This window comes from Impatiens glandulifera, chromosome 5, assembly GCF_907164915.1.
Source record: "Impatiens glandulifera chromosome 5, dImpGla2.1, whole genome shotgun sequence".
NCBI classification, from domain to species: Eukaryota; Viridiplantae; Streptophyta; class Magnoliopsida; order Ericales; family Balsaminaceae; genus Impatiens; species Impatiens glandulifera.
Window position 1 is genome coordinate 5,137,549 of NC_061866.1, and position 71,089 is coordinate 5,208,637.

At 32.8% G+C, this 71,089-nt stretch overlaps 7 protein-coding genes across 8 annotated transcripts; 2 read left to right on the plus strand and 5 right to left on the minus strand.

Moving 5' to 3' along the window:
• Window positions 1–6,806: 6,806 nt before the first annotated feature.
• On the minus strand, window positions 6,807–7,415 carry LOC124938906 (agamous-like MADS-box protein AGL80). The gene has a single exon (XM_047479427.1). It carries the CDS (start codon window positions 7,413–7,415, stop codon window positions 6,807–6,809), a length of 609 nt encoding a protein of 202 aa, XP_047335383.1.
• A 603-nt stretch (window positions 7,416–8,018) lies between these two features.
• On the minus strand, window positions 8,019–8,847 carry LOC124940447 (hydrophobic protein RCI2A). Its single transcript, XM_047480968.1, has 3 exons — window positions 8,731–8,847; window positions 8,490–8,610; window positions 8,019–8,242 (listed from the first exon to the last, which is right to left on the minus strand). Exons 1-2 carry the CDS (start codon window positions 8,809–8,811, stop codon window positions 8,527–8,529), a joined length of 165 nt encoding a protein of 54 aa, XP_047336924.1. The 5' UTR covers window positions 8,812–8,847; the 3' UTR covers window positions 8,019–8,242; window positions 8,490–8,526.
• A 4,615-nt stretch (window positions 8,848–13,462) lies between these two features.
• Window positions 13,463–13,985, minus strand: LOC124938907 (MADS-box transcription factor PHERES 2-like). Its single transcript, XM_047479428.1, has 2 exons — window positions 13,818–13,985; window positions 13,463–13,636 (listed from the first exon to the last, which is right to left on the minus strand). Exons 1-2 carry the CDS (start codon window positions 13,983–13,985, stop codon window positions 13,463–13,465), a joined length of 342 nt encoding a protein of 113 aa, XP_047335384.1.
• A 5,762-nt stretch (window positions 13,986–19,747) lies between these two features.
• On the minus strand, window positions 19,748–22,280 carry LOC124940767 (pentatricopeptide repeat-containing protein At3g53360, mitochondrial). The gene has a single exon (XM_047481304.1). It carries the CDS (start codon window positions 22,137–22,139, stop codon window positions 19,839–19,841), a length of 2,301 nt encoding a protein of 766 aa, XP_047337260.1. The 5' UTR covers window positions 22,140–22,280; the 3' UTR covers window positions 19,748–19,838.
• A 1,698-nt stretch (window positions 22,281–23,978) lies between these two features.
• LOC124939821 (SOSS complex subunit B homolog) lies at window positions 23,979–26,418 on the plus strand. The gene is made up of 3 exons (XM_047480271.1): window positions 23,979–24,411; window positions 25,427–25,886; window positions 26,220–26,418. The coding sequence occupies exon 2, from the start codon at window positions 25,477–25,479 to the stop codon at window positions 25,879–25,881; it is 405 nt and encodes a 134-aa protein (XP_047336227.1). The 5' UTR covers window positions 23,979–24,411; window positions 25,427–25,476; the 3' UTR covers window positions 25,882–25,886; window positions 26,220–26,418.
• A 2,100-nt stretch (window positions 26,419–28,518) lies between these two features.
• Window positions 28,519–30,934, plus strand: LOC124938567 (protein IQ-DOMAIN 3-like). The gene is made up of 6 exons (XM_047479035.1): window positions 28,519–28,667; window positions 28,761–28,835; window positions 28,903–29,217; window positions 29,786–30,004; window positions 30,075–30,194; window positions 30,264–30,934. Exons 2-6 carry the CDS (start codon window positions 28,770–28,772, stop codon window positions 30,825–30,827), a joined length of 1,284 nt encoding a protein of 427 aa, XP_047334991.1. The 5' UTR covers window positions 28,519–28,667; window positions 28,761–28,769; the 3' UTR covers window positions 30,828–30,934.
• Window positions 30,935–32,592: 1,658 nt separating this feature from the next.
• On the minus strand, window positions 32,593–36,240 carry LOC124939777. Of its 2 annotated transcripts, XM_047480221.1 has the most exons (7): window positions 36,052–36,240; window positions 35,325–35,930; window positions 34,497–34,688; window positions 34,148–34,387; window positions 33,510–33,727; window positions 33,166–33,426; window positions 32,593–33,079 (listed from the first exon to the last, which is right to left on the minus strand). In XM_047480221.1, exons 2-7 carry the CDS (start codon window positions 35,752–35,754, stop codon window positions 32,840–32,842), a joined length of 1,581 nt encoding a protein of 526 aa, XP_047336177.1. In that variant the 5' UTR covers window positions 35,755–35,930; window positions 36,052–36,240; the 3' UTR covers window positions 32,593–32,839. The 2 variants fall into 2 exon arrangements, with proteins under 2 accessions (XP_047336177.1, XP_047336176.1); XM_047480220.1 differs by having other exon boundaries at window positions 35,325–36,240.
• Window positions 36,241–71,089: the final 34,849 nt, after the last annotated feature.

Genomic DNA, 71,089 nt, shown 5'->3' on the forward strand with positions numbered 1-71,089 from the left:
TAATCTCCATGTACTCTGCCTCTATAGTAGACAAAGCAACTATAGCCTGCAACATAGCCTTCCAACTAATAGCGCAACCACCAACACAAAAATGTAACCAGACAATGATCTTCTCTTATCAAGATCTCCAGCGTAATCTGAATCAACGTAACCAACAAATCCATCTCTACTTTTCCCAAATTGTAAACAAACATCAGTAGAACCACATAAGTATATGAGAATCCACTGAACTTCTTTCCAATGTTCCTTACCAGGGTTTGCCATATATCTACTAACAACACTAACTACATATGCTAAGTCAGGTCGTGAACAAACCATAAAATACATAAGGGAGCCAACGACACTAGAGTATGGCACTCGCGATATATAATCATCATCACTATTTGACTGTGGTGACAAAGAAGACGAAAGTCTAAAATGAGCAGCTAGTGGAGTACTTACCGGCTTGGCACTTTACATGTTAAACCTACTAAGGACTTTCTCGATGTACCTCTTTTGACTTATGTACAATTTACCAGTCGATCGATCTCTAAGAATCTCCATTCCAATCATCTTCTTTGCTGCACCTAAATCTTTAATCTCAAACTCGCTACTCAACTATGCTTTCACCTTTCTGACCTCTCTTTGATCTTTAACGGCAATTAGCATATCGTCAACATACAACAATAGGTAAACGAACGACCTATCATCACATACTTTAAAGTAGACACAACTATCGTAATTGCTCCTCCTGAAATCATGAGTGGTCAAAAATGTATCGAATCTCTTATACCACTGTCTTGGCGACTATTTCAAACCATAAAGAGACTTTTTCAGCTTACATACGTAGTCATCCTTTCCTAAGGCTACGAATCCCTCTAGTTGCTGCATGTATATGTCTTCCTCAAGTTCTCCGTGTAAGAATGAAGTTTTTACATCTAATTGCTCAAGCTCAAGATCGTGGAATGCCACAATACATAGTAAAGCCCAAATAGAACTGTGCTTCACAACTGGAGAAAATACATTAGTAAAATCAACACCTGGAGTTTGAAGTATGGCTTTATACTTGGCTTCTTCAACTCCCATCGTACCTTCCTTTCTCTTATACACTCATTTGCAGCGAACAACCTTCTTGCTCTTTGGTAGCTTCACTAGATCCCATGTAGCATTCTTGTGAAGCGATTCCATCTCTTCATGCATAGCGATCATCCACATACCAGAGTTTTCACATGTAACCGCTTCTGAATACGTCGCAGGTTCTTCTTCTGAATCAATCTCTTCAGCCACATTTAATGCATACGCAACTAAATCAGCCTCTGCATATCTCTGAGGGCGTCTAATTTCTCTACGAGGCCTATTTTTAGCAATTGAATGTTGTGGAGGTGCTTCTGAGGAGCTAACACCATCCATAGAAACTGGAATAGGCCTTGGAGTTTGTTTTGGTGTAGGTTTCAACCCAATCTTAAGCTCCACCTCAATACTTGACTTCTGTTGATTTCCCTCGGAGGGAGTTGAAGACGGAGACCCCTGAAGCATGCTAGTCTCATCAAAAACAACATCTCTACTGATGACGACTTTACTAGTATCAGGACACCACAACTTGTATCCCTTCACACCTTGCTTGAACCCTATGAACACACACTTCACAGAACGAGGCTCTAACTTCCCATTATCCACATGAGCATACGCAGAACATCCGAAAATTTTTAAATCAGAATAACTAGCAGGAGAACCAGTCCATACCTCTTGTGGAGTTTTCCTATCAATAGCAGTCGAAGGAGAGCGATTAACGAGATGACATGCATACGCAGCGGTCTCAGCCCAAAACGACATCGGTAGCCCAACATTAAGACGCATACAACGCACCTTCTCCATCAAAGTCCTATTCATCCTCTCTACAACTATATTCTGTTGAGGATTATGTCGAACTGTATGATGCCTCACAATACCTTCAGTTCTACATAAAATATTAAACTCATTAAAACAAAACTCCAAACCGTTATCAGTTCGGAGATGCTTCACTTGTCTCCATGTCTGCTTCTCAATCATTAACTTCCACTTTTTAAAGGTAGAAAACACGTCACTCTTTTGCTTCAAAAAGAATGCCCAAACCTTCCTGGAGAAATCATCTATAATAGTCAACATATAAAACGCATCACCTTTAGATGGTACTCTAGAAGGCCCCCACAAATCAGAATGAATGTAGTCTAGTGTCCCCTTCGTATTATGAATACCAGCCGAGAACCTAACTCTTTTCTGCTTACCAAAAATGTAGTGTTCACAAAACTCCAGCTTCGTAATACCCTGCACATCAAGAAGCCCTCTCTTGTTCAATTCGACCATGCCATTCTCTCTAATGTGACCTAGACGCATGTGCCATAATCTTGTAGCATCGGAATCAGATAGAGACGAACTAGCAACAACAACATCACCTGTAATCATAGAGCCTTACAGAACATATAAATTGGTAGTTTTTCTGAGTCCCTTCATCACAACAAGAGACCCCTTACTGACCTTCACAACTCCACCTTCATCAGTGTATTTGTACCCTTTAGAATCAAGAATACTCAATGAGATCAGATTTCTCTTCATGTCAGGAACGTGCCTTACATCACCAAGTGTTTGAATAGTGCCATCAAATATCTTAACTCTAATCGTACCAATACCAGCAATTCTGCAAGATGCATTATTACCCATCACAACGGTACCTCTAAAGACCACTTCATATGTAGAGAACCAGTCCTGATTAGGACACATATGAAACGTGCATCCAGAATCAAGAATCCATTCGTCGCTCTGTTTCGAATCAATATCAGACGTAACGAGGAGTTCTCCATCATTGTACTTTTCAGCAATATCAGCTTCGCCATATTTCTCTGGTTGATTGCTCTTATGATCCTCACCAACTCTCTTATTCTTATTCTGTAACTTATAACACTCAACAACAATATGACCTTTCTTCTTGCAGTACCTACACGTCTTATCCCTGTTCTTGGATTTTGACCTTCCACGGTTATTGCTGCTAGAATACCTCTCTTGTTGTCTTCCTCATGCAACAAGGCCTTCAGCCATGTTATCTGAACCAACGAGTTTATGCATCTTCTCTTTCGAGAAGAGTGCATCATAAACCTCATTCAGAGTCAAAGTCTCATGACTATAGAGAATGGTATCTCTAAAATTAGCATACGAAGGAGGCAGTGAACACAATAATATCAGCCCTAAATCTTCTTCATCGTACTTAACTTCCATAGATTCCAAATTATAGACTATTTCTTTAAAAACAGTTAAGTGGTTTTCTAAAGATGTACCGTCAGACATACGTTGGGAATACAAGCGTTGCTTCAAGTGTAGCTTGTTAATCAGCGTTTTCGTCATACATAATTGCTCCAATCTTAGCCAGAGCGCAACAACTGTTTTTTCCTTAAAACAGTCTTGAAGAATCTGATTCGATAGATGCAGATAAATCTGCGATAGAGCCTTACGATCCGCTCGTTGCTTTTCTTCATCAGTCCACGAAGACGGCATCTTGTCAGCGCCATATAGCGCATCTTCCAGATCCATCTATGCCAAAATAGCTCGCATATTCACTTGCCATTACAAAAATATGGTGTTACGATCCAGCAGCGGAATATCGTATTTCATAGTGGTCATGACCTAAAAATAAAACAAACAAATTTGGCTCTAATACCAATTTGTTAGAATTAAAACCACAATAAACGAGGATAAAAAATGAAAAGAAGAACAAACACCAAGATTACGTGGAAAACCCTTTACGGGTGAAAAACCACGGGTAGAAGAGAAGGTTTCACTATATCGAAGATTGTACAAATTTTGGTGGACAACGTAAAAACTGAATAAGAGAAAAGACGGATGTATTCTCTATATATTGTCTAACCCTAAAATATGATGTAAATTAAAAGGCGTCAGACCCATTAAGACTACAGGTCCATTCAGTGTGGGCAAAGCCCGCTGACCCAACAAGAATTTGAGCCACAAACTCTAACACACATAATGGCGACGAGGAGAAAATCAAATTAAACCCTCCTCCTGAATTCGACTACGATGATTGTAATTATCTCATTGACCATCACTACTTCACGACTGAATTTCATGTATAATAATAATTTTTAATTGAATATATGTTTAATCGACAACTATAAGTATTTTATAATTGCAGAAAAAAGTACTACCAATACGGACAACTGAGCGAAAGTAGTATACACCCACCACACCAGCATCAAACTATTTTCGCAAGTGGAGCGACAAATGGTAAGTTTTAGTAAGAGTATTAATTTTTTATTAATATCTAACAGATGGTATGTATGTTTTTGTACATGAGAGTGATATTGTGCACGCCCCTAATTATGCAGAATTTTTCATGCATACTCATATTAGCAGAGCGATCGGCGAGGATCCGACTCTCGTGCCTTCTCCATATGTTTAGCAGGTCATCGTAAATTTTAATCTTTTTATCGTTTTAGTTTGCATGTCTAAATTTAAAATTACTAACAGTGTTGTAAATGATTGTAGACTGTGATGCGTGAACGACTAGAAACAAACCCTAATATGTCATCATTTGATGTGTCTGAGACTGCTTTGGGACCACAGGGACACAGGAGGGTGAGCGGAATGGGATTGGGAGTATGTCCAACGCACTTCAGAACAGATTAACGGGGAAGTTCTTCCTCGAGCGTCAACAACACAGGGGTGTCACAACGTCAAGAGACGCAAGCGCTACGTGAGGAGAAAAAGACCATGTGAGACGAGATGGCATAGATGCGCGCACAGAAGGACGCTCTAGAGCACAAATGCGCGCACAGCAGGACGCTCTACAAGCGCAAATGCGCGCACAACAAGAGATTATACAGGCGCTTATGTTTAGGATGTCCCCTCCTCCCCCCGATCAGTATTGATTGACATACAATTTAAGATTTTGTTATTAATACGATTTGAGATTTTATAATTTATAATTGATTTTTATTTATGAATGATATTTTTTGCTAATAGTAGTAAAACAAAATATGAAACAAGTTTAATAAGAATAAAAAAAATGCAAAATATCTAAGAGCAAGGATTATCAGCGACAACGTTAGGGGAACGTCGACGTTGATAATTAACAATATCAGCGACGACATTAGAGGAATGCTGGCGTTGATAAGAGAATCAGAAATGTGCCAAAATCCTAAGAGCAAGGATTATCAGTTACGGCGTTAGGGGAATGTTGACGTTGATAATTAACAATATCAGCGACGGTGTTAGGGGAATACTGATATTGATAAGAGAATCTGAAATGTGTCAAAAACCCAAGATCGAGGACTATTAGCGATGACGTTAAGGGAATGTCGACGTTGATAATTAACAATATCAACAACGACGTTAGGGGAATGTCGTTGCTATTAATTAAAATATAAACGATGGTGTAAGCACAATGTCGTCGCTATTATTATTAATTATTAGTGACGGATGATCAATAGCTGTGATTAGAGGCCGCATCAATAGCTTTGAGTTTAAACGGGGTCATGGTTTTAGGGTTGTCATGCTAGCTCTATTTTACTAAAAAAAAGTAAAATAAAATGAGATGATATGTAAGCCAACAATTATCATACATGTAAACAAAGCAAAAGTTTTCATGATGATGATATAGTAAAGGATGTGAGAACAAAAAAGATGAACTAGATATTTTTGAAATGATAATTATTTCAAATATAAGAAGATCCCGTGCGATGCATACGGATAAAATTATTGTTACAATGTCCCACGTTCATCAAATTTGGTGTTGAATTTAAATATAAAATGTTATTAGCCTAGTTGGTTAAAGAGTTGTACTTGTTTTGTTAAGTTGTGAGTTTGAAACATGCCTATACCAAGAAAATAAGAACCAAGTGTTAAAGCGTCGATCAAAGAATTTTTTGTCGTCATGTCCTATGTAGTTAAGAGAAACCGAATTGAGACACAATTTCAAAGAGCACTAGTAAAATCTATTAGTCAATCTACGTGGGGTGGGCTACCCATCATATGACGAGCAATCCGGCTGCATTTTTCTCATCCTTTTGGATGATAATGCATGCCTATCTATGTGTTATCTAGCCTTTTCTCTACTATCAACCACCGGAATCCTTATTTTTCCTGCCCCGTCGTCCTCTCCCGCGGAAAGAGCTCGTTCGTCAAGTCCGAACTCCCACTTTATCATCTATGACGGCTCTCTTCGATGCTAGCAACTGCCTTTTACCCTTTTCTGCTTCTTTCCCCTATATTTTAATTATAGGGAGAGACTTGACCTTTACTTAGAGAGGGGCAGCGGTACCACACGAGACATGAGCGAACGAAATCCCTATATCCAATGAAAGAGGATCGATCGGGCGCCGAAAGAGAGGACAGAGGGTTCGTGGTACCTACACCTTTCCTCCTCTACTTTGAGAACCGCGTGAACGGAGAGTGGGCAGAAGGGAAGAAGGTCCTGATTCCAAAAAAACCTAAATGAGACCTGAAAACAAATAATTCAGTGAACCGGAACAAACCGGCTAAAAATCCAAACAATAATAACGATAAATATATACAAAATAATAAACCAATATCAAATTAAAGGAATGAAAATATTTACTTGCCTACCTGCAAATCAAATAAGGTGATTATATCATGACAATTTAAAACATCTTGAATACAAGATAGCCAACCAACAAAGCATTATTAAGTAAACTTATTAAAATGAAAAAACAATTCAAAGTATCCTTAACACAAAACCAAAAACCAACAAAGTTTTTAAATAAAATCTTTCAAACTAAAATATTGACAAACATGACAAACAAGAAGGTAAACAAACTTTTGGATTAATCATCCTTCTCTTCAATCCCAATCAGAAGTTCACCATCCTTCAATCCCATACGACTCGTCGAGCATTCAGCTACATCTCCGTTAACCCTTGAAGGATTAATTGAATCTTGAACCGAACTCAAAGCTGATTTCCCAGAGAACGCTCTCATCCTCTCACCAATTTCTTCTAACTTTTGATCAATCACCCTATTAAGATTGTGGTACTCATCCACTTTCAATTTTCTTTCATTACTCACTTCTCCATTAAGATGACGATACAACAACAAAGTAGTTTCTTTCTCTATATTAGATTTTCTTTGTTTATTCAGTTTACCCTCTAAATTAGAAATTATTTTTTTAAAATGTACCTCCTGATTTTCCATCCATTTGTGCCGATTCACATATGGCATCATGTTAAATCGAGCCACCACACTCTCAGCCTTTGCCTCATTGGGCCAAACCTCGGGAATCGCCTCATCCGGAGAGTATATAATTGCACATCCGTCAACGCCACAAAGGGTATTGACTTCATCCATCTTCTTCATCAAGCATTTCCTCCTTTTCTTTAGAGCCGCCTTTCTTGTACTTTTATGTGTGATGAATGCGAGATGCATTTTCCTCCTCATGGTTGAATGAATTGTTCTGGTGCATTCCGAATATATTTATGGACTTGAAAAATAACAAACATTTATACATCTACCATCGGCGGATTGATCCTATTTAGTAACTAAATAACGTTTTCAATGACGATAATGGTAACATATCTCCTCCGGATTTTAATCCAAATTTTAATATGTTATTATAAATTGACCACCTCAAAGATTAATTACCACATGTTTATATTATTCAGGTTTTTTATTAAAAATATATTGAAGACATTATAAGTGACAAAGATTCAATATAATGAAGATTAAAGTAATTTAAAATTATTAATTTCTCATATAATAAAGTTTTTCACTACTTTTATATTTAAAATGAACTAGTCCAATGGGTCCTTTTAACTTTAGCCCATTTGGTTAAAAAAATCTTAATTTATTTTTCTTTTTTAATAAAAAGTGACATCATTTTGAAAATTAAATAAAACAAAATATCTTTACTCATAAGCAACATTAAAATAAAAATAAAATTACTCAATTATCAAACAAGCTTATAATTAATTGAATATAAGAAAATTATTAACATAAGATGCTTATACTTCACAAAATCCTTAAATTTCAAATTAAACAACAAAATGAAACCACCCAACAAACATTAATATTTAATTAAAAACAAATTAACACAAACAAATATCCACCATTAATAATTAAAACAGACAGTTGTAAAACTCCTTCAAATCATATCCACTTTACAAGGAAAACAAAATAGATGATCTTCCAAAAATGGTTGTCCCCATCCTATCTCCCCCACCTGTCAATAATATTATATATTATTATGTCCCATTTTATACCAAACCCTAAAAAAATGAAGGAAAAAATCTTCCTTTTCAATAATATAAAGAACATATAGTCCCACAAAATTTATAAAAGTTATAAATTAGAGTTTTCAAAAATTACATTAAATTATGTCATATGTTATATTAAACCCTAAAATCTTCAACATATAGACTTATAATACTTCCGTCGTTATGTTTATAAAGTTATGAATTCGAGTTTTCAAATTTCGATCATTTTCAAAATAAAACTACTGAAAAAATGGCATACCTAAATGGTCTGACTTGAAGAGTTATATGATCGAAGATCACTTGGTAAGAACAAAAATTGCATATATAATTCCAGGAATGTATCCAAGGAAAGTGAGCACAAGACATATCCAAAACTCCACCTGATGAATTCAAAAACCAAATTAAGAAAATCCCATGATCATAATTAATCAAAACAAACATTAAATCCCATGATCATAATTAATCAAAACAAACATTAATAATAATTACAAATTAAATACCTGGCAACCGAATTTCAAGAACACACCAAGAGGTGGCAAGATAATGGCCAAAAGTATGTCTACAAAAGTTGCTGTCGACATGTTTGTTTTCTTTTCTTCAGATTACAGAAACTGGTTTGGTTTGTTTTTTTTTCACAATTTTTTACATCATTACTTGTACAAAAGCAAGGGCTACATGCTCGTTTGAGATCGTTAGAGATAATAATTTTGAAAAATTAAGATAATGATCTTGAAGATGAATAATGAGGAGAATGAAATATAATTTTGTGTTAATAAATGTGAAGATTAATAGTAAAGAGTAATAAATATAGTAATTATAATGACTAAGAATTTGAAAAGTGCATATTTAACAAAATAAATATATATATATATATATATATATATATTTATTAATATAGTCAGATATCGGATTTAAGTTTGACCCACTCTCGACCCCACAACTCAATCAGGCAACCTTCTATCCTTCTCATTTCTGACCTCTTGGGTATCGAGTATACGGGTACCCATTGTCATCTTATCAGAGATGTCTTAATAAAATTATTATAAAATAATTTAGTAATGAGATTAAATTAGTAAGTATGAATACACATCATAAGAATGTTATTTAATTCTAGGCTTAATTAACAAGATTAAGAACAAGTTAATGTTTATGTGGTTTCTATCTAGGTACAAAATAGAAAGTGCATGGGAAAGGACAATAAAGAAGATATGACTAATTAGATCTCAATAACATATATGGGTGGTATTAGCTAGAGGGAATCCCTAAAGAGAGACAACTTGCATGCATTGAAAATTAAGTAGTTCATGATATAGTTAAATACATAATTAGATGGATGGTACTGTTGATTATTTAATTAGAAAATTATAAACTTTCTAAGTTAATTAAAAGAAATTTTGAACTTATCATTTCATAGATGTTTAAAGAAAACAAGAAAATAATAGAATAAAAACAATAAATGTAAAGGCAAAACATAGAGAAGTTAATTGACTCACTAAGATCATTTTCAATGATTATTTTTTCTTATAGAGACTTAGGTGTATTTTTTCTTATAGAGACTTATGTATTTTGTTAGGCAATTTAATTTGATTATTGAGGTTGTTTTTTTCTTTTAGAATGCTAGGTTTTGAAATATCAAGATTATGCTATTTCACTTCTTTGAAGGAAGTTTCCATTCAATTATCTAGTCTTTTTTTTTTCCTTTTACCTTGAAATTTTTTCTTTCTTTAGCATTTGGTATACATTTTTATTTGAATAAAATTGAGAAATTAATTAATTTATTGACTTAACCACTTTAAATAATCAAAGGAGACACTAGAAACTTTGTGCTCGTAATTTAAGAAAATAGTCAAATGAAATAAAGTAGGGGAAAAAATAAGTAAGGGCCTATAATGAATTTAGTAAATAGAGGAAATATGCTTCTTTTAAAGAATCATCAATACTTATTATTTAATTTGTAAACATGCATGTATTTTAACAATGTGCGCCTAAAAAAAGGAAATCAAACTTTGTACCCTATTGATTCTCCTCCACCAAAACATCCAAACAATCCCTAATCTCACTATATATGCAATTATTCTCCTTAATTTTCTTTCATCACATTAACTTCAAACAATTCTCTCATCTCATCTTTCATCATCCAAAAACAAAACTCATAACCAACAATAATACTATATTATTAGTTATGGGAGGCAAAAATAATAACAACTGACAAAAGAATTTGTCATCGGCTCTCTCATTCTTTAATATCTTCAAGTTCAAGAAATCGCGAAAAGCAGAGTCGAGCAGTGATGACAGATATAATGTCAATGCGTACAAGGTGTGGCCAAGCGATAAAGATAGAGGATACTATGTAGCTCATTCATTGATCAACAAAAAGGCGGATGCTTACATTAGGAAATTTCTAGATTCACACCAACGAAATGACGATTAAATCATGAGGAACAATACATGTGTTTCCCCTTTGGGTAGATGAAGATCATAATAAGGTGTGGAGTGAGACACAAAGATTGAGTGATAAACCATTACAACTACAATTATATCATATCTTTAATTCATTATTTGTTTCTTCTATCAAGGTTAAAAGTGATTTTTTATTAATTTGTGTTGGAATTTTTGTGTTTTATGTTTTATATGGACCAAATTGGAGTGGGTAAATTAATATCCAATTGTTTGTTTTTCTATGACTTTGTTTTTGCATAAAAACACTCAATATTGTGGTACAAATTATTGATATCATAATTAAAAATAATAATACTAATAATAGTGTCACAATGTTATTCAATAAAAGAGATTATATTGATTAAAAAAATAAAAGAAATATTTTGAATGTTAAGTTGTGAGTTATTATATTGTTACTAGATAAATGTTCTAGATAAATGTTATGTTTTTTATTGTCATAAATAAGTTGTTTACAATTATTCCTAAATATTAAATTTATAAAAGTTTACATTTTAAAATATATTTATATTGAATCATATGAATGTAAAATATATTATATTTAAATACCCTTAAATAGAATCTAAATATACTTTTTTTCTGACAAAATAAATAAAAATCATACATATAAAATAAGAGATTGAATAATACACACAATTGAGAGCAATATTAGTGCCAAACTTGGTAATGGTGTATGCACTTTTATGCTCACATAATATTTTTATGGATAGTACTTGGAGGTCCCCATTGATTCATTTGAATAAATGCAAAAAAAAATGTAAGAAAAAGAAATAAGAGGTCCATAACTTCATATTCTTTTTATTTATTTTTTCCATTTCATATTAAATAAAAATGAATTGTGCATAAAGGAAATTAAAAAAAATAAATGTATCTAGTCTTTTTTACATTAAATGTCAAAAGTATAAGGCCATAAATTTTGAATTTAATCTAAAGGCAATGTTATTTTTTTTTTAGTATATCCACACAGTCTCTTTAATCTCTTTGGGTAAAATATTACAAAACTATAATTAAAAGTAATTTCTATTTAGAGGTTGTATGGAATTAAAATACCATCAACTTAACATCCTAATAAGCAATCCAAAGCAAGCATTTTGAGTCTATATAGTACTTTCTAGTGAAATTAAAATGTATGTACAAGTATATATAATAAATATTTCATAGTTTATTGAAAATATACTTTATGGTAAAAATATCCACCAGGTTATATAAAAGACTTAGAAAGGTTCATTATATATTCTGCAATGGGAAAATAAATAAAAAACAAAAAAAAATAATTCATAAACATAGTTTAAAAAGTATTAAACAGAAAAATGACAAATAATTTAAGGATAATAGTTATAATCCTCCATATACATTTAATTAAGCTTTAAATATTTTCCTATAAATAATTTTATTTGAAATTGTTCCTTATAATTTTGTTTTATTTGAAATTGCTACTTGTACATTTATTTTTATTTGAAATAGATAAATTTTTTCAAATAGTACAAAATGAATAACATGACTCAAAGTACGAAATTTTATTGTACGGTAGAAATTTAAACATCTTGATAACTAATTTAAAATCATTCATTGTTTAAAGTTCGAATTAAGTTGTGTTTGTTAGATTTAGATTAAAACTTATTTTTTACTAATAAACTTATTTCGTTTTCAAATTTAATTATATTTATTCTCAATAGGAGGATAGCCACGTTTTTGCATAAGTCAGGCTTAGTTGACCAATTCAAATCTATTACAAGTTTTATATTACACTATCATATTTTATATTTCGTAATCTTTATTATATTATTTATATTTTAATTATAATATTATTAAATATCTCATTCAACATCAATATTTTTTAAATATAATTTTGGACATAAAAAAAACACACAATATTTAAATATGGAGAAGATGAATGAGTAATAATTTTGTTCGCCTTAGTCTGTAACATCTTTGTTTGGAAATTGAACAAAAACAGATGCGTTGTAATTTGAGAAATAAGTTGAAGAAAATCAACTCAAACAGAATGTAAATGTTTTGCAAAAAATATGACTTAAAAAAATAAAAATAAAATGGATATAACATGTAAAAGAGAAATTTGTGCATATTTTTAATACAAATTAATGGTCGTATAATATTTTAAATAGTTTTAAATATTTATGATATAAATTTAAACAAAAATAAATGTATAAAGAACAATTTCAAATAAAAATAAATATAAAAAAAAACAATATCAAACAAAAATAAATGTAAAAAACAAAATTATATTTAAGGATATACTTCAAACTAAATTAAATATATAGGACATATTACCCCCAATAATTTATAAATACAAAATTTTCAAACTAACAAAATATATAATATAAAGGAAACAACCATACAATTTATGCCCCCAAATTTAAACAAATTTGTATTCAAAAAACCTTTAAAATGTTTAGTACAATTTCACTCTTTAAATCCAAAAATACATCCAAACAAGAGATCCAAGGCAAACATATCCAAAATTATTCTAACATATTCAAATACTCTATACAAAATAATAACCAATAACAAACTAAAGGAATGAAAAATTTACCTTTGTGCCTGTAAATAAAAAAAAGTGCTTATATCATTGACAATTTAAAAGATTTTGAATACAAGACAGTCAACAAACAAAGCATTTAAAAAAGCAATTTAAAATATCTCTAACACAAGATAAACAACCAACAAAGTTGTAAATAAAATCGTTCAAACTAAAATAACGCCAAACATGGCAAACAAGAAGGTAACCAAAGTTATTTTGAATGCATTATTGGATTAATCATCACTCTCTTCTATCTGAATCACAAATTCATCATCCTTCAATCTCATACGACTCGTCGAACATTCAGCTACATCTTCGTTAACCCTTGTAGGATTAATTGAATCTTGAACCAGACTCAAAGTTGATTTCACTGAGAGCGCTCTCATCCTCTCACCAATTTCTACCAACTTTTGATCAATCACCCTATTAAGATCATGGTACTCATCCATTTCCAATTTTCTTTCATGACTCACTTCTCCATTAAGGTAACCATACATCAACAAAGTAGTTTCTTTCTCTAGATTAGTTTTTCTTTGTTTATTCAGTTTACCCTCTAAATTAGAAATTATTTTTTTAAAATGTACGTACCTCCTGATTTTCCATCCCTTTGTGTCGATTCACATTTGGCATCATGTTAAATCGGGCCACCACACTCTCAGCCTTTTCCTCATTGGGCCAAACCTCGGGAATTTCCTCACATTGTGAGTATACAATCGCACATCCTTCAATGCCACAAAGGGTGTTGAGTTCATCCATCTTCTTCATCAATCCCTTCTTCCTTTTCTTGAGAGTCGCCTTCCTTTTATTTTTATTTGTGATGAATGCGATTTGTGATGAATGCGAGCTGCACTTTCCTCCTAATGGTTGAATGAATTGTTCTTGTGCATTCCGAATATATTTATGGACTTGACAAGATAACAAACATTTATTGTAAGAAATTTACCATCGACGGATTGATCAATTTTAGTAATTAAATAACGTTTTCAATGACGATAATGGTAACACATCTCCTCCAGATTTTAACAAAAAATTATAATAAAGAGTGCCTCAAAAATATAATTTCCACATGTGACAAAGATTGAATATAACGAAGATTACAGTAATATAAATTTTTTATTTCACATATAATAAAAAAATTCACACTTTTGTATTTTAAAATGAACCAGCCCAAGTGGGTACTCCTTTTCAACTTTAGCCCATTTGGTTTAAAAAAATCTTAATTTATTTTTCTTTATTAATAAAAGTATAATATCAAAATAAAACAAAATATCTTAACTCATAAGCAACATTACAAGAAAAAAAAGTACTCGATTATCAAACAAGCTTATAATTAATTAAAGATACTTATATGTCACAAAATCCTTAAATTGAAATGAAACAACAAAATGAAACAACCCCACAAACATTAATATTTAATTAAAAATAAATTAACACAAACAAATATCCACCATTAATAATTAAAACAGACAGTTGTAAAACTCCTTCAAATCATGTCCACTTTACAAGGAAGACAAAATAGATGCTTTTCCAAAAATGGTTATTATTCCCATCCTCTCTCCCCCACTTGTCAATAATATTATATAATTTTACTCAAAAAATTCACTAAATTATGTCATATTTCATACCAAACCCTAATAAAATTAAAAAATCTTCCTTTTGAATTATAAAAGAAAGAAAATATAGACTCATACTTCATTTAATCAGTGGTTAATATAATAAAAAGTGTTTATAAAGTTATTAATTCGAATTTAAAATTTCATCCTTTTTAAAAAAATGACTCATATCTAAATAGCCGGACTTGAATAGTAATAAAAGATTAATGATCACTTAAAATTCGAGGAATGTATCGATCCAAGGAAGACATAAACTCCTCCTGATTAATTCATAAACCAAATTAAACACATGATGATCAATCAAAACAATTATTAATAAAATGAATACTTTTTTTTCTTTGAATAAATTTGAGAAATAAAAATGATTTATTGACTTAACCACTTTGATTAATCAAAGGAGACACTAGAAACTTTGTGCTCATAATTTAATTAGTAATTAGTCAAATGAAATAAAATTGAGAAAAAAGAAAATAAATAAGGGCCTATAGTGAATTTAGTAAATAGAGGAAATATGCTTGTTTAAAAGAATAGTCAATACTTATTATTTAATTAGTAAACATACATGTATGTGCACCAAAAAAAGGAAATCAAATTTAAAAAGTCTATTGATTCTCTTTATTTTTCTTTCATCACACTAACTTCAAACAATTCTCTTCTTTCATCTTTCATCTTTCACATTGTTCATTTTTCAACTTTTTATTGTTTGGCTTTTGATCCATATTTACCAAACTTCATTTTTTTTCCATTTTCAATTTATTATATACTTTTTCTTCCAAAAAATTACAATCTTTTATCACATTTTCAGCATTTTATTGTTGCGCATCATACTATCTTCGTAGTAGTTATAATGAGGGTACTTTTCATACTTCGACATAACATGAATCGGTTGTGTAGATAACAAATACTCATTAGTCCGTTGTAGACATAATAAAAATATTTTTTATTTTTTTATTAATTAGGCGTTTGTGTTTAATACATTTAAATTATACTCTAGTCTACCTTTCAAACTAAATTTTGTTATTTAAAATATTTTAATCATTTATATATATATATATATATATATATATATATATATATATATATATATATATATATATTTTATTTTATTTTCAAACCATATGTGGAACGTTTCATTCGTGGAAGGGTGTGTCATGTCGTATTCTGTGTTTCCTACCCAAAAGTGATCCAGAGTCCAACAAATCTGCCAAAATCTTAAATAAATATTGAATTGGATATTGAAATGTTCAATTTGATCCCTTTCAACTTTTTTATTTTTTTTTATCTTTATAAAGTTGTGTATATTTATTATAAATATTGGACTCATTTGAAAATAATTTTTTGATTCGATTTTAATTGAGATGATTACATAACTTATCTTTTATATACAATTAAATTAAAGGGATTGTCTATTATATTCAATTTTATTTTAGCCTTGTATACCAGTAGAAAATGACTATTAAAGACAGGGAAAACCGTTAACCGTCGTTGAAAGCCTTAAATGCCTCTCTCAATTATTTGGGTTAGTTTAATATTTTTTATTATCATTTTTTCAAACAACATCATTTAACGAAGCCGTTCTACCCACTGCGTTATATTTCTCTCCCGCCCGTCCGATCCGGTAACCTCTTTCGGTCCCCGATTAGGGCGTCGGTCCCGGGAACCAGAACGTACGATTGGTCAGCTACCCTTTCTTTCAGTTTTCAATATGGTTCATCTTCGTCGACGTCGTCCTCTTCTTCTTCTACTTTTTAGTTTAATTCAATCGGCGGTGAAATAGTTCATGGTGCAGGATCATTATCGATGGTAATTAAGTCTTGTTTATTTATACTTAATATTAATAATTGGTTTTAATTTAAGTTTATATTAATTATAATGTTATTTTTCTAATCATACAACTGAATGAGAAATCTTATTGAAGATCAAAAGATCTTTCAATAAGGATAACAATGCAACTTGAAAGAGAAATCTTATTGAAGATCAAAAGATCTTTCAATAAGGATAACAATGCAACTTGGAATTGGAATAAGACAATATCACACAACTCATGTGCATGGAAGGGAGTCAGATGTGATGTTAAATTCAACGTCATTACCCTGTAAGATTTTTTTATTCATTTTTACCTTAATTAATTCTTTTATATATATATTGAAAAGATAATTAATTAAATACAATTAAAAAAAATAAATGAAACTAAAATCCATATATAGACATTATTTCTTCTTATTGATTATATAATGTCACTTTAATTAAAATAAACAGTATAAACGTCCATTAACAACAGAAAAACCTCAATCGAAAAATGTTTATAGTTCTATCCCTATAATTGGGCAATTTAAATGAGAAATGATTGAGAGAGTGAATTTGAAGGACGGGATGGAGGAGAGAATGATGTGGCACAATTTGATTAGCCAAAAAAATAACAAAATTTCTCTCTCTTCTCTCTCTCCTCACATTTTATCATTTTTCCAACCAGTGATGTAGTGACACATCATTCCCTCCCTCAAATTCCCTCCGCTCTTCAATTTAAATAGAGAATTTTTTATTAAGAATTTTAATTATAATGTAATATATATAAGTTTTAATTCTACAATTCTCATTTGAATTTGTTAATTAATTAAATTACAACAGTCTTATAAAATTAGAATTTTATTTTAAATTTAAATTATGTACTATCTGAATAATTTAAAAAAATAAATAAAGTATGTTAGGACATCGTCATTTTTTTCCTATCTCAAACATATACATCATTTTCAATATGTATTTTAATGTATATGTTGGTAAGCTCCAAAAGAAAAGTAAGAATATAGTAATAATCAATAATAAGAAGTAATGTCTATATATGGATTTCAGTTTCATTTATTTTTTTGAATTGTATTTAATTAATTATCTTTTCAATATATATATATATATATATATATATATATATATATATATATATATATATATATATATATATATATATATATATATATATATATATATAAAAGAATTAATTAAGGTAAAAATGAATAAAAAAATCTTACAGGGTAATGACGTTGAATTTAACATCACATCTGACTCCCTTCCATGCACATGAGTTGTGTGATATTGTCTTATTCCAATTCCAAGTTGCATTGTTATCCTTATTGAAAGATCTTTTGATCTTCAATAAGATTTCTCTTTCAAGTTGCATTGTTATCCTTATTGAAAGATCTTTTGATCTTCAATAAGATTTCTCATTCAGTTGTATGATTAGAAAAATAACATTATAATTAATATAAACTTAAATTAAAACCAATTATTAATATTAAGTATAAATAAACAAGACTTAATTACCATCGATAATGATCCTGCACCATGAACTATTTCACCGCCGATTGAATTAAACTAAAAAGTAGAAGAAGAAGAGGACGACGTCGACGAAGATGAACCATATTGAAAACTGAAAGAAAGGGTAGCTGACCAATCGTACGTTCTGGTTCCCGGGACCGACGCCCTAATCGGGGACCGAAAGAGGTTACCGGATCGGACGGGCGGGAGAGAAATATAACGTAGTGGGTAAGCAAGAGAACGCCTTTATTAAATGATGTTGTTTGAAGAAATGATAATGAGAAAATATTAAACTAACCCAAGACATGAAGAGATGAAGCCTTATTACACAAGAAAATATACTTTTTAGATGTCTTGTACCCTATTTCCATCCTTAAACTAACCCAAGACATGAATATTAAACTCTCTTTTTACACTTCTTAATGCACACTGTAGGACTTGCAGAGTGACAACCTAATTGGATTAAGGAAGATCATGGGCAACCTTTATTTGTTTACATCTTGTATTCAAGCTGAAACTTCTATCTCTAATTTCTGATGTACCTCCTAAGCTCTAGCATCTATAGATGTTATGAATAATATTTCAACTGTCAAAATTCAAAATATAAAACCCATGATTGTGATGTATGCCCTAAAGCAAAACAACAAATGCTTCCTTTTTATAACGGTTATTCAAATCTTTATCTCATTCACAACAAAAAAATATTATAAATACACCATACATTTAAAATAATGGTATGCACTTGATGGGACAAAACTTAGCAGAATTGAACTTTAATCTCTTTCAGATTCAAAAATTTACTGAAATTTGAGGTTTTCTCTTAAACAGACTGAAAAGATGAGTTTGCCTTCATAGAGTTTCAAGTAAAATTGTTCTGAACATGTTTTAAAGACATTTAAAGGCTCAAATCCCCTGATTTTCAAACTGCTACAGAATTGGAAAAACAAACTGGCAAATCAAATGGTTCACAGTTTTTGAAATAGAAAATGAGAATGAACTTTAACTTCATGGCAAACAGTTTATTCAATGATAAACTGAGTTTACTAATGTTGTGTCTTCATCACCACTACTACATGCCTACATTCTCATCACCTGCAGAATGGACGCAGCTGATAACTTCCCTTCGCTACACATTAGACAGCTGAATTGACACTTAGATATCTAGAACGAAGAGGCTGCAACAGCCTATCAAATTTGATTTCCACACAAATAAATTCATTTCCGTGTAAATATCTTTTTATAAACTCCTTTTGTTTATAAATGTAATCTGGAACCTTCTCTAATTTTCATCAGTGTTACTGCTTAGTTTTGTATCTAGAATCATCTTCCAAAAATGCACTCAATCAAATTGCTGGAAACTGACACTTCATAAAAAGTATTCAGGGCCACTACTAGAAATAACCACCAAAGGCCAAACCATTTTATTTCTAGCCACTGCGCCTACCTACTAACTAGAGTTAATTTAGAATTTTCCTCCTACTTTTACTGGAACCAAATCAGCAAAGACTATTATTTGATTCTGCCAATCTTTCAACAAGAAGTCATGTAGCATCTTTTACATCTTGGAGTATAAAATTCTTACTCGTAGAAATATTAGTAAGTTAACAAGTTCTTTTTGTGCTTTCTCATTTTCAAAATATTGTCAATAGTATTTTATACATAAAAAGAAACTTGATAATCCAACAATTCATCTTTCAGAAATCAAACCTGTTTTATGCATTGGAGCATAACCATCGTCCAGCATCGGCTGCCATAAATCTTGAAGCACTGTCCGTAATCTGTCACCTTCAGGATGAGAATTATCTTCCGATAAAAACCTATGGATACAATTCTTCACTTCAATCCAGCTTTGACCGGGCACTTTCCTGATTCTCCTTTTCTTCATCAAAATTCTAATTTTCGCAACATCCTCCCATCTTTCGGTAGAAGCACATATGTTGCAAAGTAGAACATGAGCCGAAGAATTTAACGGATCGATCTTCAAAATATTCTCAGCAGCCCGTTTAGCAACATCTACGTTATTATCAATTCTACACGCAGCAAGGAGAGTCTTCCACATGACTATGTCTGGCTCGAACTCCATTTTATTCATGAAATCTTCGGCTTCATTTATACATCCCGCACGAGCAAGCAAGTCAACCACGCACGAACAATGCTCCCTTGTCGGTTTTAACCCATGCTCAACTTCCATTGAGTTGTAAATTTGCATACCTAATTCTACTAGTCTCATGTGACTACAAGCGGTTAAGACACCTACAACCGCCACTTCGTTCGGTACCAAGCCAAGTCCACACATTTTCCTAAAAGACGTTAGAGCTTGTTCCCCAAGTCCTAACTGAGCGTAGCCGATAATCATGGTACTCCACGAGACAACGTCACAATTCACAATCGAGTTAAACAATTTTTCCGCGTTCATAAGTGAACCACACTTCATATGCATGTCGATCAATCCATTTATGACACATATGTTAAGATCCAACCCAGATTTTACGCAGTAGCCATGAACCCATTCCCCCATTTCGATTGATGCCAATTGACCGCAAGCTCCAAGTACACTAGTTAACGTGATGTTGTCGGGTTTACTATTAGAAAGAAACATTTGTCTTAATAACGAGAAAACCTCTCTCGCCTCGTTATGTTTTACGCATGCTGAGAGAATGGTGTTCCAAGAAACTAAATCCCGATTGGTTTTGGTCTCGTCAAAGATCTTGAACGTACTCAAAAGATCATAACATCTAGAATACATTGAAATGATAGTATTGGAGACTGATATCTCTAGATTGAGACCTGTCTTGATAACGAAAGAGTGGATCTGCATACCGCGATGAAAACTATCGTGATTTGTACATGCACAAAGCAATGAGCGAATGGTAATTCCATCCGGGAATAATGCAAGCTCCCTCATCTTTGAAAAAAATGACATGGCTTCATCAATTTCACCACCACATGCAAAACCTATAATAATCGTATTCCAAGAAACTAAATCGGGTCTTTCTATTTGAGAGAATGCTAGTTTTGCAGAGTGAAGTAGACCACATTTAGCATACATATCAGCTAGTGAGCAAATTACATAATTATCCCTACCAAACCCATATTTTATACTTACCACTTGTATCTGTCTGCCATAGTCTTGTTCTAAGAGTCTTCCACAAGCACTGAAAACACTACCAAAAACAAATTCATTTGGTTGGTAAGCACATTGAGAGAGCATCTCCTTGAAACACAACATTGCTTCTAATTCGTAGCCAGTTTGCCACAAACCCGAAATAATTGAACTCCATGAAATCAAATCTTTTGATGCAATACTAGAAAACAAGTTCCAAGCATCATCAATTAGTCCTAGTTTGGAGTACATAGCAAGCAAGGCATTTTGAGAAATCAACTCATAACCTGCCTGTGATTTAATTATTTGTGCATGCAACTGTTTTCCTAAAATAATATCAACCAAGCTTGAGCAAGCTCTTATAATACTCCCAAAAATAAACTGATCAGGCATCAAGCCCAACTTCCGCATTTCAACAAATAACTGGAGGGCATCAGTTCCATGGCCGTGCTGTGAATAACCAGCTATTATTGAAGCCCAAGAAACTTGGTTTCTTTCAGGCATTTCGTCGAACACCTTTCTAGCATCCTCCATTGAACCACATTTCCCGTACATGGTAACTAGACGATTTCCAATAATTATATCTGGTTGGCAGCCATAAGTTAACATATGATTATGGACATCTCTACCTAGTTTTAAAGATCCCAATGAAGAACATGCAGATAACAGGCGAGCATAAGTGCTGGGTTTCACATGAAAATTAGTATTCTTACATAATAAATCAAATGCCTCAAGAGCTTCCCTGAATTGATTCCTATTGCAGAAAGAGCTAATGTAATCATTGCTCGACTGCTCAGTTTTGAAATTACTGCAAGTTAAAGTAACCGGGACCTTGCTTCTAACAGTATCAACTGCAAATCGCAATCTTGGAAGTATATTATGCATCAGTATACTAATTTAGATGGCCCGAGAAGGAAGCAGCAGGAATCATGACAAAAGAGAGACTAATGACATCTTCCCTAAGAAAGAAAGAAAAGAACCACCTTTACTAAGAAAAATTATAATCAACTCTTGGACGTGCGTTGTAAGGCAGGCACAGTGCTGTCAAAATCGAGAGTTTACGTTAGACACTTGTAAAGTAAAATTGAATTTTAAACTCGTAAAAGTGTTTACTTTAAAAGAATATTTGGTATCTATTTGTTATTATTAAATCATTAATGTATATAAAATCAGTCATACAATTAATACTTAAGTCATTGCTCACTTAAACCATTCCAATCCAAATTTCATTTCAAAAAGAAGAAATCTAGAACAAAAAATGGCTCAACCAATTCTATTTCATTTTGATTATTAGGCAAGCACATTGTTAAGGATTCATTTGATTTCAAGAAGAAACCAAAAATAAAAAGTTTTGGGTCGTTTAAAAGTGTTATTCATTTCAAATGCAAACCAAACCTTCACCATTTGAATCTAGACATGTAAATCAGTTTATCATCTGATAAAATGTTGCCATGAAGTTAAACATCATCCTCAATTTCTATTTCAAAATAGAGAACCATTTGATTTTCCAGTTTGTTTTTCAATTCTGCAGCAGTTTGGAAATCAGGGGACTTGAGCCTTTAAATGGCTTCAAACATAAAAACTTAAAACACGAAACATATTCAGAACTCATCTTTTTAGCTCAATTGAGAGAAACCCTCAAATTTCAGTAAATTTTTCAATCTGAAATTCTGTTCTGTCAAATTTCATGTTTAGATCAAATTGAAGTTCATTACCGCTAAGTTTTGTGCCATAAAGTGCATACCATTATTTTATACACATTAAACTGAAATTTGATTAAATTTGAGCTCATTTTATGAAGAGAAAATTTGATTTCAAATCAATTTAAGTGGAAAGATTCTGGAGTTTTGAATTCCAGAATCTGCACACTTTGTGTCTTTCACAAAAGAACTTTGGGAATTTGTTTGAATCAACTCAAATCAGATATACAAAATCCTAACCAACCTATTGAACTACAACTTGACAAATTTTCAGATCATTCGGTAGAATAACAAATTATGACCAAAATTTCAGAAAATTTACAACCAAAATCAGTTTTTGCAACTTAGTTATCTTTTCCAAACCTTCATATAATCCCTCTCAAATCAGTCTTAACACAATCTGATATAGATAGGAATAGAATTCAATTCCAAAGTATTCAACAGAAACATTCAAATTGCAACTAAAAATTCCAAAACTAAGTGGCTACTTTTTTCAGAATGTATTCAATCAAATCCTATTTGATTCAATCTAAATTTACCTCAAATCAATTGAACACAATCATCATAAGCAGCTAAACAATAGAACCATCAATCAATACTTTATTTCATCTAAACATTTACAGTAAAACTAGAATTCTAAATTTATGAATACTATTCTATTCTAGTTAAATTGCAACTATAAATAGATGCTAACCTTTAAATAAAAAGCAGAAGAAGCTCCAAATGCTTCAAGCTCAGTCCAGAAAGGAACAACTGAAGCGTCTCAAAGAGCAAGGAAACATTCCTTGGAGAGGAAAGTTCTTACCCTCAATGGAGCTCCTACCGGAGGAATTTTGTGAAATGAAATTTCCTTCTTTTAGGATAACCCAGGTTGCGTACCACTCTTTCGCTCATATTGAGGAAAGAATCATGCTTTTTGGTTGAGAATCGACGTCGGAAAGCTCTTCTCGCCGGAGGTGTAGCGCCGCCGTCACGGAAGTTTGCTGGGTCTGTTCCTGAAGCCAAAGAAAACGACTAAAATATATTACTTGTTTTTCATTTTAAGCCTTTGGATTTTGCATACTTAAAAATTGACCCTTTTGGTTTTCAAAAGAAAAAGAAAGGGCTTCCAGCTGATGGGCCGCCGCGATCCACTTTGAGGAACGGTGTCTGTTAACGGATGAAGAGATGACGGACATGGAAGAGACCAGAGAGAGAGGCAGCGGGGTGAGGGGACCGGCGGCATCCAAGAAGAAGAAGAAGAGGGAGGAGGGTTTGCAATTTTTGGGATACCCACGTTGAAAATCTTTCAACTTTCCAACCTTCATTGCAACTATAGAAGAGAAACCCTATAAGCTATTACACAAAAAGCTTCTGTTTTTGGTTGAGGAGCGAGCGAGCGTGCAACGTTTGGAGCTGGCAGCAACTGGACTACGAAGGCCGCTACCTGAAGACAAGAAGCTTCAACTAAAACAAAGGTCTGTTTTGATTCCTAATTATTAGCTAATTCAATTCCTGCAATAGATGTGTTAGAATGACCTAGAATCATGTTTAGGATTTGGGGAATAGCTTAGATGTTCTTGGCAATCTTGCTTTTGTTGAATTTATGATGAATGAATTTGATTTTGAATATTGATTGAAGTGCATATTGCATTTGTTGGATGATTGATTGATGCCCTTTCCTATTGTTAACCAAATAACCCACAAATCTTTGGTTTTTATTTCATTTTCTTTCCTGGTTTCTAAAGGAGCAAACTGTGCTAACATCTCTAAACCTAAGCCGTCTTCAAAGGCGTTTCTAATTCTTTCTCGGTGCCACGAGCATCTATCCATGAGATGATCAAACGAAGAGGACTCTTGAAGAACTTGCATCTATCCACGAGCATCTATTCACGAGCATCTATCCATGGTGCAACTTGCATCTCTCATTTTCTCTTTATTAATTATCATTCTCTCATCACCTTCTTTCAAACCTGATAGTTATCTATTGGTTATGTATTGGTCAAACTGTCTTGTTAAAGTAGAGATGTGAATTCAGAGTTTAAACAATTTAAAGTTGCTTGCCAATGGCAGGCTTAAAGTCTTAATTGGCTGTCTTGTTACCGAATTTTTTTTCATGTTATAATCTGATCATCGTAGATACAAAAATCTACCAAATGAAGGAAAAATTACAATATAATTTGAATTAATGAACACAGTAATTTGTATACTAAAGGAAGCAACCAAAAATACACTATAATATGTATCGTGATCTAAAATATAATCTAATCATGACCCAAAGACGATCTACCAATGAGATCGTGGGATTGTGAAGTTATGACACATAGATTCTTACAACATGCTAGTTTCCAATAGGCTCATCATCTCCAAGTTTTATTTTACAAAATTATTAATAACGGCATTGTTTCATTTTTATCCTTCCTATCTTGTTTATGTTGTTATTCCACATTAGGTTTTTGAGTTTCTAATGTTAGCAATTGTCTCACAAATCAGGTCACTTAAGATTGTTAGTTAACTAAAGCGGAAGGAGAAGAAGAAGAGTGATGGTTTATTTGAAAGACATTGTCCCTGCAGCTCAAAACAACATAAACTCCCAATTCATCATGTTGGACAAAGCAGGAGCGTCGATTGATGGTGAAAATAAGATGTGTCTGGCTTTGGTAGCTGACAACACAGCCGCAGTCAATTTCCAGCTCTGGGGAGAAGAATGCGATGCATTTGAGCCGGGTGACATTATTCTACTGACAAATGGTATATTTTCTTTTCAAAGGAATAATCTCTTTCTGAGAGCTGGAAAGAGGGGAAAAGTGGAGAAAGTGGGAGAGTTCACCATGAAGTTTGTCGAGACCCCAAACATGAGTGAAATCAAGTGGGTTCCTGATCAGAAGAAATACATACAAGAATCTGTCATCTCTTCCCATTCAAGAATCTTTCCACCCATGAAATAGCACAGGTAATATCGCAGTGTTAAATTTGAAAATTAAATTTAAAGAAAAGAAGGAAAAGTTGTAATTTTTGTCAATTATTTGAAAGTGGCTGAAAAAGCTGAATCAAGAAATCATGATCATAAAGAAAACTGAACTTGCTAACTAAAACTAAATGATAATGACCCTACTTGTAGTAAAAATATCCTTCATATCATGTGCAACCATGGAGATTGGATTAGTAGATCATCATTCATTCATTCTGTTGCCTCATCCAAATAGAGGGATTGGACCTACATTTAAAATCATTTTGCTACCAAATTTATTTATTTTCATGAACTAACGCATTACGTCTTGGACAGGTCTATCGGAGCCACAACCCCCTACGATATGGCTATGTGAAAGAAAGCTTGAGCCCATCATGAATGTGTGCTGTAGTAGCTGCATTTGCACCTAATGGAATTGATAGAATCATGTTAACTGCCACAATTATCTATCTTAAAAGGCAAAATGCCATTTTTGATGGGACTGCATCACTTCCTACCAACCATTAGTTATCAATGAATCATAGTGGCAAAATTTTCAAACACTTACTTCAAGACAAGGTGTTAATAAATGGTTTCCTTAATGAATATGATTAATAATGAGACATTTAAATGTAAAGTGCCCACCACATATTCATTATTATTATTCTTTATTTATATTTGTTGGTAGGTTTAATGGTATTTTATTTAGGATGCCAATTCATTTATTTCACTAGTTTTTCTTTTCAATAAATTGTTGAACTAACCACCCTGGTAACTCAATGAAGATACTCACTCATATCTAGTGGTAAGCATTCAAACCGATCCGCCCAACCATTCTATTTCTACCTATCCGAATTGAAATCAGAATCCTCGATTTTAGGTCTTGATGGTGTATAATCGACATAATTGCGTCGGATATAAGATATATTCAAATAACCGAATCAATCAAATTTGCATTCATAATATATTAATTAATTTTATATTTTTTTGAAGAAAATTTATAAATATATCGATTTTATTTTGTTTAATAAATAAATTTGTTTGAAATTGTTATTATTAAAAAAATTGTATAATATAAGTTCTGATATTCAAATTAAATATTTGATATATCCGTAGTGTCTTAATTGAGTATAACCGACATAGTATGATCAAATTTAAATTTATTCAATAAATCGACCCAACTGGATCCGCGATCATACCTACTCAAATCGATGAGTTCAAGACTGTGTCAAATTGAATTTCCATGTCTTTTTTCAATTAAGTATTGAGACCATATGTATGTTAGTAAATTTATTTTTAAGTGTTATTTTAAATGTTTGTTACAGGATCTTTTGTTTTAAAGGTACAAGGTATCTATTGACTTTTGGCTCCATTTGGTCATTCTTACCTAATTAAGAACATCATGGGTAAGAAGACATGTTAGAATATTAATAATAGCAGTTGCAACTGCAACATCCATTCTAAATTCAAATGATATATTACATTGATTTATACTAATATATTTAACTTTATAAGCACGCCTATTGTTAATTAATATTAAAATTATGCTTTAGGAGCATCTTGAACTAATTGTAAGTTTAATATACTGAAAAATCATACAAAAATTACAATGCAATTGCATTATTTTTGTAGTTTTTAGTATTAAATTATATAGCAAGATGGAAGACCTCTTATAACTAGGTTTAATATATTGAAGATGACAATTAGGGTGTTGTTTCAATTTCAATTTTACTATTTTATAAAATAAGGTTATTAATTTTGGTTTAAATATAATTTTAATTTAGTTAAACTCTTATAAATTTATGTTCGTATGAGTTTATAAATTATGTCAATTTTATACGATTTTACTTTAAATAAAATAAATTTATATTTTTAAAAATTTTAAAACAAATATTATCAATTCAAATAATGTAATTGATTTTATAATTATTATTATTTAAAATAAATAAATTTTAAAAATAGTTAATGCTCTTTTAAAATAAATCCTTATAATTTTAACTAAATTCTCAATTTTCCAAGTTTGAGTTTATATATATATATATATATACACACACGATAACAAACATAAGAAAAATGAAGTCTAGACAAAGGCGAGCAAGGTTTTTTTCATGGTTTTGATCTGAAATACCTTTTAGGGAAGTTGTAATACCTTTTAGGGAAGTTGTCTTTGCCGAAACAACAAGGGATGCAGTAAGATTATGATAATTCAAATCAAGATTTTCATAATCAAATAAGATTGTCATAATACTTTTAAAGGGATGAAAACTAGACAACTTTGCAAAAAGGAAGTTGTCACATTCAATTTTCTAGTTACTTTTGAAAATAAAAATTAAGTGGTCAAATACTTTTAAATATAGTTCAATAAAAAAAATTATTCAAAAATGACTTTTTATCCAATTTTTACCTAAAAAGTTTAATCTAATTCAATATCAAACATCATTCTTTACTTTTTGACAATTTTTAAAAGTAAATGTGATGGTTATAATAAACAAGATTCTAGTTTTGAAATAACCTCAAATAAGATTGAACTTTATTTAAAATATCTTATAAATAAAAAAGCATCATAATTGAATTCATATATATCAACAACGCACCGTTGGGTGTCTTATTATTAAGGAGGAAGGGACCGCAAAATAAATTCATTCTTAAAATCTTCTTGACAAGATCTGTTTTTTATTCTCTCTCTAACTAAATAGTTGGATTGAAATCCTTTTACTATGCTACAAAACAAATAAACGAAACTGTCTTAAAGAATAAGGAAGAAGATTCATAGATCTGGTTTTCTTTCAGGTACTTTCTGTTCATAATTTGAACTTATTTCCTTCTGTTAAGAACAGAGCTTGTTCCTTTATGAACAACATGTGTGTCTAAATCTAATTCAGGGAGATGGGAAAGAAAGGAAACTGGTTTTTGTCGATTAAGAAGGCTTTAATTCCAGAATCAAAGGAACAGGTTCATTTGATTTCAAATTACAGTTTTATTTACATGCATTATTAGTTAATGTTGAAAACTGTTGCAGAAATCAAAGAAGAAGAAGAAATGGTTTGGGAAAGAAAAATTAACTGTTCCTAATCATCTTGATGAAGCCCTTCCTCCTCCTCCTCTGATCTTATCAGAAGAGGTGAAAGTAGTTGAAGCCGAGGAGGATGAACAGACCAAACACGCTTACTCCGTCGTGATCGCCACTGCGGCAGCAGCTGAGGCTGCTGTTGCAGCCGCTCACGCGGCTGCGGAGGTAGTACGTCTCACTTCAGCAGCTGTAGTTCAGTTCCCTGGTAAATCCAAAGAGGAAGTTGCAGTCATTAGAATCCAAACCGCTTTCCGGGGTTACATGGTATAAAATTATGTATTTATTTTATTTAGTCTTTTATAGGATTGAACTCTGACAATTTGGTTGTCCCAACCTGATCTCAATTGTTGAAATGTTAGATTTCAACATTGATTGTCACTCAAAGCAATTTGATTGAAAAAATGAAATAATGTGTTAGTCTTTTTAGGATCTGATCCTAGAATTTGATTATCCTAAACCAATCTCAATTGTTCAATTAAAAGGTTGAAAGGTTAGACATTTCAACATTTTGATTGAAGTCAAAGATGATGATAATAAGATAATGTGCTAGTCTTTTGTAAGATCCAACCCGAGAATTTAGTTTTCCCAATCCAATCTCAATTGTTCAACTAAAAGATTGAAAGATTAAAGATTTTAAAATCAATTCACTCAAAGCAATTTAATTGAATTCGACCCGAGTTGAAGTCAGGGTTATGACATTGAGATATTGTGCTAGGATCTTATCCGAGAATTGGGTTGTCCTGGTTAAGGGCTTGTTAGACTTATAGGAGTCATGCATCTGCTCTAAGAGAAGGTAAAATAAAAGCATTAAAATGTTGTAATAATACTTCAGGCAAAGCGCGCATTACGGGCTTTAAGAGGACTGGTGAGACTAAAAGCATTTTTGGAAGGGACTAATGCAAAACGACAAACTACAAAGGCTTTAAAATCCATGCAAAACGTAGGTCGTGTTCAAGCTCAAATTCAAGCTAGACGGATAACAATATTGGAAGAGAATCAAGCTCTTCAAAAACAGCTCTTACAGAAACAAACAAAGGAAGAAATCCTTCAGGTTACAAAACCAAAAACCCGTCTTTCTTTCTTTATCAATGATTGATTTACATCAAATTTGGATATTGTAGATGGGAGACGACTGGGACGACAGTAATCAATCGAAAGAACAACTTGAAACAGGTCTTATGAACAAATACAAAGCCACAATGAGAAGAGAACGAGCTCTAGCTTATTCCTATTCTCATCAGGTATTTTAACAATTCAGGCATTCATTCATGATGAGTTATTTGAATTAATCTTTAAATCAATTGACACAGCAAATTTGGAAGAAATCAGCAAAATCAACAATACTTACATTTATGAATCCAAATAATCCTCAATGGGGCTGGAGTTGGCTCGAGCGATGGAGCAGCGTCAGTGAGGAAATGACAACACTGTCAACACCTCAATCATCATCCAAGATTCGGAAATTGAAATCGACAAACCCTAGGGGGAAGGGTTTGAATCTGATAGTAATAGAAAATGATGATACTAGAAGCGTTTTCAGCGTTCAATCGGAGAGAAACAGGAGGAGGCATAGCATATCTGGATCGTCGATTAGAGACGACGAAAGCTTAGCTAGTTCTCCGTCGTTTCCTAGCTACATGGCGTCTACACAATCGGCGAAAGCGAAATCGAGATTGCAAAGTCCTTTAGGGTTGGAAAATAATGTAATGCTTACAGAAAAGGCGGCGACGGCGAAGGCGGTGGCATCGGTAAAGAAACGGTTGTCTTTTCCGGCGAGTTCACCGGTTAAACCTAGACGTCTTTCTGGCCCGCCGAGGATTGAAACCAGATTCGATAAAGAAAACAGTGACATAAATGGGGTGACCGTGGCTTGATGATTAAATATATTAAACTCATTTTGGAATGTTGGTTTGTTTGATTATTATTGGTTTTAATTGTTGAATTATTACATTTAAAATGTGAAATGTTATTTGATTTCGAATTTGGATAGTTTATCAAATTAAACTCGAAAGTTATCAAAATAATTTCCATGTTTGGGTTAAGAATTATTATTGATTGTATTTAATTTGTACAATATAATTAATTTTTATATTTAATTTATATATATATATAATTAATTTTATTTATTCACTCTATCTATTATTACTCTATTAAAAAAAATAGATAACTAAATTAATTAATCCAATATAAATTATATATATATATATTTAAAAATAAATAAATAAAATGTATATTAGATAAGTTAGGTTTATTAATAAGTTCTATGTATATTAATATCTATAATTTCCTACACCTTTTATATAATTATAAATTTAAATGATTTATATAACTCAAAAATTAATTAATAGAAAATAGTTAATTAAAAATTGACTAATAAAAATAAAATTTTAATTTAATAATTAATGTGTCAATTTTAGTATTTTTTTAGTGAATTATAATGAATTATCAACTCTCTTAAATAAATGAATAAAAACTATGTAAGATAATACTGATTATATTAGAAATAAAAAAATATAAATATATTATATCAATCAATTTTAATAAATATTACAATGAATTTAAATAATTAATAAGATATAATAGAGACATAAGAGAAATATGATATTTATTTAAGATGAAAAAAATAATAATAACGGTGGTTAATAACTCTATGTGTCAATTTTAAATAGTAAAATTATACATAAGTTTAGATAAACAAACTAATTATACAAGTACATTACTTAAATAAGATTTATTCATATTATATTAAAGTATAAGATATTTTAGCAGAAATGCACATTAAGTTGTTGGTTGAATGTCAAAAAAAATTTATTAATAAACAATATAACTTGATTATTAAAATAAGTAGGTATAACTATAAATTGTAATTTTAAGTTTTAACTATAATATGTTTGGCTAAAACGATCCATGAACATACTAAATTGATTGTTTTAGCTACACCCCTAATTATAACTTTATATAAACATTATAACTCTATATAAACAAAATTTGAAATCAAATAATGTTGGCATTGTATTAAATATTAATGATTTCTATGGCGCATCACATTTTCATTTTGAATGATAATGGATTGTGAATTAAATTAATGTTTGAATTGAGACAAAATATTTTCTTTATAAAGAGATTCAAAACTATTATTTGTCCAAATTTCTACAAGTTGAGCCAACAAGAATCTTAATGAATCTAACAATATAAGTACAAAAACTAAATATATCCTTATCAATATTCATTTAATTTATGTACATGGAATAGGATCTTTAAATAAATGATGTTTTTATGTAAACTTTTGATAAAAATCCTACAAACCCAACATCAAACCAGTTTGTATTCCTTATGTTTTGAGACAATTTTAATTGTTGTAGGGACAAACTATTTTTGCTTTGGTAGAGCTCATAAATAATATTAATGTATAACCGACTACAGAATAATCTAGAGGTGTGTACATTCGCATTTATGTGTGACTCCATTAATGATGAGATAACGGTGCAACTAACATATTTATTGCCCCAAAACTTGCAAGTTTAGAAAATGTTCCATTTTAAAAAAAATTGACTTTATTTTCTCTAATAAACCGTGTCTATGAGAAAACAAACTACTTTTCAAACATTAGGGTAATTAAAACAGATGGAGGGTTTGTAAGTAAGTAACCATAAAATTTTGTATTAATAATAATGTCAATGTAGAAACGTGAATATTGATTCCTCCTCAAATTTTGAAGGAACAAAATGCCATGAAGTTGTGCATTCTTTAACTACTTTCCAATTCTATCTCAGATCAGTACTTTTTTATGAAATTAAAAACCGACAAACCAAGATATATTATTCTGACCTTGAATTCCCGAGCAATCTGTGGTTGGTATTTACATCATCTTCCCGAAAATGCAACTTTATACGCTACTTTGCTCTTTGGTGGTTGCACCAATATCTAACAACTGTGTTTCTTCGTCAGTGGTAGTGGTCTCAATCGGTGTCCCAAATAGAGTTAGAAATACTTGTCTGTGGCATTCATCGCATAAAAAGAAATACGATAAATGACCCTCGTCGGGTAGCTTATGCATTATGATACTAGGCACAACCCGAGCTACATAGTCAAACATAGATGGAGAGACTACTTGGTCATCCAGCCCCTGATAACCAATCATTTGACAACTCAATATATTATTAAGAAGGTCTTGCTTGATGTGAGTTTAAATAAGGTTATGAATTTTCAAACCTGCCATATGTGGATTGGACCTTGAAATCCAGTCCATTGACATTCAGCTTCCGTATGTGAGTGCATGAACGTAAACCAGGTAAAAAATCCTTTCCTTGGGCACTTCTTTCGCACTGCAAGGTTTGTAAGTTTGAATCCCCAATCAGTCACGTGAAGAACAGCTTCCTGAATGAACGGTTTCACATTTCCTTGCCGAATAGACTCCTCCACATCCCTATGCCACAACTCTTCAAATCTTGGATCCTCTGTAAGACCTTTATCCTGAAATAAAACACCAAGAAAGAATCCCCCATCAATTCCCAAAGTCTGTTTTTGAGATAATGACTTGAGAAACAAAAGTTTACCTTATTCCCAAGTGTCCAAGAGAACCAGTTATCCAAACGACCATGTTTTCCAGACAGAAAACTTCTACGGTAAATATAACTCAAAAACTTTGGAAATCTACGAGCTAAATAATGCATCATTTTTCTCCTTCTTAACCAGTTTTCCCAGGTTTTGGAAATCTCCTCCTTAGTCATGCTTGAATCGTATGGGTTTATCATTGGAGAAAACATTGCAGCACCTACACAATGAGAGACATATTTGTTTCATGAAAATTGCATAGATACATTTTCTTTTGAAATTCGGTCATAGTAAAACGACAAAAATTAAGATTACAATATTAAACAATGTCTAACTAACTGAAGTAAATAAATAAACTAAGAGAAAGAAATGAAATCAGCCTTTCAGTGTCCACCCTACAGAGATATTCAGAAGATCTAACAGCTATGTGAAAAGATAACAACTCTTAGGAACCCAAAAAAATTACATATAGCACAGTATACAGAAACTCAAGAAAACATAGATAAAGGTAGAAAAGTATAAAGGGAGAAATCACAGCCCTGACAAGGGGTTTATTGCCTTATCTGGCATTTATCTGCGTCGGATCAAGCATTACCATCATTTCATCTAAGGTAAAGATAAGAGGAGGAGTCAAATATACCTCTAATTTGATCTGGAATGTAATTCAGAGCTGCCCATGCATGCATAGCTCCACTTGAGAACCCCAAAACCCAGAACTTGTCGTATATTCCAAGAGAATTTGCAAGAAACAACATATCCTGGGCTGATGAGCTAAGGTTTCTCTTTGGATGAGGATCACTCTCTCCAAAACCAGGGAGATCATATGTTACTAAGTGGATGCCAAACTCTTCCAGCAATGATGCTTTCACCCCTGGGATACCTTTAGAAAAAATATTCAACAAAAATGTATGCATTCTGGTATTAATTTCTCATCTGTTAAAAACAATTCTATGAAAAAAGAAAAATAAACAGTCTTAGTGACAATGTACCTGCAACTCTAGAAGATAAGAAACTATGAGGCACAATCACATGTTGTCTGGCTGTGCTACATGAAACACCTTGCTCAAGATAGGCCAAGTACCTGCCATCCGGAAGTAGCATTCGTGTAGCACTAGGGGGATGCGTGCTGATTTTCTTCACTAATGAGACCACATGATCACGTTTTGTATTCACCATCAACACTGCATGACCCGGAACAATTTACCAACTAAACCCACAAATGCTTCTTGGTAAATAAGCATCAAATCCAAGAGTAAAAAAATATTGGCAGAAATACAGCATCCATCCATCTTCAAGTAGAATATTGATCTATAGATTGAAGGTGATCACTAAACCAAGAACCTTCGCATACAAGCTAGAGCAATCTAGACTTAACCCATGCTTCTACTTCTTTTTATACAAATGTTGGCACACACTATTCATGGATCCAGATTGTAATGCAAATCATGAAAAATACTTTGACATATGAAGTGCCAATAAACTCCACAAATAGCTAAGAAGCTAAACATCAAGATATCACATTATCATTGACCTAGCTTATCCAAGTGACCTAAAGCAAATGTTACTCTTTTAGGATTTAACATGAACTAAACTATATATGTCATACATTCTATTGACTTAGTCATAATAAACTAAGTAAAAGAAAAATAAGGAAGACTGTTGTTGGGTTTGTTATAAGTTTGAGATATGAAGACTACAAAACACTCTAAGCTACTAATTATGCAGCTTAAATGTTGTGTTAATGAAATTCCAAGTTCAAAAACTAAGCCCTGCAAAATTCTCAACCAATAAAATAAACATAAGTCACAATTTCATACCTGCAAGAGCCACAAAGAACACGCAAAATATCACAGACCATGAATGAACTGGGTCACGATCTTCAGGCAAATAATCATTCAAAAACCTTAATCTACTTCCAGCCTTTTTGATCGGTCCTTTACACTTAATAACTATGTAAGAATCATCAGTCAAAAGGCTCTGTTGCACTATGTCCTTAACCCCTTTCCCAAGTTCCAGAAACATTTCACCCCAAGCTTTTGCAAACTCCTTAACCTGATCCTTGAAACTCTCTGGCTCAGCTAACTCTCCATCATTAATATCCCTTACAGTGAAATCGGATCTCTTAGGTTCCATAAAAGGGGTAGAAATTCCCAATGTTTCATCTGTGAATATAACTCCAGTATCCTCAACCAAGCTCATGAGTTCATCACGCCAGGATGTTGACCTCGACCTAGCAACATCTGCCATTCTGTTTTCTATCTAAAGGTATGTATATATTGCTGATGAAGTTTTTATGAATGAATTAAACATCCACCCAGCTTCGCGGTGGAATCGGTGTCTTCAGTAACTGAAGAATTAAGAATTCTAGAGACAAAGATGATAAAGAGGTTCGCTTTCATTACAAGACTTCTAGTCAGGCTAACCTGAAAAGCATGATATGAATCATCAGATTGCGATTAGATGAAATCATTGCTTAATTTAGAAGCTTGATGATAGTGATGTTAATGGAGAGAAAACAATTGAGTGAGAAATTGGAAAACGAACTTTGAAGGCGTGAGAAGTTGAATTCTGAAATTTAAGATAAACGGATCCCTATGAAAATGATGAAACCCTAACCGACCAAAGATCAGAGCTCAGAGATTCGGTCACAAAATAAATTACACTGGAAATGCCTCTCTCTCTCTCTCCTCACCACTGCTTTGTTTTCTTCCCCTTCTCTCTCCTCTGTTATCTTCTACCATGAAAGAGATGGAAAGCGAGTGGGTAAGAAGAGTGAAACCGTTGAGGAGGGTAGTATAGTAAACCGCAATTGATTTCATCTATTAATGTCTATATTAATTTTAATTCATTAAATAATTTTAGAGAATCATTAATTAATAAAAACTCTAATTCTTTTTAAAATTAGATTATCAAATTAATAATATAATTTATTTTTTATTTAAAAATAACATATACTTATACTAGGGAAACTATAGATATAGACGGTAAATACTTCTATAATATTTTCTGAGCTTGAATAGCAGTGACATAGTAGTTTGTTCGGAATATTTATAGCTTATTTTCTTTATATGGGTGTCAGTATTCGGGTTCGGAACGTTACAGGTAAAATTAGAGTCGATCCGGTAATAAGAATAAAATGTCACAGAGGTCTTGAATTATGCGAAAACAAAGTGTCACGTGTGCAACTTCTCTAGCTATAACTTAAGTGTCCAGAATCACAACAAGACCATCGCATGACAAAGATCTCGGTTGAGAAATTCTGGGTTATTTGGTTTTAACCAGGAATTTGCCAACAAATATTGTTTCACCTAAATTAGAAGACCAAAATTTTTAATTTTTTTAACCAAAGTATCCTGTACATATACCAAGAAAGAGTAATTTTTTAAAAAATAAATAAAGGGTAATTCTGGTATTTTAATATATATAAAAATAATAATTACATAGTTGAGATGATAAGTTAATTTATTTTATTTTTTTTGTATTAAAACTTAAAAAAATTAATAACCACTATATCAAACAAGCCCTAAGTTGGGAGATTCAGTAAATATTAAATCCTTATAAAGTAATACTATTTAAACTATAGATATATTTGATAAGTGACCTAACACTTAACAGTTTGGCCAAATAATAATATTTAATTAATTTTCATATATCAGCAAATATTAAACTATAATAAATGAATTTGTTTGAAAAAAAAAATAAAAAAAAAAATGAAAGAGGAAATAAATAAGATTTGAATAATAAAGTTTGTTTGGTTGGATTCATGATCCCATGTGGCATGTGAACATGAGACCGTTCATTAATGGTGATGGCAGATTATAATCATCTTCTTATCTTTCCAGCTCAGATCTACTCCCTTTCTAAATCCGTTACTCTTTACTTTACCTTAGAAACATTTTATATGTAAATTTGGATATTAAATCAATTAACAAATTTATATATAAATTCATTCCTCATTCATTTTTTTTTAGAGTTATTACAAAAGTGAATTAATTTGAATTTTATAATAATTAATTAAAATAAGTTAGAATAAATTAATTTAATTGAGCAGTATAAGAAGAACTTTTATTATTTTTATAGTGAAAATTATTCTTACATTAGTAACGTCGAAAAATGTTATAAAAATTGATAACCGATTATTTACCTACGTTACTAAAATAATGGAAAAATAAAACTGAGTATAAATTGTTAAATGGTACATGTAAAATATTTTATAAAATAAAAGATAATTTCAATTACTATCTAAAGATAAATAAATATAATTTATTACTAAGAAGAGGATGATTACGAAATATTCGAGAAAACATCGCTAATACATTAATAGATATCATTCGAATTACAAAAATTTGTGACAATAAATATGATCGGACTAACAAAGCATTGCACCGAACAAAATATAAAATTAATTAAAATTTGAGTGAAAAAATAAAAATAAGACACTCTCTTATACTTAAAACATTATGAAATAAGTATGACACTAAATATTGATTTTGTACTTTGCATGGATAGACTTTATAGTTATCTTTTGCTCAACTTTTTTTTTTCTTCTTCTTTTCATAGTTATGTCTAAATTTTTCTTTTTTATTGCGATTAATTTATCATTCATTCACTTATATTTAACAAATAGCTAATAGTTTTCGAGTTCATTATTTTCAGCATCTCTAGAATCAGGACTAACCCTAGGATAAACCAACAAAACAAAACAATGAGGTAAGGCAGATCAACATTAGAGCAACCCATTCAAACACAATTAGTAAAGTTCATCCATATATTCATAGGCCAAAGCCCACCCAATACAAGCCTTTAACTTTTTCTATTTTTGTTATCAATAAATTTAATCATTTAAAAAAAACAAAAAAAACTAATGTTTATCTACTGAGTGAAAAGAACTTATCCACATTAAATATTTGTTAAACTAGATAAAAAAAATATTAATATACTTAGGACTAAGGTTGTAAACGAATCGAAACGAATATTACTTTATTCGATTCGTATTCGTGAAACTCTTCGAATATTCGTATTCGTATTCGAAATTTTTTCGAATAATTAATGTGATTCGTATTAAATTTAAAATTGATATTCGTATTATTCGATCCGATTTGAGTATTCGATTCGATTTTTTTAATGTGGGTTTTAAGTTTTCAACCGAAGAAATGTATATATGTACTAGGGCTTTAGAATAAATAATATTTATAAAATTAAAATTAATAAAACGGTATATATATATATATGTATATATGTATATATATATATATATGTATATATATATATATATATGTATATATATATATATGTATATATATATATATATATATATATATATATATATATATATATATATATATATATATATATATATATAATTGAATATTTAATCGAATATTAGCTAATTCCGAATCGAATATCTTGACTGTGTATTCGTATTCGTTTATTAGTCGAATCGAAACGAATATTTTTATTCGAATTCAAATCACAAAATTACGAATACGAATATCAAAATTCGAATACGAATACCGAATCGAATCAAAAGTATTGATTCATTTACGACCCTAATTAGGACAACCTAATATACATAGTCGTCCCTATCTATAATCTTAACGATTTTACTAGTCTCAATAACATATATATATATATATATATATATGTGAGTGTCACCATCATGGTCGGCCCTAATAAGGGCAATTCGACAACATTCTAAGGGCACCGACTTCGGACAAACCTATAAAACAAAATTAAAAATTATCGAGATTTGAACATGAAACCAGCTCTATAAGACGACCGACCTCGAGTACTTTTGATTATCATTATTTACCTCATCACATAAATCAATTGAGATATAGTTGAAGTTATAATGATGAAATCCTATACAAATAATAATATAAACCATGTAATAATAAGTTAGTCAAATAAGAAAACAATAAAATAAAACTGAAGAAAATCTCAAATATTAAAATTCTAAAGTTGAGTTAAAAATAAAAAATAATGTACGCGTGGGTTAAACAAGCGAATGACAAGTGTGTTTGAGTTATTATCTACGTGGGGCTCCCTTAAGGATCGATGATATAAATAATAATATATAACTTGCTTTATTGCATGCATTAAATTAATTAATATTATTATATTTACAGATGTTACATCTATCTATATAATTAATATCGATGGAACAATAGAGATAAATCATAATAATGGGAAGTGCTACATTTCTAGAGATTATTCTCGCCATCTTCCTCCCTCCCGTCGGTGTCTTCCTTCGCTATGGCCTTGGGGTATTTCTTCTTTTTCGATCTTCTTTTATCTTATGAGCTACCCGAGATTCGTTCGTATCCCGGGTATTTCAAAATTTAGTCCGGGTAGATTTTAAATCCTAACTAGTTTCGAGTCGGATAACTAATTCTTTAAATTCTTAATAATATTGTAGGTGGAGTTTTGGATCGATTTGTTGCTGACTATATTGGGTTATATCCCTGGAATCATCTATGCAATTTATGTAATTGCCATGTAATTATTTACCTAATTACTATAGTTTCGATTGTCGGCGGACAAAACCCATGAGATATGTTGATCTTGTTCATCATTTTAGTACTTTAATTACCACATGTAGTGTTCTATAATAATAAAAATACATGTGTTGGATCGAATCTTATTCCATTGTATTCATTAATTCTTGTTTTATTTCCAATTTCTACATGACTTCTCTTTTTTTGATCTCTGGATTTGAGGTTAAACTTTAGTTTTTAACCCTTAATTGATCATATGACATGATTAAATGAGATTATGATTCTCCTTAAGAAGATTTAGATTTAAATAGCTAGCCTTATCTAGTAGAAATAAATTTTGGTAAAAGGAAAATATATAATATATTTAAAATATATATTGTAGAGTAAAAGGGGGATGCAAGGAACATCATTAATTGTTAATTCTAGTGAGCAATTAAATTAATTTAATTTTTGATAAATAAAAGCAATGTATTACTCATCCTTGAAACTCAAGCCAGCTTTTAACTGGATTTTCATGTTATTTTTTATTTTACTAAGTAATTATTCTATGCATTCGCCTAGTGCTCCTCGATCCCTTAAAAAATACTTTACCAAAATTTGAATTTAAGACTTATTATTAACTTTTTAGAAGAAATTTGTTTTATTTTTTTTTTATTTTTGTCTATCCCATCTGTTGCATCGCCAAGATGTGGATATTCCCGTCTACCCAAATTCTTGGTAAAAATATTCTATCCCAACAATGACAAATCAAGTAGTATAGATCCAGCTCATTTCCCATCTTATAAGGTTATTTTTCGACATTTTTAACTAGAAGGAAATTATGGTTTGTTCAGGCGGGCGTTTTATTTTCAAACAAACAAACGCGGATGAGAATATGTTTTTCACACTTGGTTCAATATTTCGTTATGTTTTGGTGTGTTTTTTTTGTACAATGGTCTTATTTCTTATTATCATAGTATTTTTCCTGTTTTGTTACTTGTTCTATATTTTTAAAAAATAAAGAGGAAAGAAAGTAGTCTAGATTCACTTGTTTAGAAATTAGGGTTTAGAGTATTAGGTAGACTTGAAAAGAGTGTAGAAGCAAATGATATTGTTGATATGTATGTTGGAAGTATATATGCTTTGAAATCCTTTCTTATATTTTTATGCCTTTTTTTATAATGGAAATCAATCAATTTTGTCTTTTTATAGATGAAATATAATGTTCTATTGTTATTAATATACATTGAAAAAATAAAAAGTATTTTATTATTTTGATAAATAAAAATTTATTTTATAAAATATATGTACCTATTTAGACCGTATTTCTTCATTATTTTTTTCCATCTTCAAATAAAAGATGAAGAAGAAATCCTTGTACATCATTATCCATTTATCACATCGTAAATAAATAGCTGACCCCACATAAATACAACGCCTCTCTTTTGATTTATATCTCGAGTCTTCTAAAGTGAATGTTTTACTTTTTTTTATTATATATAAGAATTTAATTTTCATTATCTAAATAAAAGAATACATATAAAAAAAATAATTTTATAAATAATAAAAATAATTAAATAAGAATCTAAATGTTAAAATATATACAAATTTATAGAAATAAAATTTCAATGAAAAAAATCAATAATTTTAAAATTTTGTAGCATGACTATAAATACGAACTAGTTCGAATTCTATAAAAAAAATAAGTAAGCCGAATAAAATTAAACTATGTCGAGAGAATCTCTACTAAGTATTTTGAGCAACAATAAAAATTATCTTTACCCTAAATGGATAAACACACCGAAAAATATAATGTCAATGGATAACTAATCATATGATCAAAATAATAAGAGATAATAAGAAATTCATATAAATGAAAAGAGGATAGACCAGAGAAAGAATCGCCAAAATGGATGAATCTAACTAGTTAAGGATGAACATGATTGAAGAAAGAAACAATATTTGACGAGTAAACTAAAAAAAATCAAAATATTATTCAAATTATAAAAATATTTGACGATAAATATGATACTGCTAAATAACATGTTTGACTGAACAAAAGTTTAACACTCACTTCAATATAAGTTGTGAAAAGAGATACGAGACACTTTACAATGTTAAGGAAAACATTTGAGGAACAAATCTTTATGATATTGTAATAGAAAAAATATATTTTTTTTTAAATTACTTGTGTGTTGATATTATATTTTCCTCTTTAAAAGTACTAATGTCAAATAATAGAGATTATTTAAATTAAATCCAATTCTAAATAAATTAGTTTTACATTATCATTAATTTTTTACTAAAATATTTAATTATAAAATTAAAATATTTAATTATAAAATTTAATATTTTTGGAAATTGTTAAGAAAAAGTTTTATTTTAATTAGAGTCTCACGCCGACAAGGAAGAAAGCAAAAGCAATCGATCATGAATAACTTAATGAAGGGGTGAAAAATAGTTTCGCCTATCTTAATTAGATATATTATGGATGATTGAGATGTTGCTCCATGATTACGACTCTTTTGGATTAATCAGAATGTTTTCACACATCTACACCTATTTCATTAACAAGAATAAAATATCCACATTTTATTCTCTACTAAAATGGATTGGATGTGGATTAAATGCAGCTAACAGATTGCTATGCCACAATTTTGTTCATTGTCTAAAAAGAATAAGGTTGTCTAAAGAGAATAAGGAGGAAAAGAGTGAAATCAGTAATATTAAACTTGAAATCCCTATTTCAAGCCATCAAATGAGGCATCATGGAGACCTCAGATTAGACATTCTGAAATCATCTCTGCACCTTCTAGTGTTGTGGATGATGAAGACACATGAAACACAAAGGATGCAAACATTTTAACTCCAAAGAATAATTGTTGTTGATATTTAGCTGAAATTGAATGTCATGATGTCACTAAGAACTAGGGTGGACTAACCTTTGTGCTTATAAAGAGGCCCCGAGATGGAGGGTGAGTTCAATCATCATGTGGTTATTCAATCGCTTGAGGAGCCTATAGTAGAAGACTCTAAGAAAGAGGATAAGTGCAAAGACCAGAAGCGATCTCATTAGACGAGAATGCAGTATGACATGTCATACTAATAGACTTAGAGATGTGAATGTGAAGTTAACGACATGAATGGATGATAAAAAGAAAATTCGGTATTGCCAAAGATATAATATTGTCCTACAATCCTAACGTATCTCAGGAGCACCTTAAAGATCATACATGACAGAATGAGAAAAGAGAGGGTAAAAAAATCGTATGCCGAAAGGGAAGCATAAGAGGGTAAAAAAATCGTATGCCAAAAAAGGAAGCATGCAGAAAGACGACTTACAAAGAATGAACAAAATCTCAATTTGAATTTTGAGACACTTATTTTAAATATCGATTGAATGTGATGTTTTTTTTCTTTATTATTATTTTTCCCTTTTCATTTATTCTTCGTAGTGTGATTTTGTTGTTTTTTTATTTTTAAATAATTTATAATAAATTATATCATAAGAACTTCATTGTTTCGTCTTTTGGATGAGATTTAATAATTTTTATGTGATTTCACAAAGAAAGTGGATTAATGAAATTGTTTGACATTTTCAAGAGAAAAGTAATAATAATTAATCTTTTATTTATTTTATTATTTTTAAAAAATAACACTAACTTCAAAAGTTTAAACAATATTTAAATAATATTTAAATTAAAATATATATATATATTAAATAATATAAACATTTTTTTATATAATAATATTATAAATTAAAAAATTATTTGTAAATGATTTACAGCATAGTAAAATATAATGTTAAACAAATAATATTAAAATAAAATATTAATATGATCAATATGCTTTTTTGTCTTTTTCTGACATTTTAAAATATTAATTATTCATATATATATATATATATATATATATTTAAATATCAAAATAAAAATAATTTATTTAGTACTATATTTAAATAGTTCATAAATATTTATTATTTTAATTTATAATATTATTGTATAAGAAAACTTCATATTATTTAAAAATATATATTATTAAAATAAATATGAATAAAAAACTGAAATAAAAAGGTTTATTCAAAATAAATTAAAAATGATCAAAAAATTGGAAACAAAATTTAAATTAAAAATATATTCAACTTAACTATGTTAACCTTATTTAATGAATAAGGTATTTTAAACTTATTTAATAGTATAAAAAAATAAGGCATTATATAACTTAAGAAACAATCTAAAAATTAAGTTAATATTGAGAGTGAAAAATATCAATTTAATAGTACTTGGTGTAATCACTTTAATACTAAAGTATTATTAAGTATGAGACAATAAAGGTGAGATGTCTGGTTAGTCTATTTCGGGTATAAACTCTCATATAGCAATTTTCTTTTTAAATTAATATTTTTATAAGATATTATTTTGGCCATTTCTTATAAATTAATAATTAAAATATTTGTGTTAAATTTTATTTTCAATAACAAATAAAATAACTGAATCATTTCAATCCACTTCTCTAAAAACAAAACAACTAATTTGGACCAATTGTTTTAGTGGGGAAGTGATCCCAAACAAAAGTCATGACATGTACATTAATCACTACTACATGCTTTCTTTCTACACAAAGCAAGAGCTTCATTACTTTTGCTTTTAATTTAATTTTTTGTTTTAATTCTAAAGATAATACACCTATATTTTAGACACTTTAACGTGTTATCGACTATAAAATTTCACTTAAACTAACTTAGTAAGTTCATTATTATTTGTTAGAATAAGACTCTTGCCCCCTTTAATCGATAACTTAAAATAATTTTGTAGTGAAAATTGAATTTTAGATCTTGCTCTTCGCAATTGAGTTATCCGGATAGATTTTGTCCTTTTTTTTATTTTGAAACCTTATTTTGCATTCTTTAAACTTTGCTTTAATGAATTATAACAACAATTTTATACAATTCATAATCACAGTTACCAGCACACTTTACCTCATACAAACTTAGTCAATAATCTTCATCTTATACACACAGCTTGTGCTTTAAGTCAATGCTCAATTATAGAGTTTGTTACATAATTGATTGTCTGTCTATACAAACCAATGCCAATACTATAAATTCAAATGGGTTTGGTTGATGATTGACAAATATCTCATTTTCAATAATTTATATATAAATTCCTATATTTCTTTTAGAAAATGGTCATAGGGCAGTTACTGATTTTAAATCCTTTTGCACATGTTCTTTGTGATACCAAGGAACTTTGTTTTGGGATTGAGAAACATTTAATGAAACATTTTTTTTAAAACATTTTCCAAATATAAATTAAGAAACAATCATAATCTCAAACTTTCAACAAATTGTTCTTCAAATTTAAAGACAAAATTTTAATTCTCATTACAAAAGTATTGTACTTTTAGATGAATTGAGGATGATATATTTTATAAGTGCTCAAAAATTGAACTCAAACATCATGCTTTATAAAAATAAAATAATAAGTAAAGCTAATTAAACCATAGAGCAAGTGGACAAACAAGAAGGTGTAACATCTAATAGCATTGTCATATTTCACATGCATCCAATTTCCATAGGCCAAAAAAAGAAGCATCCAATTTCAATTTATACACACTAGCTAGTGGCCCTTCTATAATCTATTTATGTCTGCCTATTTTAGTTGTAGTGCAAATAATATGGCTTCTATGATAGCTGTAAAATGTTATTTTTTTTAACAAGGTTAACACACTAATTTTCATTTTATATTTTTAAAATAGTTATAAAGGCTTCAACACATAATCTTTGTTAATAAAATTTTATAACTATTCTTACCAAAAGAAAATACTTCACTTCATTAGGTTAAATAAAACCACACCCTTTAAAAAAATCACACATTCATCTTTCGATCCATCCTAATCATTCCGACATACAAACAAACCAAAAGTTATGCCTCAAATGAGTCGAGAGCCTCATGATATCGATAGTAAAAGGGAAATCTTTCGGGTGGGATCAAACATGCAACTCATTCATGATTTTTGACACATTGCAACATCAATTAACTAGGGGGATTCACTTGCCAATATGCCCTCATGATCGCAGATCCTTCCAAAATTGAATGGAAGATCGTCCAAATCTTAAAATTAGATTTGTCACTAAAAAAATCTAAATAAAAAGTGATATGTCCATTTAACCAACCATACAACTAAAAAAGCTATTAAAATTAATAGTACACCTAATTTAGAAAAACAATAACAACACAAAGTACTGAACTTATTATAAATTGAGCAAACATATCTATTCCAATTAATGAATAATTTAAAAACATGTGTTCTTTTTTAAATTATATATTTTCAAATCTAAATTGCAATTAAATTGTGTGTCATATTCTTATCCTTTTTTGTAACCTAAACATTGTGCTTAACTTAAAGTATACTTCCACTATTTCTTAAAAATATAGTTTTCAAATAACAGATATACTAATTTGCATAACTAGAATACTTGAGGACATATTAATCAATTATTTATGTTTATACACAAATATTAATAATATTTTTTAATTTAAAATACTAGCTCGATAACTTAATACAATTTTAACGAGAATTTTGTAAAATTTAAGCGGTGTTCGATAAAATGACTTATCACTTAATTTAATATATTAAGAATTTATTTGATAATTCAAATTTATAACACTTATTTTGACATATTTAAGTAAAAATATGTTAAAAATGAAAGTTAAAATATTTAACTTATTTTAGAAAAGAAAGATAATTTAAATAAGCTATTCTAAACAACAATCACAACAAAATCAATTTATCCTTTTAAATCTAATAAAATTATTGTTAGGTATAAAATTATATTAGTTTTCTATTTTTTATCATAATTTTTTTGTTACAAGATTAATTTCACATTATCTCAAACAAAAGAAGATCTAAACAATATAATAGTGTTTCTGTATTTTTTTTAAAATTTAAATATTTTTATTTGATTAACTCGTAGACATATTAATTTACTTTTTTTCAAACACTAAGAGCTCGTTTAGTTTGATCTTGGGATTTTACTGATTTTTCCTACAAATTCAGTTTGATTAAATTTTAAAAAAATAGTTTTTTTATTATTGATTGACAAAAATATCCTCAAGATTTTCTCTTTCTATTTTGGAAAATAATTAAATAAAGGATAATTTTGATATTAATAAATAAAAAGAGATTAGATGTGTGAAGTGATTATTGAAAGGATATTGAGTTTTGAGGTAAAATCCTAAAAAACACTAATAACCACCGTATCAAACAATGCCTAAAAGTTTGTCTCAAATTGATTTTTTAGAATTTTATCCAAAAAAAAAAAACGATCAAATAGAGGCGAAACCCCTTGTATATGTTGGGTGCTAATAGATAAAATTTTGAAATTCGAGGCCGGAACTAACCTCATATGTGAGTGAAGGTGCTGTTCAGACTTTTTCTCTTTGGGTTACAGTTGTGTGAAGCCCCACACTGCATCAAGGTTGACAAAGTGCGTTTAATTCTTTTTTTTTGATCAGGAGATTGGATCTAGCCGTAAGAAGAATGATTGGTATAAATAACTCATTTCTTGGTCTTCCATCCCTCACTCTTTTGTTCCTTCTAACAGAACCCGCCAAAAAACAACCAATGAACGAGGGAAAAGCCCTTAAAATCCGGAAATGCGCTGATGGGAAGAGTAAGACTAACTGTACTTATTTAATGTAAGACCAGATACTTAAACAACGAATGGTTAGTATTTCGCTCTCTTACTTTTAAGTTCTCATTCTTTTCGAATTGAGTGATTGACTTAAACCCGAATGAGACTACTATATATACTACTCCTTCTTGCCCAAGTTGCTAATCCATGTGAGTTTAGTCTGTTAGTCTTTTTCGACGAGATCGTAGAAACATGAGATTGTAATATATCTACACCTAATTTCAGACCGATTAATTCAAAAATTATAAAAAAAAAGACCAAGATTCACTTCACATCATGATTCATGATTTAAGAAACCGATATTCAAATGACACATCATAGTAGTCAGTATTGCATGAAAGTATGTGTAAAGTATAGCTTTGCTGAGGCAAGAACCCAATGTTTCCCCAGTTCAGATCTTCTGCTACCGATTGCCGTGTTCCCCTGTGGCGGACCAATCAGATTGCAGCATTATTAATTTAATAATAAATCAATCTGGGCAGGAGACGGAGGGAGGGAGAATCCGGAATCCGGGTTTAGGCCCGGGTTCACACAAGACGCCGTTAACGGAAGCGCCCGTTAACGCCCGGAAATAATATAATATTCAGATAATACCCAGATAAGATATCTTCGCTCTGATCTACACGCCCGTTGCCATGACCCTCATGTAAACCCCGCATACCCACCCATGAGAAGAACGCGTGCCGTTCATGAAAATACACTTACACGTCCATGTAAAGACCGAATTGACAGTCATATTATATTTACGTTTATTAAATATTAATTTAATTTATTAAATAACACAGGCAGCGATATAATATTCGCTTCAAGTAATTCAATCTTTTATTTTCTTGGATTTTTTATTTACTTTTTTTATTTAATTTTTTTTGCCTCGAGACTCTCTGGAGCGAAGATATATTTGCTTCAATTAATTTTAATAAAAACCCCATGTAAAACCCCCCTACCCACACATGTAAAGACCGCTTGACTACCATGTAAAGACACTTACCCGTTTATGTGAAGACCAAAATGACATGGATTTTATATTTCCGTTTATTAAATATAAATACAATTAATTGAAGATGACATGCAGCAACCGAACAAATCTTCGCCTCAATTACCGGATTTTATTTTTTTCCTATTTTTTTTGTATTTCATTTTTTTTGTCTCGAGACTCTCTGGAGCGAAGATCTCTTTGCTTCAATTAATTTTAATAAAAACCCCATGTAAATCCCCCCTACCCACACATGTAAAGACCGCTTGAATACCATGTAAAGACACTTACCCGTTTATGTGAAGACGAAAATTACATGGATTTTATATTTCCGTTTATTAAATGTAAATACAATTAATTGAAGATGACATGCAGCAACCGAACAAATCTTCGCCTCAATTACCGGCTATTTTTTTTTTCCTATTTTTTTTTTATTTCATTTTTTTTGCCTCGAGACTCTCTGGAGCGAAGATGTCTTTGCTTCAATTAATTTTAACAAAAACCCCATGTAAATCCCCCCTACCCACACATGTAAAGACCGCTTGAATACCATGTAAAGACACTTACCCGTTTATGCGAAGACCAAAATTACATGGATTTTATATTTCCGTTTATTAAATATAAATACAATTAATTGAAGATGACATGCAGCAACCGAACAAATCTTCGCCTCAATTACCGGCTATTTTTTTTTTCCTATTTTTTTTTATTTCATTTTTTTTGCCTCGAGACTCTCTGGAGCGAAGATCTCTTTGCTTCAATTAATTTTAATAAAAACCCCATGTAAATCCCCCCTACCCACACATGTAAAGACCGCTTGAATACCATGTAAAGACACTTACCCGTTTATGTGAAGACCAAAATTACATGGATTTTATATTTCCGTTTATTAAATATAAATACAATTAATTAAAGATGACATGCAGCAACCGAACAAATCTTCGCCTCAATTACCGGCTATTTTTTTTTTCCTATTTTTTTTTTATTTCATTTTTTTTGCCTCGAGACTCTCTGGAGCGAAGATCTCTTTGCTTCAATTAATTTTAATAAAAACCCCATGTAAATCCCCCCTACCCACACATGTAAAGACCGCTTGAATACCATGTAAAGACACTTACCCGTTTATGTGAAAACCAAAATTACATGGATTTGATATTTCCGTTTTTTAAATATTAATTCAATTAATTGAAGATGACATGCAGCAACCGAACAAATCTTCGCCTCAATTACCGGCTAGTTTTTTTTTCCTATTTTTTTTTATTTCATTTTTTTTGCCTCGAGACTCTCTGGAGCGAAGATATATTTGCTTCAATTAATTCATTACTTTATTTTCTTTATTTCAATTTTTTCGCTGGAAAAGAACATTTGTTCGCCTAGACCATGTTCCATGTAAAATGGATTGAATAGTCGCTTCTCGAGAGAACACTTATTCGCCCCTGGTCCCTGTGTCATGTTACATGGAATGAAAAGTCGCTTTTCGAAAGAAGACATGTTCGCCCCGGTTACATGAATATATATACCCCCTAATATGATTATTTTATTATCATTTCCGCCCGATTCATCTCTCTCTCTTCCTGCCTCCTTTTCACGGCGATTCGTAACCGGCTCCCCGTCGACCGAACCTGAAACCACATCTTCACGACTCCTCAATGGTACGTATTCCTGACTAGTAGCTTTTAATATTTAGGATTATGGAACTACTACACTAGATTCTGTTATGTGATGTTGTTGTCTCTTTAATCTTTTGGAAACCCTACTCTCAAAATGTTACCTTGACTGTAAATCAATGTTTTTTTCATGCACGTGCAGGCTGCCTCAGCATCCGTCCAAAACTTTGGCAAAGATTGGATTTTATGCCCAAATCAATTAACAAGTGAAGAGATAGTACTCTTCGTTACATTTCTCCCTTTTTTTTCCATATTGTTTAAGTTTTCATCCTGTTTAACTGAAATATTTATGATTGTTCTTAAACAGCACTTGATGCAACAATATGCTAACACATGTGGTGCCACGGTGTCAATGAGGTGGCGAGACGATGTTACCCACGTCATAGCATCCACCGATTCTAATGGTGGATGCGGTCGCACTATCAAAGTATTGAAGGGCATATTGAACGGGAGTTGGGTCCTTACCATTGATTGTGAGACTCTGTTATTCTTAACCCTTTACTGTTAACTCAATATTCATTTTCACATATATGAAACTAAAAACACCTATTGCTTTTATACAGGGATAAAATCATCAATCAGATTTAACTGTTACGTGGACGAGGAACCATACGAGGTGCAGCGAGATAATCATGGGACTGTGGGCGGTCCAAGAGCTGGCAGAATGCGTTATTTGAACAATGTAAGTTTTGTCTTATTCCCTCCTCCATATGATATTCAATTGTCCATCATTACTAATAATGTATTGTATTTTCTTTCAGCTGCCCAAACTCTTCGACAGTTACACCTTCATATTTGCAGGGGAATTCATCCCGGCTTACAAACTTGATCTTATGGGGTTTGTAATTGCTGGAGGAGGTACAACTAAAGAAATGGAGAATCCATTTGTCGAGCCCGAGGACGACAAAACTATAGTTGTATACGACAAGTCTAGGCACGATGTTAATGAACTTGTTTGGGTATTTGAGGCAGAGAATCCTCTGAAGACATATTTGGATGTGTTTGGTGTTCCTCACACAAGCTTGCTAGAATCCATTGCTGCTTGTGATTTGCAGCCTTTGTTTTTGTAATAGACATGTGTTGGTTTAATTTTTTACTTAATATTTGAATATTTTGCATTCTTGAAAATTCAATGTCATATTTGATTTCAGAATTATGTTTTTTGTTCTTCGAATTGTTTTTTTTTTAAACATCAGCCTTATATTTAACTAAATCTTGAAACATTAACAAATACTGTATAAATTGAAGTATAAATTTGATAAATAATTAATATTTTTTAAAACTACTGTCAAAATAATATTTGTGAAACAATTGTCAAAACAATAATGTGAAGAAATCTTCGCTTACTGATTGATTGATTGATTTATTAATTTAATTTCATAATAATTTTTGTCATTTAATTATTAAAATGAAATAATTTTTTTAACAAGTCACCTCACCGCCACCTAACACCTGCCACCTTTTCATTAAATGCTGCATGCAGCAAGCCATGCTGCTAAGCTAGACAACTTTGTACTCTTCTCTCTCTCTACTGTACGACCATTTCTTCGCCGGAGTTATACTACATTGTCTACCATCGACCTCTCCTTCGCCGGAGACTTCATTATAATATCAATCCGTCTTCCTAAATTATAAAATGGTTTGTTTTTGAATGTCATCTATACCTCCTTTACTTTTCTTCCCAACCTTTTCTATGTTTTTTGAATCATCGACATGAAAAGGTCATGTTCTTTTTGATTATCAGGAAGGAATACGTATCAGCGAGAATGATATGGACGAGAATGATATTATTGATTTAAGGTAACATTTTTTAACTTCTCCAATTTTTGTAGTGCACATGTAAGCGAAGATCTCTTCACTACTACATTATGAGATAATATCTTATGAAGCGAAACTATATTCGCCTAATATTACATTCTTCATACTGTTGAAGTGAAGCATTCTTCGCTTATATTGTTTTCATTTTCCAATAATCTACAAACCTTTATTTTCCACTTGTTCAAACTGAACAGCGAATCTGCTACTTGTCGTCGTCAATTGAATTTCGATGGAAACGGCCAACCTTTGGAGGACATCGAATCCAACTTAATTCCACTTTTAGGTAGAGAATTTGAGAGTGAAGAAGAAGGCTACGTATTCTACTTAGCATACGCTAAACTAATAGGATTTGGTATAAGGCGCAGTTCAAAACATGTAGACAAGGAGGGTAAAATACTGGATAGAGTTTTTTGTTGTAGTGCACAGGGTGAACGGGGAAAGGACAAACGTGATGTCTATGTGAAACGTAGACGTTCTGTGACTCGGTTCTGTTGTGAAGCGAAATTGAGGATAAAGCGTGCAGACAATGGAAAGTTCCAAGTGGTAAATTTTATTAGTGATCATAGTCATCCTCTTGCAAGTCCAAAGAAAACTCACCTGTATAGATGCCATAGGAATATTTCTGCAGTTGCAGGCTTACATATCGAGATGGCCACTAACGTGGGAATTCCTCCTAAGTCATCACATGCTCTAATGTCTAAACAAATCGGTGGAAGGGAGAATCTAGGTTTTCTTCCTGAGGATTACAAAAATTACCTGCGCACGAAAAGAACCAGAGAGTGTAATTTTGGGGAAACAGGGGGTGTATTAGAGTATTTGCAGAACAAACAATCCAATGATCCTGGTTTTTATAATGCTTTTCAACTTGATGCGGACGATTTGATAACGAATATTTTTTGGTGTGATTCCAACATGCGGTCCGATTATTCATACTTCGGAGACGTGGTCAGTTTTGACACCACATACAAGAAGAATAATGAAGGTCGTCCAGTTGCGCTTTTTGTAGGTGTCAATCATCACAAACAATCAATTCTTTTTGGAGCAGCTCTATTATACGATGAAACTGCGATGACTTTTGATTGGTTGTTTGAGACTTTCACCAAAGCTATGCATGGGAAAAAACCAAAAACCATTCTTACAGATCAAGACGCGGCCATGGCTAAGGCCTTGGCGTCTCAATGGCCCGAAACAAATCATCGTCTCTGTATTTGGCACATATTTCAAAATGCAGCCATACATCTTAGCTCGGTGTTCCATAATTTCAGAGATTTTTCTAAGGATTTTTCTTCGTGTATATATGATTTTGAAGAAGAGATAGAGTTTGTTGAAGCTTGGAATCAAATGTTGACAAACTACGGGCTTGAAAACAACGATTGGTTGAAACGCATGTTTAGCATCAGGCGAAAGTGGGCATTAGTGTATGGACGACAAATGTTTTGTGCTGATATGACGACAACACAGAGAAGTGAGAGTATGAACAGTATGTTGAAAAGGTACTGCTCCTACAAACACAAGTTTTTAGAATTTTTCAAACACTTTGAAAGACTACTTGATGAAAGAAGATATGATGTGTTGAAGGCTGATTTCAAGTCAATTACCAGCCAACCAAGTCTTAACTATCCAGTTTTGATCTTAAAGGATGCCTGCAAAGTTTACACCCCAGAGGTCTTTAAGTGCTTTGAACAACAATGGTTTATGTCGCATGATTGTGGTGTTGAAATGTTAGAGGATGTTGACACACACAGAAAATACAAGGTAACACCCCACACTAGGAGATGCTCTCATACAGTTACAGTTCATAAGAATGACGATAAGAATATCGAGTGTAGCTGCTGTAAATTTGAATTTGGAGGGATTTTGTGTGCTCACATCCTAAAGATTTTCACAACGATTGACGTGTTGAAGATTCCTCCGGCGTTGATATTGAAGAGGTGGACAAGAACAGCCAAAGATGGAATATTTGGAACTGATCCAACCGTGGACAGTACTAATGTTGATCCGAGTGAGCTTCATAACATAAGATACAGAGATTTGTGTGGGTTGTCCATGCAATTATTTAACAAGGCAGCCGAAAGAGATGACACTTACAATCATGTCAAAGAAATCATGCTGAGCCAGTGCACGTTTGTGGATAAAAAATTGCAGGAGAGTTTAAATATGCAAACTCCACCAACCGGTTTATCACGTTCGGCCGAGGGTGCCCCTGTGCAAGCAAAAGGAATGAAAACTAAGAAGCCAACAAAGTCGGGTAAGAGAAGGAAAGGTGGACTGGAGAAGAACTCAAGAAAACGAAAATCAACAAGAATAACTAGTGAATCACATATTCCGGTATGAAATTGCTGACTTACCCTTCTTTACTAATAATTGTGTTATTAATATTCATATAATAACATACTTTTAAATAAATTTGATCTTCCTTTCCAGCCATCAAGTGCAATGCCAACGACAACTCCTCAGTTCTCAACTCCTCAACAATGGGACGAAAGTTTCAGCATGGACGCCAATACTCCGTTCACTGTTCTTTTGTCATCTCAACTATCGAATTCCAGTTTCATGTGAAATCTGATATGTATATAGTATTGTATGTACGTTGGATTTGAAACAAAGAATAAGGTCGAATGTATGCATGCGAAGTTTTATGAAATACCAAATGAATGACCACACTAATTCATTTCTAAAAAATTACAAACACCTATATGAATCGAATATTTATTCGCCCCAAGTCAACTAATATTAAGTATCCTTTTAGTTGCAAATTGAGAAAATGAAACATAATACTGAGGCGAAGATGTTTTCGCTTGAACCTAACCATCTTTGTCTGATGAAATTGATCTTTATGTTGAAACTGGTATTTACATGTCGTGGTAAGTGCAGTGACATGACAAGTCATCCCGCTTCTCATGGATGAGATGGTGGCTTTACATTATCAGCAACGTGAGGCGAATATGTATTCGCTTCATCGAAAATATGTATTAGAGGCGAATATTTATTCTCTTCATATTTCTTTCATGAAATTAGAGGCTTCACATACATATTTTATGAAGAGAAGGTGTTTGAAGCGAATATTTATGCGGCTCATGTTTATTTCACTTAATTTATTCATTTAACACATAATTGAACAAGTATTTGAAAATCAAATTTCATAAAAAAAACACTTCATGTAAACACGTTCCTAAGTGTGAGGATGTGAAGTAACAATTTTTTAGAATTGAAATTACACAACATATTCTTTATTGTAACAATAAATCATTACAATTATAGGAATAGTTTAATTACCCCATCTGTCTATGAGTACATTATTGTACTCATGTGAACTAAAATTATTTGTAAAATTTAATTACACAATATGTATACAGTTCCTAAATCATTGACTTATCCATTTACGACAGGAATTGTAGACCTCGTTCCTGGCCTTGTTGAGCTCCGAGCCAATGACACGCCAACAGTATTCCATCCTCAATGTCCTTATTTGGTTCCTTACATTTCTTTTAACTCCAAAGCCAGTTTTCCACCCCTTCACCTCACCTTCATACGTCTCCATGTGTCTCATGCAATAAATGCCGCAGTCAGTGTAATTCTTTGAATCCTGCCATGGCAATTTCAGACATGTCTTTTCCAAACCGCCATACTTTTTAGCAAGAACGGGGTCTACGTCGTTCATATATTGTTGAATGTAGTCATCCTGATACATCATTACAAACAACATTATGTAATGTATTTTAGTGCTACTAGAATTCCAAAATTGAACTGTTTTAAATTTTAATTGTAGTGTCATACCAAGATTTGTGCATTCTTATATCTTCTTTCAAAGGGCGATTGCATAGGTGACTCGCGGTTATCAATTACTTGAAATTGCCTTTGTATGAAGTTATAGCAAACAAGGTAGAAATGTCTGTCATCAATGATTGGGAAAAACAACTGTGGATAGAATTAGAAAAGATTAGATTTGAACTGAGTGGTAAATGATATTATAAGGTATGACAGCCAAAGATGTACTTACGAGGTCCACTTCCCAGAGGTCCATTTTTGAAATTTGGAAAGCACGACCTTCTAGACAGAACCTGTCATTGAATTTTTCTCGCGTAGTTATCCCACCTTCACGAAAAATCTGTTTACAGCAGTCTTTAGTCTCACAAGAATAACATAATTGATAAATAACAGTGCTAGTACAACTTACGGTGAGCACGGTTGTGTAGAAAATCTTCTTGTAACGAGATTTGACATTTTTCCTACAAAGGTTGTGCAAAATGTATGACCAAACATCAATAATCATACTGTCTACCCAGGTTTCATTAGCCATTGTGAGCATGTCCCCGCGCGTCAAGTGTAGACATAGGTGTTCCGCAATAAATAACATTTCACTGCATGGAAACAGCAAAACATTTTTCAAGATGGTGTGCAATTCCTATTTTTTATGAATAATTAAGCATTTGCAGCAAACATTACCTTGGATCAAGTCCTCCAGCAAATACGAAACCCACAAAAATCTTCTGAAAGTTTGTTAGTTTCTTGTCATCCCTAAACATTTTATTGAATTGTGGTGTTTTCAAAGCTGTAGGCAATTCCAATGCTTTAACCCATTCTGTCGTTCGCATGTTTGGACGAGAAGAGCCAGTTTGAAGTGGCGGTAGTACACTGGAGATGCCTTCTTCCGGTTCATTCTTTACTATCTCCAAAGAATAGGCGGTGTGAAATGGCGTTAGTAGACTGGAGATGCCTTCTTCAGGTTCATTCTTCACTGTCTCCAATGACGAGGCGGTTTGAAGTGGCTGTGGTAGACTGGAGATGCATTCTTCAGGTTCCTTTTTAACTATCGCCAAAGAAGGGGAGTTTTTGTTGGTTTCGGTTTTGATGACATCGGTTAACCAATCAGTTTTCAAATTTCGTGGGGCTTTTCTTTGGACATTTAAGGCCTTTGAAGGTCCTGCTTCCTCATTTTTTTGGATAATTAGGGTAGGAGGCAAGGCTGGGGTGGTTGTAGTGCTGGGGTTCGTGTTGGTTTCTGTTTTGGGAGTAATTGGGTTGGCTTTGGTTTTGGCTTGTGCCATTGGAGGGGTTGTGGTTTTGAGTGGAGGAATGGGGTTTGCTTTGGGCTTGTCTTGTGCCATTGGAGGGGGTGTGGTTTTGAGTGGAGGAATGGGGTTTGCTGAGGGCTTGTCTTGTGCCAATGGAGGGGGTGTGGTTTTGAGTGGAGGAATGGGGTTTGCTTTAGGCTTGTCTTGTGCCAATGGAGGGGGTGTGGTTTTGAGTGGAGGAATGGGGTTGGTTTTGGGCTTGGCTTGTGCCATTGGAGGGGGTGTGGTTATGATTGGAGGAATGGGGTTGGCCTTGGCTTGTGCCATTGGAGGGGGTGTGGTTTTGAGTGGAGGAATGGGGTTTGTTTTGGGCTTGGCTTGTGCCAATGGAGGGGGTGTGGTTTTGAGTGGAGGAATGGGGTTGGCTTTGGCTTGTGCCACTGGAGGGGGTGGGGTTATGATTGGAGGAAGGGGGTTGGCGTTGGCTTGTGCCATTGGAGGGGGTGTGGTTTTGAGTGGAGGAATGGGGTTTGTTTTGGGCTTGGCTTGTGCCATTGGAGGGGGTGTGGTTTTGAGTGAAGGAATGGGGTTGGCTTTGGCTTGTGCCACTGGAGTGGGTGTGGTTATGATTGGAGGAAGGGGGTTGGCGTTGGCTTGTGCCATTGGAGGGGGTGGGGCTGGGGTTTGGGTAACTGTTTTGAGTGGAAGGGGGTTCTTGTGGGATTGGGGTGTTGGTGTGAGGGTGGGTTGTGTGTGGTCTAGGGTGTTTAGAGGATGGGTGTTGGATTTGGCTTGGTTGTCTGCGTTGATATTTTTTTGGATGTTGGGAGAAAGTGTGCTCTTGTTGGATGGGGCCGTTGGTGGGTGGTTGGCTTTTGTCTTCGTTTCGGTGGAGGGGGTGAATGTGTTCTTGTTCGATGGGGCCGTTGGATTGGTGTTGGCATGGTTGTTGGTAGGAAGGGTGTTGCCTTTCGCTTGGGTGGTGGCTTCCGTGTGGGGGTTAATGCCACTTCCTCTGGGCTGCTGCTTTTTGTTTTGGTCCAGACTCCGCTGTAAGCCTTCCCTCAGGATTGCATTGGAGTTTAGCACCGTGGCCAAGGGCTCAAACGCAGACTGTACAAGTTCCATGGCGTTTATCTGGTGCATCTCATTCAGATATTTAGCCCCTTGTGCCAATTCTTCGGCAGCGGCAGCAACCTTCCTCAAACATGACGCCAGGTTTTGTGTAATTGGAGCATGCTCAGTTGGATGGTCATCTCCAGTTTGTGGTGGTGTTGGCTGCACATTTTGTTGCATCGGTGGTTGCTCATTCGGCATGGCTATGCGAGCAACCACCCTACCATGTCCAAACCCCCCCTGTGCAGCCTCATAATCAACCCTTTCGTACATCTTCTTCTCGTCCCAGCATCCTAGAATAGGAAAACTCCTTGAGATCTTACTGTTTACCTTGAACTCAACCACACGGTCCAAGTAGCACAACTGATACATTAGCATGAACAAATATATGTTACGTTCAAAGTCATCAAAAAATTATGAATGGACAACCTCCAGCAAATAGATTTCTACACTCACCAAAAGAAAGGTTAATGGTCCATGGAAATAGGATGTCTTCTTTGCTTTCCACTTATAAACACTGTCGACTAGCCCGTCTAACGTGAACTTGCACCAGTTGTAGTCTTTGATTTTAGATACATCCTGGAGGGATTTCAGTACTTTGAATCTGAAAATAAAAAAGTAGTGACTCAAGCCATGTAAAATGATATTGAAGTTCTAAATGAGATCACAGAATTAATGCTAGGTTCTTTGGGTTTACCTGCACTGTGGATTTTGGGATGTCCACAAAAAACTGGATACAACAAACACCACGAAGTCCATCTTGAAGTTACTGTCTCCTTCTGTGTTCTGTAGAATTTTGTCAGGCATTTGGTAGGTTGAAGGACCTCCACTGTTCTCGAATCCCCATCTCCTTCTCCACGCCGTGAGATGTTCCTTGTACACCTTGTCGTCCGTGTGATTTCCTAAACACTCTGCCACAACTAATTCACCTCTGGGTATGTTCAATACACATTGAACATCCTCTTCATCAATCTGCATCTCCTCTCCACTGTGTAGGACGATGCTCCTCCTTCTGGGATTGAATAGACTCACAATGCACCGTGAGAATTGAAGTGGGCATTTTGATATGCCAAGTGACAGAAGGGAACCAAATCCGATGTCCTTCACAGCCTGCTTCTGTTCTTCAGATAACCTGTTAATCAGGTGATGAAGGCCCGATGGAGAGGTTCTGCTCTTGAAATCGACATCAGGGTCACGAGTCCTTCTTCTTTTCTTCTGAACCTGGTTCTCACTAAGTGCTTCATTCGCCGCGTTGGCCAGAATATCCAGTGGTGTCGTGGGCGTGCCTGATGCATCGGGTTTTCGTTTCCTTTGTTGAACACTACATTATCATTAGCAAATTGGATTACTTACCTAATCCAAATAGAGTCAAATTTTAACAATTGTAACATTCGCGTAATTACCTTAGTGTGTTCACTTCAGTCGTGGATTCAGTATATGGAACTATTTGCATATCGGAATCCTGATTCTGAGATGTTAAAGTCACATTTAGATTCTAACGACCTAAACTAAGAAAACGAAATAGACACAAGCATGCAACCGTAAATACTTCTTACCATTTTCGCTGGAGCCGAAGATACTAACCGGAAGACAAATGGGTTCGTAGTCGAAATGCCGGAGACGACAGCGCTAGGTCAGATGGTAGAATAACCTGGGTGTCTTACGGCCGAATTCGGGCTTCAGATGTTTTACAGTTTTACTATGCAAAGTGCACTCTTAGTGTGAATGTATTTTCATGAGGCCGTATCGGTTTTCACAAACATGAATAAGGAGTTTCTCATGAACTTCGTACGAGTCGAAGCGATATTCGCTTTTGTAGTGTGAAAGGTAATTATGCATTATGAAAAGTAACATACGACAATAGACGAGGATGTATTCGTGCAGAACTCCGCACTGTACGAATATATCTTCGCTTAGTACATGTCTTTCATGTTTCACATTATTTGAAAAAAAATTCCCACAAAAGAAACAACTATTTGATTCTCAATGCTGAATAAGCGAACAAATCTTCGATCTGCCAATCTAACAGATCGTATCCAATCTAAAGGAATGACGTTTGATTCGATGGTAGCGATTCACTGACCGGCGTCACAAAGTCTGAGACTTTGTGACAGTTGACTTGACATGTGGTAATTTTTTTGGCGCTTCATTGTACTAATTTCCTTTTTAATTGAGCTGTCAATTAAATTTGTTTATAATTTTTTTTGGAATATAAATGACATTGTATATATTTTACTTTGACGCTCATGTAATAAATATAAGGTTTGTTATGTATGAATAATTTAATATTTCATATAATGTTAATTATAGTAAATGTAATATTTTAATTTATGACCGTAGTCTTCAGCATTTTTTAATATAAATTTTTGATTCCTATAATGAGTGTAACAAGATAAGATCAAACATCACCTAAACTTTTTAATTAACAATATATAAATTATGATTGATGTTCCCTATCTAAAATAATGAAGACTGGTCCGATTCGATGTATAATGATTAGTTTAAGATATGATGTAACGTACAAAAATATGTCGGCAATGAATTATAAATAAAAATGAAATGTGATCCAGGGGATAGAAATTGAGAAATGGTTTGTAGCGAAGATTTATTCGCGTTAGTGTGTTTGCCACCCACATTCATTCATAATTTAGGTATTCACATACAAGCTTTGTTGTACTTACATCAAGTGTAAAGGGTATTCTCATGTAGGGGTTGTGTGTTTCACATGTAAGTCAACCTAGAATCCATTGAAGCGAATATTTATTCGCTTCAGATTAGTTTCTCATAATTTGCAAGTTTCACTGAACACGGATATATGTTCGCTTCTTTTCTTGTATAATTAGATGATTGCATGTGTTTAAAAATACAAAAATGTTGTGCAATTGGAAACTGTATTAAAATATACTATTTCTTACTTTTTGTGATGTGACAACAATACTGCACACTGTTCCGATTTGACATGTCATGACATGCATAATACTTTTACTGAATCCATAGATATGAAATGATTTCTTTATAGGGTTTTATACAAAAACACACCTCTTTTTCAATGATGACATCTAATTTCTGCACGATGTGACAAAACAAAGGATTAATGTTAATATTAAAAGAATAAGATTAACAAATATTAAAAATAATTAAACTTAAATTAAAAATAATAAAAGCTTAATAATTAAACTTTAATTAAAACTTAATAAAAAGAATTAATGTTAATATTAAAAGAATAAGATTAAAAAATATTACAAATAAATTTAAATAATTACTATACATATAAAACCAGTTCAACCAAACACCCTTATAATTTTACTATTGGGATAAATATACTTTTATAATTATATTGAAATAATTATAACAGTGTACTACTGTCTACCAAACACATCCTACGTATTATATTGAATATAATTTTATAATTATTCATGAAAATGTGTTTATTCATGTTGAAATAATTTATTATCTAATATAATGTGAATGACAATATTGAATAATGTATTATTTTTAATATTATTAAGTGTTATTACATTTTCGTGAATGAAATTACTTTTTCATGATGTGACAAAGTGACTACACACTGTTCGGATTTGATATTTCATCACGGGAAATTTACTTTTTCTGAATCAATAGATCTAAATAATTTATGAAGAAAACAGATTTTCTTTTTGCTATAAATGTAGGGATTACATGAACAATCTTCGTCGGCAGCATGAAATATCTATTGAGCGTTTTTGTTGAGAGTGTGTGTTTTTTTCATATAGTTTGGTGGGATGTATCATTTGGGAGATTCTCTGTGATGGAAAACTTGTACAATCAAGATCAAGTGGTGGAAAACATCTTCAGTGTACACGAATGCTTGGTAACTCAAGTAGAAACTACCGATCAAATGAAGATCATTCGTGTACACTGCTGTGGTTGCTTCCCTGGGATGTACCATTTGGGAGATTCCCTGGGATGGAAAACATCTCAAGAGATAACTCAACAGGTGTAGGACCCCAGTTATGCGTGAGAGATCCGCTGTGGTTGCTTCAATGGAGATGCCTTGAAGCTGGAGATGCAGATGAATATTGTTAAAATGTACAAATGTTTATGAAACGGGGAAATGTTTATGAAACTTGTAATGAAAATTTGTACGTCGAATGATAATATTTATTTGTTATTTATATTTTCATGCAAATGTCATTAAACATTAATAAAATAACGAAATTGTTAAAAATAATAAAGTATTATCATATCATTGCCATAATTTTAAATGTAAGTTTTGGTCCGATTCGATGTGTAATGATTATAAATAAAAATTATATGTGATTAACGGAAAGAAATTGGAAAATGGTTTGTAGCGAAGATTTATTCGCGGCGTGTAATTTCCTCCCACATTCGTTCATCATTTTGGTCTTCACATACAAGCGTTGGTGTACTTACATCAGGTGTAAAGGGTATTCTCATGTAGGGGTTGTGCGTTTCACATGTAAGTCAACCTAGAATTCATTCAAGCGAATATTTATTCGCTTCAAATTAGTTCTGCACACGAATATATGTTCGCTTCTTTTCAAATATAATTAGATGAAGTCATGTGCTTAAAAATTGAAAAAAAAACATAATTTGCAACTTCATTAAAATACAATATTTATTAATTTTTTTGATGTGACAACAATACGGCACACTGTTCCGATTTGATATGTCATTACAGGCTACATACAGTAATCCATAGATATGAAATGATTTCTTTATAGGGTTTTATACGAAAACAATCTTCTTTTCTTTTTTGAATGATGAAAGATATTTTCAATACATTTCCGTTGAATGTGGTCGACCTGAAATATGAAGATCAAGCGAATATTATGTCGTTTCGTAACAATGTTTTGTTTCATATAGAAACTTACAGGCGAATGAATCTTCGTTTTCCAATTCATTACAGTATGACATGAAAGTGTCAACAATAATATGTAACTTCAAAGATTGGATGCGACATCATCTTCGTTTTTAAGGGTTTTACAGGCGAAGATCCAATCGATTGATCAATCGAAGGGGTTTACATGAACGGATCAGTCGTTTTACATTATACTTCGAATTGATCATGACATCCAAATTGCAATCAAAGAATGAATCAAAGCTAACGACAATGAGTCGATTTATATCACTACAGAATAAACGAAATACATAATGTAAAATATAACTTCAGACTATAATCAAACATAACTTCATAATATTGATGAATACACAAAAACATTCCATAATCCGTTTACATAAGTACTGCACAGATTAACCAAAAATATAGATGTTCAACAATACAAATGAAGCTCTAGTCTGATTCATGAGATGATGACTCGTCTATCGGTCCTGTCAGCGACACGACCTCATGTTCGATGACGGGTGGAATGTATAGCTGAATGGCTTCGTTCACAGCATTGATCCATCGGTTGGGGATGAAAACCGTCAAAGAATTTTCAATTATTGATGCGTACTCTAAGTAAAGATGTTGAGGAGTAAACATGAAGTCCTCCGGAGGATTGTCTCCATTTGAAGGTAGGGGATTCCGTAGGCCAAATTGTCTGTATATGACACTTGTGCAGTAGGAGGTAGTTCCCTGAAGGCCCAACAAAATGATGAATGGAGAACCCCTCATCTCGTACATCATTTCAGCAAACAGATACCACGGAACAATGAACCTAATTGGGTGAATATCCGAAATAAAATTCGGAGGCACGAGTCCATTGACCCTTTGCACTTGTAGATTGGCAAAGGAAGTGTAGGGAATTGAAGGACGGGGCAACCAATGCAACTTGTCTAACAACCAGAGGTATAGAACCAAAGGTGATCCACGGCGAGAATAGTTGTTTTCCTCGGGAACAAATTCGTTAAGACCAAGTAATGTCTCAGCAAGTACCAGGCTAGCCAGGTTTGGGGCGTTTCCCATCAGTGCAGGAACTACCCGCAGGAGCCTTTCCGAAGGCCGGCGTCCTGCAGCCGGACATAAAAAAAAATGAGCCAGAACCACAAGCATGATCAGTTTGCTTTGTGTGTGGTTGATGGTCCTCTCAGCTCCCTGGACACGCCAAATGTACTCGTCTATGTTTGTCATATTCAGAAATCCATGTTGGAGGGTAAACAAGAGAGCATCAAACATTGTACATCCATAGAAGCTGTCGCAAATGTGGACGGCCATATGAGGATCTTGATGGACAGGCAAGATCATGAGTGCATTTGTACCACACCTAAGGATTGAAGCAAAGTCCTCTAGCGTCGGGCATATGTGCATTTCCCCAATAACAAAAGAACGAGAGTCCGTATCCCATCTGCTTTGCATGTGGGCCATCAGTCCGTCGTTAACGTTTATTCGTATTAGAGGAAGAATCTCATCTACATGATAGACACTAAAAGGGACAGGGTCATCGTTGATCAGACTTAAGTATCGCTCCAGTTGTTGCTGCGATAAAACCAGCATGTCTGGGTCCATCTCTACATCCATCTTATGAGTTTTACGCTTAATGAATGAAGGGAAGACAACGGTAGATAGAGATTCGGGAAGGAGTGAGAGTGTAATGTGAGAGTGAGAGTGAGAGTGAGGGTATGAGAGTGATGATCTTGATACAGCAGTAGTTGAAGTTAATAAATGAGTTTTCATTCTGGAATTGACATCAATACATACCACAGGTAGGTGCATTACATGTTGCGAGGATATCTTCGTTTATGAATTGGCAAACATATAGTGAAGAAGATATCTTCGTTTATGAATTTCAAAATTTACAGTGAAGAAGATATCTTCGTCTCGGATATTAAAAATATGGATTGAACCAAAAAATAAAATAAGAAGATATCTTCGTTTATGATTTTGAAAATGTAGAGTGGCGAGGATATCTTCGTTTATGAATTTAAAAACATATAGTGAAGAAGATATCTTCGTCTCGGATTTCCAAAATATGGATTGCACCAAAAATGAACATAAGAAGATATCTTCGTTTAAGAATATTTAAACACACGGTTAAGAAAACATCCTCGTTTATGATTTTTAAAAAATCGGTACAAGAAGACACATCAAACATCAATACATTATAACTCCATACATTAAGATCTGAACTGCCTTCCATACATTAAGATCTGAATTGCATTATAAGTTATAAATCAATATCAAACATCCATACATTAAAAAATGTGAATTGACCTGTGTAAACATAAGAATTACTGTACAAGTATAATTCCGTGTAAGACATAAAAATCCCTAATATCTTGATCTAATTGCAGTCTTTATCTTGAACCTATTGACATTGTGCTCAGACATAAGAATTCTGTATAAATATTTAATCCTCAACGTACTCAAAGCTTCTTCGGCCTTCAAAAGAACAAGAGAAAGTATAAGAACATCTAAAATTGTTCAATGTCATCTACTAAAAATTAGATATGGTATAACACTTACATTATTTTCGTTGATGTCAATAGACCAATTCTTCGCCGTTCCTCTATATGTTTCCATATGTCTCATTAAGTATACACCGCAGTCTGTCTTGTTTGTTCTGTCTTGCCAGTCCAGCTTTGGGGCCGTTATCCTGTATTTTTTAACCTTGGCAGCCATTCGTTCCATGCCTTGACTTAACAAGAATTTCACAAAACAATCGAGTTGTTTACTCAAAGTGACATACTTGTCCAAAATTTTCATTCCATGAGGACGGCCGGAGTTGTCAAGTACAACGATTTTGGAGTCCTTAATATTCACACAAACAAGGAAGAAATGTCTGGAAAAGACAACGGGTAGGAATATCTGCAAAAAGAACACAAACATTTATTACTTTATTGCATATTCTTTACTTGGAATTGAGGGATATGTACAGACCACGTCAGCGAAGATGAGGTCTTCTTTTGTGATTTGGTAGTTCCTCATGTCTTCTTCAATGGATTGGGAAAATAAGGTGGCATCATGCTCCATATTAACCTGCAAAATAAGGGCAGAGCATCAAAGTCATGAACATTGAAGGATACATAGCCAAAAAAAAGCAGTTCATGCACTTACATGTGAACATGATGAGAAACAAATTATTCTTGGTTCATGCCTTGGCAACCTACGGCATTTGAAGTGCACAATTATGGACCAAGCGTCAATCACTTCGCTCGAAATTTCGCGACCCATTTGCATTGAACGAAGTAATTGACGGGTAATATTACCAGGTGCACCTTCGTACAGAACGTCACTGAAAAATACATTCATTTAGAAGGCCATAACTAAATAATTTCATTTTTAAAAATTCTAAAAAAATGAGAACTAACTTACGTTGGAGGCAGGTCTTCATCAAACACAAAATCGGCTAATCTCTGCTCCTTGTTGGTTATTTTGTGGTCCAACATATCCGCAACCTGTTGCATGTAGGGGGATCGAAGGTGCACAGGAATTTTTGAGATCTTCCTCTTAGGATATTCTTTAATGTTGATGCGTCCCCCCCCCATCACCTTCATCTTCATCTTCATCTTCAGAAGATTCAACGGCCTTAGAAGCCTCAACCTGTTGCTGGCCTTCACCCTGATCAGTTGGTGCAACAGACTGACCTTGGGGTTCCTCAACATTTTCCTTCCCTGCACCATGATCATTTTGTTCAAAATTATGAGATTTGGGTACCTCAACCTGTTGCTTGCCTTCACCATGATCACTTGGTGCAACAGACTGAGCTAGGGGTTCCTCAACATTTTCCTTCCCTGCCCCCTGATCATTTGGATTTTCAGGCGGAGATTTTGGTTCATCAACCTGTTCCTTCACTTCAACCTGATCATCGTCTTCAACAGTGGTTGTTTGCACTTTGTGTGCCCCATCCGGTTCCTTGCATTCACCCTCATGATCAGTTGGTTCAACAATGGGTGAGTCATCTTTGTTGGGCAGAAATGAATCCTCATGTTCGTCCTGCTGAGGAGGGGGTGACTTGGCTTGACTGTGATGAAATACAGCCTCTACATCTTCCGGTTCAACAAGGACTGATTCATCTAAAATGTCCTCACGTACATCCTCAACAGATTGCGGTTGAAGAGGTGGTGACGGAGCATCATTGTGCACAACGGCAACATCGAGATCATTCTGATCTTCGTGATCGGATGGATTTTCTTGATTTGACATCACTGAATCCTCAAAATCATTCAGTTCAGCCAGTGCTGGTTGATGGTCTGCATGGTCATCCACTGCATGGTCATCCACTGCAGTCCGACATGTGTAATCAACCCGGGGACTATTGACTTTCAAGCCCGCACACTGTAAGTGTCCCCAAGTGCATCCCTTGTAGGATCTTCCACACCTACATGAACCGGACCATCGATCACCACCTTCAAGTGTTTCATGAAGCCTTCAGACTCTCTGAGGTTCAGGAAACCGGCCTCAAAAAAGGGCTTCGGATCGATGTTGCGTTTCTCCAACTCCCCTGATAGGTAATTCAGCTGTTGGGCTGTATCTTTAAAAGTTTGCAGGATTTTGGATGTCAACAACTGTACATTATGAAAAACATACTTCATTAATCTTGAAAACAGGATAATAAAGAACAATGGGAGTCAATTTATTGTTTCCACATACCTCATTATCGTCTTCTTTTACTTCAACCGAGTCAACTGGATTCTCGGGTTGTCTAACTGCTAGGCGCGCCCTTGCCCTGCCAAGCCCAAAACCACCGGCACGACCTTCTAAGTTGGTAAACTCCAACACGCTGACGTCATCCCAACAGGAGATGATTGGAAATTTTCTTTCGTAGGGGATACGTTCACCTTCCACAAAAACACCATCTAGGTAGCAAATCTGGAGTAAAGGAGTGGGAGACATGTTAGAAAATATTACATATCTATAAATCATATATAAGAGAGGCAACAATACTTACCGATAAAAGGGTTATAGGTCCATCGAAATATGGATTTTTATTTTTACTTGCTTTTTCTTTCCAACTTCTTACACTGTCAATCAATCGTTGAAGTGTAAAGTGGCACCAGTTCAGTTCTTTTATGTTATCAACCTCCATTAAGGATTTGAGAATTTTGAACCTGAAATGAAAAAAATACATTTGTCAGTATTCAAAAATACAATTAGATATATAAGAGGTTTGAATACATGTTTACCTGGCTCGTGAATTTTGAACAGGACATAAAAAACTAGAGACAACAAAGACAACGAAGTCTATTTTGAAATCGTTGTCTGCACTTGTGTTACTTAATATCTTGGGGATCATAGAAAGTGTTTCGGGAGCTTTGGAGTCTTCCCCGGTCCATCTGGTCTTCCAATCCCTCAAGAAATTAAAATAAGCAGGGTCCTTAGTCTTGTCCAACCCAACGGACTCGACTACGTTCATTGAGCCTCTAGGGAGGTTCATCACGAGCTGTACGAGATCTTCATCGATACGGATCTCATCACCGTTGGCCAATACCAGAGAACTCTTATCCGGGTCAAAAGATTGGATTACATGTTTGGAAAAATGAGCAAGGCACTTGGAGACGCCCATTGTAAGAAGAGAACCAAACCCGATTTCCTTAACGGCTTCCCTCTGTTCTACGCTCAATTGAGGAATGAGTTGAGCGAGGCCATGAGGTGATGATCTGGTTAGAAATGTCACTGGACGTTTCTTGCGGGTTTTGGTTTTTTGGGGAGAGGGGGGAAACTCTTCATCGAATGGGGTAGTAGACGGAGAAATATTAGTGGTTTCTGGGGGTGGTTCTGGTAACTCTTCATCGACTGTTGGATTGGAGGTAGGAATAACATTTGGTTTTTTTTTAGGGGGAAAAGGTGGTGGTAAAATATCATCAGTACCTGCAGCAACATCAGTAGCTTCGACAGCAACTGTGGAAACTGATTCAGCAGTCGATGAAGACTTAGTATTCGTCTTCGGATTTCTCTTCCTCTTCCTTTCATAGGTCCTACAAGTCATTAATTTTGGTGGGATAGCATAAATCAGTATTATACGAAATAAATTGAATAAACATGTGTAAAATTAGTATAAACACAATAAGATCAACATACCTCTCTGGTTTAGTGCTGGGATTGACGTTGGATGCCGGAGTGGGTGCAGTTTCGTTTTCGTTTATGCTCCTACAAACTTGCAAGACGACCTCTCGGGAGTCGATGGGATGATCCACTTCCATGTTCTTGCCTTGGTTACCCGACATGTTCAGAAGATATCCTTGTAGTATAAACGAAATATCTAGGGTTCGACGTTCAGTGTTTGGATTATCGCCGGGTGATAGAGAGAGAAGAATATGAACAGTTGCTTATGAAAATGAAATTGAGGGAGAGTCGGCTTGTAGCGGGAAATTGAAATTATATCAACTAGTCATGGAAGCGAATAAATATTCGTTCGATATCGTAACTTCTTAAAAAAATAATAAAAATAAATGCAAAGTAAAAACTATTCATCGAAGCGAAGATTTATTCGCGGAATGTAAATGCACGGGTAAGTGAATTTACATTACAGGCAAGTTGGCTTCTCATTGGAGGGGAGGTGGTTTTACATGAACGTGAGGATAAAATTATTTGAAAATAAGAAATCTTCGCTTTCAATCATCTACTCGAAAAACAAAATTCAAGCGAATATTTGGTCGTTTACTGATTGTCAATTTAATTTAATTACATTAACATTTATTAATAAACGGAAAAAAATAAAAAATAAAAAATAGCCTGGTAATTGAGGCGAAGATTTGTTCGGTTGCTGCATGTCATCTTCAATTAATTGAATTAATATTTAATACATGGAAATATAAATTCCATGTCAGTTTGGTCTTTACATAGACGGGTAAATGTGTTTACATGGTAGGCAAGCGGTCTTCTCACGGGTGGGTATGGGGGTTTTACATGATGTTTTTATTAGAATTAATTCAAGCAAATATATCTTCGCTCATGAATGTCTCCGGAAAAAAAAAATTAAATACAAAAAAAAAAAAAATCCGGTAATTGGGGCGAAGATTTGTTCGGTTTCTGCATGTCATCTTCAATTAATTGAATTCATATTTAATAAACGGAAATATAAAATCCATGTCATTTTGGTCTTCACATAAACGGGTAAGTGTCTTTACATGGTAGTCAAGCGGTCTTTACATGTGTGGGTAGGTGGGATTTACATGGGGTTTTTATTAACATTTAATTGAAGCAAATATATCTTCGCTCCAGCGAGTCTCGAGGCAAAAAAAAATTAAATAAAAAAAGTAAATAAAAAATCCAAGAAAATAAAAGATTGAATTACTTGAAGCGAATATTATATCGCTGCCTGTGTTATTTAATAAATTAAATTAATATTTAATAAACGTAAATATAATATGCATGTCAATTCGGTCATTACATGGACGTGTAAGTGTATTTTCATGAACGGCAGGCGTTCTTCTCATGGGTGGGTATGCGGGGTTTACATGAGGGTCATGGCAACGGGCGTGTAGATCAGAGCGAAGATATCTTATCTGGGTATTATCTGAATATTATATTATTTCCGGGCGTTAACGGGCGCTTCCGTTAACGGCGTCTTGTGTGAACCCGGGCCTAAACCCGGATTCCGGATTCTCCCTCCCTCCGTCTCCTGCCCAGATTGATTTATTATTAAATTAATAATGCTGCAATCTGATTGGTCCGCCACAGGGGAACACGGCAATCGGTAGCAGAAGATCTGAACTGATGTTTCCCTTACATACTTATTGAACAACCGAACAGAAAGAAGAGCGCACAGAAAGAAGAGCCCGTCATTATGAGACTAAATCGAGTCGTTAACCTATCACCCCTAAACATCACATCAACCTCCTTTCATCAAATAAATAATACTTTTCAATATATAAAATATCAAAATAATCTTTCTTTTAAATATTTTATAATTTTAAACTTAAAAATTAAAGGTAATAAA

What these genes read in the sequence shown, in the direction of transcription:
- LOC124939777 (XM_047480221.1), bottom strand. Translation starts at nt 35,754, where the DNA reads ATGGCAGATGTTGCTAGGTCGAGGTCAACATCCTGGCGTGATGAACTC. An exon ending in GTTCTTTGTGGCTCTTGCAG is followed by an intron (nt 34,689 to 35,324) that starts GTATGAAATTGT and finishes CGGGTCATGCAG; the next exon opens with TGTTGATGGTGAATACAAAA. An exon ending in CATTCCAGATCAAATTAGAG is followed by an intron (nt 33,728 to 34,147) that starts GTATATTTGACT and finishes CTCATTGTGTAG; the next exon opens with GTGCTGCAATGTTTTCTCCA.
- LOC124940767 (XM_047481304.1), bottom strand. Translation starts at nt 22,139, where the DNA reads ATGCATAATATACTTCCAAGATTGCGATTTGCAGTTGATACTGTTAGA.
- LOC124940447 (XM_047480968.1), bottom strand. Translation starts at nt 8,811, where the DNA reads ATGTCGACAGCAACTTTTGTAGACATACTTTTGGCCATTATCTTGCCA. An exon ending in TCTTGAAATTCGGTTGCCAG is followed by an intron (nt 8,611 to 8,730) that starts GTATTTAATTTG and finishes TGAATTCATCAG; the next exon opens with GTGGAGTTTTGGATATGTCT.
- LOC124938567 (XM_047479035.1), top strand. Translation starts at nt 28,770, where the DNA reads ATGGGAAAGAAAGGAAACTGGTTTTTGTCGATTAAGAAGGCTTTAATT. An exon ending in TTCCAGAATCAAAGGAACAG is followed by an intron (nt 28,836 to 28,902) that starts GTTCATTTGATT and finishes AAACTGTTGCAG; the next exon opens with AAATCAAAGAAGAAGAAGAA. An exon ending in CAAAGGAAGAAATCCTTCAG is followed by an intron (nt 30,005 to 30,074) that starts GTTACAAAACCA and finishes TGGATATTGTAG; the next exon opens with ATGGGAGACGACTGGGACGA.
- LOC124938906 (XM_047479427.1), bottom strand. Translation starts at nt 7,415, where the DNA reads ATGAGGAGGAAAATGCATCTCGCATTCATCACACATAAAAGTACAAGA.
- LOC124938907 (XM_047479428.1), bottom strand. Translation starts at nt 13,985, where the DNA reads ATGGATGAACTCAACACCCTTTGTGGCATTGAAGGATGTGCGATTGTA. An exon ending in AAGGGATGGAAAATCAGGAG is followed by an intron (nt 13,637 to 13,817) that starts GTACGTACATTT and finishes ATTGATCAAAAG; the next exon opens with TTGGTAGAAATTGGTGAGAG.
- LOC124939821 (XM_047480271.1), top strand. Translation starts at nt 25,477, where the DNA reads ATGGTTTATTTGAAAGACATTGTCCCTGCAGCTCAAAACAACATAAAC.